General features: G+C 37.5%; 1 protein-coding gene and 1 pseudogene across 1 annotated transcript; both read left to right on the forward strand.

Moving 5' to 3' along the window:
- Positions 1-5,509: 5,509 nt before the first annotated feature.
- On the forward strand, positions 5,510-46,306 carry LOC149176337 (E3 ubiquitin-protein ligase ORTHRUS 2-like; annotated as a pseudogene).
- Positions 46,307-61,191: 14,885 nt separating this feature from the next.
- Positions 61,192-61,734, forward strand: LOC149176338 (uncharacterized). The gene has a single exon (XM_089421443.1). It carries the CDS (start codon positions 61,192-61,194, stop codon positions 61,732-61,734), a length of 543 nt encoding a protein of 180 aa, XP_089277569.1.
- Positions 61,735-72,089: the final 10,355 nt, after the last annotated feature.

Below are 72,089 nucleotides of genomic sequence, written 5' to 3' on the forward strand. Positions count from 1 at the left end.
GCCATTTCAAGATTACAAACAATTCATTGAATTATGTGACCAAAGTAGCATAGAAGACAGAGAAAAATTGGCTGAGTTCTACATGCATAACCTCACCTTGACTGATATGAATATTTTGGATCCCAATGCAAAGTTGGGGGATATGCAACTGATGGCCCTAGCATCTTGGATGACTCATGAGGAGGCCAGAGCTGAGGAGGTAAAGAAAGTAATGGCAAAGGAAGAAAAAGAACCACTATATATCAGGGCAAAGCAGATAAGCCCAATGGTTGTCATTAGAAATCATAACATCATCTCTAATGATGTTGATCTAGCACCCAAATACCTTGCCACCTAGAAGCAAGCCATCTCACATTTTGAAGACACACTCAAGTTGTTATGGATAGAAAGCCAGCAAGCCCGCCAGAGAAGATGGAATGTCGTACCCCACAATCTCCAGATCATGGAGTATCACTCACCTAAAAGGTTGAGGAATGCATTGGAAAGGACACCCATGTACAAAAGACTCATGAAAAAATTAAATGTCAAGTGGATTGGACTCAAGCTCAGTCCACCCGCTGCTAGGCCTACAGGAAGGAATAAATGAAGAAGAGGAGAGGAAGGAGTGGACAAAAATAGAAAAGAATGAAATCTTCTATCCTCAAGAAGGAACACCATCTAAGGATCCTTGGGATGTATACCACAAGGGTCATAATGCCATCCTCCAGCTTTAAAATTATCTCTTTCTCACATTTATTTACATTTCTTGTTATATTATGCTTAGCGAGAGGCGTGAAAGATGTTTGTTATGTCATGTGGCCTAATATGGTTTAAAGGAAGGAAATGGAGCAATTTTGAGATAATTTAAATGAGAGAGCTCAGAGTAGACAACAAGGAGATATTATAGGAGGTTTTCCACCTCCTTAACTCCTTCAATCTACTAAGATCACCACTTTATCTCTCATCCGCTCAAGGTCATTGGCATCCAAGCAGAACAAGGTCATTGATAGCCAAACAAGTGCAGTTCAAGGAGATCTAGATCCACCTTTCTCAAGTTTTGGGAGACAAACATCTCTATTTTCTAGGGAGTCGTTGGTAGCTACCCTTTTTAATAAATAAGCATGCCAAAGAGCTCATTAGGATTCGAGCTTTGTTTTCAGCTAAGAAGTTATTGAGCTCAAGCACTTGTTACTGCTATTTTTTAACTTTTTATGTGATGTATTTGACATTTCTGCAATGATAATGAGAAGTTTCTTATTGATCCATCATTGAGTTAGTTTTAGAGGGCTGAGGCTCTTGGGTTTGGGCCCAACCCCAATAGCTTAGGTCCCTCTTGTGTATTGATATTCCTTTTTAGCTTAGAATGTTTGTTAGTTTGTTGCATTTTATTAGAATATAATTCCTCAAAAATCATGTGACTGTTACCTCTATCTCATCTCTCTCATGGGATCATGACTAGAGGAATCTACAATCACAACCCAAAAATACTATGTTGATGATTTCTTGGAAAAAGGTCTACATTAGTTATCTTGTTTTGCATATGTTTTTTGTAGATTAGAAGTTGATTCATTGCATAGATCAGAGTTTTTGGCATAAGTTAGATAGTTTTTAAATTCAACTCATCTTTTCCACCATTGGTTATGATATTTTTTGAATGATAAGAGAGCATGTGCATGTGATGTTGCAGGACTGTTGGATCTGTAGGCAAGGGGCCTTTTCACCATCTCCATCCAAGACTTCTCCACCCTCTTTTGATGAATCTCAAATATTATTCTTGAGCTTTGTCTCTTAGGTCACCATGAGCAGCCCTCTTAGTCCAAAACTGACCTTCCTGAATTTTTGAGCTTGTCTAGGGGCATTGGTCACCTTTCATCCATCTACCACAACCTCCATCTACCTTGCCATCGCTTGATCTCATCGTTCTTACCTTCCAAACCCTATCGACATCCTTCCTGTAGCATTACAAGCTTTCCTGTAGCAATATAGGGATACTGTAGCAGCTTCCTGTAGCATGCCTGTAGTAGCCTGTTTTTCCCTGTAATGCAATTTTGACTTAGTTTATGAGTAGGATGATCCCCCAGATTGGACTCCATGATCAAAGGCAGCACCTAGGCCATTCCAACCATCCTTTTTCCTTCACTGCAAGAGAGAATAACATTAGTTTCTTTATCACAAATTTAGCACAAGTAGAACATTACTTTATATGCAAGTGTGAATTAGATAGATGATGCATGAAATCTTGAGTTATGAGTTGGTAGGATAATTTCTTGTTTACAAGTGAATTTGATAGCTAGATGGTTGATTGCAAATAGTGTAATTTCCTTTCTGCAGGTAGTATATATCTTGTGTTCTTTCATGAATTGATTCAGTAGAATTTACAAGTTGGTAGCATCTACAAGTTATATTTGAAAAACATTTACTTTTTCTACATTAGAGATAGCCTTTGAATTGCACTTTCAGTAGCTAATTTCCCTCTAATTCAGTAGAAGAATAGTCTTGGAGCCTTAGTGATCAAATGAACTAATTGAGGGTGGCATGAGTAGAATTCCATCTACTATGTATATAGCACTATCACATCGAAGTTTGTATGAACCTCGGGTTGATAAATAGAGTTGAGAAGCCCTTGGGAGTTGCAGCATTCTTGGTGCAATACCAAGGCTCACCACCTAGATATAAAAAACCACTGATAACCAAGTTTACCCAAACCACCCTAACATCTTGGACATATATAAAGTATAGTATGTGGACCAGTATAATGAAAATTATCAAATTAAAACAACAATTTTAATTTTAATTTGACTGAATCAACATAATATTACATTACATAGCATTTTACAACATCACTTGAAAATTGGGTTGTAGAGCGCCTCTCTATGCAATGAATGCAAGTTGATTCATTATCATTAATATATATATATATATATATATATATATATATATATATATATATATATATAGATATGTTGCAATGTCTCATTTTGATCTTTTGATGAAATTGTAATTAATTATGTTTAGCTTTGTCTTATTTCAACATGAATATTTCATTACCGTGTTAGGATATTTGGACATATCAAAACATTGTATGTATTTTATTTTTTAGTTAATGAAGAAGCGAAACAATTGACTAAGACATGAGCACTTATAGGAATCATGCTACCACAAGTGGAGAATAATGAGGGTGATTATGGGGGTCCATCTTGTGAATTGTGAAATCCCATTGATTGTTCCCTTTTTATTTGTTATAGCCAATCGTTGAATGCATGTAAGTAAGTCGGTAGAAGGGGTTGTTTCCCAAGTTATGAAGTGGAGGAAAAGCACCCAACTGATAGAAGGATGCCATTTATTTGTCATGCAAGAGGTTGGTGAAACAACCTCCTTGTAAACTAAATGAGGAATGGACAAGAGTAAACATATTGGAAAGCGTGGACAATCATAGTTGCATACGAAAAAGAAAATCACAAGATACAAAAGGGCACACACATGAGTGGGTAGAGAACAGTTCTTGCATGCAGATAGAGCATAGAGAGGGTGGAGACAAGAATATAATGATTTCTCAGTGAAGATACCAATCAAAAACCTTGGTTTGACACATTGAATTTCATTGGAACATCTCAAATAATCATTGAGTGTGGGATGTGATTGGAATCTTCCTGGATACACATTAAGCATAGGGAAGGGGAGTTGTGTGAGGGACTGCATAGTGATAAGTGCTTCCTCACATGCTATGAAAGTTAGAAAATGGGCGCTTGGAAGTTGCAGGAGCCATACATTTAGTAATGAGAGTGCCTTGGTTGGAAATATACCTCTATGATAACTTATAATCCAAACCTATAAATTGTTGAGTGCACAATAAATTCATCGAAATGGTACCATTATTTAGCTAGGGAGTGGAAAAATGTAAAGGGATAAAGTGAAATTATGCTTATGGTTGGATGAAATATTGTTTACCCTTAATCACTTGATTGGATATCCATTGAATTCAGATAAGTATTTCAAATCTGATTTTATTTTTTTTTGTATTTCGGACACAATGAATAGAAAAAAAAATGTCACCCCAAATTTGAAATGAAAGAATAATTATGAGAAACTTAGTGTTCTTGTGTTCTTGCAGGTTTTCATTGAAGAGTGTTTGGAGTCGTGTGTGATAAATTATTTTTATCAACGTTTCAGGCCAAGTATCATAACCCATCATCAGGATATCTATAGAAGAATCCTAAATTCTCATTTAGCTTATCAACATTTGTGCATATATAATAATTAACCTAGAATTATTAAGCATTTTATGTCGGCTTTAACATAAATTAATTAAAATTTTATTAATAATGTAATTAACTAATAAAGATTCATGATAAGGATAATTTAATAATCAACAATAATAATGATAATTTAATAAAGAAATAAAAACAAGTTTAAATAAAGTCCTAATAATATTAATGTAATCTATGTAGTTTATATTAATTAATAATGTAATTAAATATGGGGAGGCTAGAGTGGGAGGGGTAATTGTTAACCTCGAAGAAAAAATAGAAATAAAGTTTGCATGGGGACTAGGCATCGCGATGAATAATCAAGCCGAAGCCCTTTCTCTTTGGCAAGGTCTGAATATTAGTGTGGCTAACGATATCAAAATCTTGACTATAGTTGGTGACTCTATGATGATTATTCAAAAATGTGTTAAGCTCTCCGAGAATGAGAACCTTCTCGAAGATGAAACCTCCTCAATCATGATCAGGATTATTTATTTATTAAAAAAATTTGAAAAGGTGGATTTGTACCATGTGTTGCAGGCCAACAACCACGTGGTGGATGGACAAGCCAACGTTGGGGTGGCTCTGGAGCAAGGTGTATTAAGTATCAATCAAGTCGTTAAAGAATGTCATATTCCCTAATCTGTATTAACTGCTCTAGGTCGACGTTGTACTGTTGGGGTACGGGTCTTCAGAGTATCAAGTCGGCAGTAAATATGGTTAATTCACTGATGGTCCCTTGCAGTGCATTGGGAGTTGGGGTGGTAGGTAAAGAGTTAAGGCACAGGTGTGGCAGCATTAGTTTGAAGTTCATGTGCGAGGAAAGGTGGGCGTCGAGGTCTTGGTTACTCACTAGGAGCTGCAATATAGTTACATTCGCAGGGGAGGCTGGTACCATCGCAAATCGTTCCTGGTTAATTTTGGTGGTGGAGGAAATGGAGGGTAGCTGCTTTGACATGATTCTAAATCGATTAGCATTTATGAAGGATAAGACTGGGAAGAATGTCAGGTTTCACCAAGCCATTATATATTGCAGTTGGCTGCGAACGACAAACCAAAGGATAGTGATTATTCAAAGTTGGATTGCCGCAAAGATGGCCTCTGCAAGTAATGGAAGTGGTGGAGGCACAGGGTCAGGTCGCTCTAGGAACATCGAAAGTTTGGTAGACAGTTCATGTAAGCCAGTGATTAAGGAAATTGTGAAGGAGATAAATGAAAACATGGCAGTTCTTTACGTCCAATTATCGGGACTGGGAAAATATATGGAGCTATTGTAGAAGGAAATGGAAGGTCTATGCATCGATGTGCTGAGTGTGCAACAGAAGGTGGAAAACATTGAAATAAAAGGGGAAACTGCTACAGTCGGGGTTCTAAAGGAAGTCTTCGAGTTCGGGGAAGCTATGGTCCCCAATGCAACTAGTCTTGCGGTCGTTGTCGCTGATCGAGTTCTGGATACTAGAGCGGATGGTGTTGAAGAAATGCAATGACAACAGATAACCTTTGGGAGAAGAAATCGACCCCGGTAGCAGTGGATATATGTTCTTTTTAGTGTTATAATTATGTTATGTCGAAGTATAGAATATGTTGGATTTTTTTTGGAGAGTTTATAGTTTTAGATAGGTACAAATCTTATATGTAATTAAAGTTGGTAGCAAGAAGATCCTACTTCAATGTAAAACGATGAATATTGTAGATAGCATGATCTTTAATTTTGTATGGGACATGGCCCTTTTCCAGTTTATATAATGAAAATGCTACCCGTTTCTTTAAAAAAGGAAATTGTAATTAAATAATAAAGATAAATAATAAGGTTAATTAATAAGGATACTTAATAAAGAATTAATAATAAGGTTAACTAATTAATTAATAATAGTGAGGTTAATTAATGTAATAGTAATTAAATTGATTAATAAAGTAGTTAATTAATAATGATTAATAATAAGGTATATTAATAATAATTAATAAGAGGATTAATTAACGTAATAATAATTAAAATAATGTAATTTATGTGATATTGATTAAGATAATGTGACTTAAATAATGTAATTAAGTAGATAATGTAGTAAAGTAAATTTGATTAGCAGTAAATGTGGTTAATAATGGGGGACTTAAGATAATGTAGTAAAATAAATTTGATTAGCAACAAAAGACTTAAGAAGTATTGGGGTTGTATTTGGTGCTACTGAAGAGGTGAAAGAAGAAAGCTTTTGACAATTTGTATCTGGATAACCTAATGTTTATATGAGTAGCATCAAGATGATTAAGGACCTTGAAGGTTTGTGTTTACTTGTATATATTTCAAGGTTTAATATTGAATGGGATTGTAATTGTGCAGGATCTCTCCGTAAAAAGGTTGAACGTTTGAAGCATGCTTGCATTGGTGCATATATATTTGGTTTAGTTGATAAGGAAAGATGAAGCATCTTGTGGCAACAAGATTCTTGTGAGGACATCTGGCCAGCCTATATGTTGATGTTTAGATCTCAAAGTAGGGACAATGGCATTGGTCTTGGAGCTCTGACCTTGGATACACACCTAGATCCTTGGGTTGGAGTTAGAGCTTAAAAGCATGATGGTACCTAAAGTGGCAAAAGCTTGAGTACACCTTAGTCCCACCTGATTAGAGTACTTTGGTCAAATATCTAATCTATAACACTACATGTATTGTGACTCTTCATAGTGAATATCATTTTGAGATATTCAATGTACCTTTGTAATTATGAATACCTCCCTAGTTAAGAGGGAGTGTTGAAAAATGTAACTAGTGTTGGTATTCATAATTGTAATTGAGTCATGGTGTAATATATTTATCAAAATAAAGAAAAAGGAATTTTATTATAAAATAAATTGACTTATTAAAGCATGGGTTTCATGCTTGGGTCAATGGTTAATAGGTCAAAGCCTTCATTAAGAGCTTCTAGGGTTTATGTCAAGAGTCATTGTCCTTGTCATCACTTAAAAGACCCTTCTTAGGCTTCATCTATCAAGAAATAAATTTATTTTAATATAAAATGGGCCTTTTAGGTCTCCTCCACCAAGTCGACCTCAACCTGGATAAGTCAACCTAATTAAGAGAAAAAATCAACTATATAAAGGCAACAACTTGACCTTGGAGTACATTCACAGCAAGTTCGGTTTGTAGTTGAAAGGAGTGTGAAATTCAAGGAAGGAGGAAAGAATAGAGAAGGAGAAGGAAGTCTTTATCAAGCAAAAGAAATCAAATTTTCTCCCTCTTTGTCTCACACAAGCAAAGTTGTTGGGTTGCTAAAAGGGCCGAAATTGCAGTGTCGGAGCTAGGCTGAAATTGCAGTACTGAAGTAGCTGGGCCGAAATTCTGATATAGCTGGGTCGAAATTTTTTCATTGATGCAGTGTTGATGTACTATTGTTGCATGTGATCCTTGGAGTCTAGAAGGACAGTTTGAGGGTTGACTTGGTGGAGTAAGAAGAGTCTTTTGTCAGGTCTATGGTCTTATTCTATCTCAATTTGATTAGTGAAAGATTTTGACTTGGTTCCCCCTAGAGAAGGGTTTTAGCCCTCGCTGAGTGCCTACATTTGTTGTCGTTGATCTTCATGTTTTGATTTTATAATTTCTTAATGAAAAGTAGATAAAAGAAGAACATAAAGAGAAGATAATAAGATTGCAAAAATATCACAAGTAATTTGTTGAGAATAGCAACAAGAAATGCTAAAAATAGCATTTAGAATATTCCAATTTTAATTTGTCCTTGAATTAAAATTGAGAATTAAAATTCGAATTTAGTCTCACCAGCTGCTTGAAAAATAATTAATTAATTCATCTTTGATTAATTAGTTGGAGAAATTCAAGCTAGAAGTCTTTGTTAATTCATTCAACAATTATCCCTTCATTTAAAGAGATTATCCCTTAATTAAGGAGATAAGGATGAGTTGTATTTGAGTTGCAATTAGTTAGCTCAGTTAACTGAGTTATGTCCAGTTAAATTAGTTCCAAACAGTTACTAATTGTGAGTTCAATCAATTAATGCATGCATGAATCAAACTAGTGTACTCCAGATAATTGAGGATTCTCTCATAAATAACTCATGCATGTCTATTCATAGAAAGACCCAGTTGAGATTAAAGACAGGGACATGTTACTATCAGTTGCATGAGTTTTCCTATAAAGGAAACTCATCCATGCAGAAGGAACAAGGTTCCTTGAGGATTGCGCAGTTCTGACAGGGTGTAGGATCAGTGTGAGTGATCAGTCTTCCCCTTGGTAACAGGAGGATCACCCAGAGAAACTGCGCAAGGAAATAGGAGGCTTGGAGGGCAGAGGAGAAGGTTTGTGAGAAGCCTTGGTTTCCTGTGAGCATCCAGGAGGATTGTACTAAGAGCTGGTTAGTTGTGGGAGCTAAGGCTTTGTGTCATTCTGAGATATTTCCACCTTGCATGTTAATATAGATAGCGGGGTTTTTAGCTAAGGCTTTCCCCGGAGTATTCTTCTATGTTTCATGTGCATTGATTCTGCTTCTGGTTATATGTGTTCTGCTTGATGTAGGTTTTCACCCCGTACAGAAATTACCTGCATACGAATTCTTAAACACAGAAAATAAACAATGCGAGAGCATAACACATAAAACAAATATACACAGAGATTTTCCCCTGGATCCCAAAACCGTGACTACCAGATTGATTTTTCATTATGTTCCTTTCAATGTTACAATACATATTTATACATGCCGAAGCATCCAATACCATGGACCGAAAAACCATAGGTAGGTTCGCCCAACCTAATATAGGGTCCAAAAAAAAATTTCCCAGGGCGTTGCCCCAGACCCCATAGAGGGGGGCTATCCGCCCCCCTTAAACCCCTCGAACAAGGGGGCTGCCGCCCCCCTGCTGCACAATCAGCGCAACGAAGGGGGGGCTTCGACCCCCCTCTAACCCCCTGGTTCACTACGTAGGTTAGTCGTGGAAAGAGTATAACACAACCCAACATTCTCCCACTTGTTGTTTTCTTTCCACAGGGGGCCACAGGAGAGTTTAGTCATTTTTCCAGCCCTGAAACATCCATTGTTTCTCTACACCAGGAGAACTTCTCATGGCTCGCAGATTTTTTCAATGCATCTGCAGTATTCTTCAAAGTGTCCACCTTTACCAGCAACACCTTTTTGTCTTCTATCATATCCTTCACAAAGTGATACTGAACATCAATGTGCTTTGTCTTTGAATGATAAGTAGGGTTCTTTGCCAAGAAAAATTCACTTTGGCTATCACAGTCTATCCTTATAGCTCCCTGTACTAACCCCATACTTTAACACAATCTCTGCAACCAAACGGCTTCCTTGCTTGCATGAGTGGTTGCCATGTATTCTGCCTCTGTAGTTGATAGTGCCACTACAGATTGTTTCTTACTCATCCAACTGACTGCACCCCCAAATAGGTTAAACACATACCCACTTATAGATCTTCTCTGATCCAAATCTCCAGCCCAGTCTGCATCAAAAAAGCCATGAGTATCCAAAACTCTGTCCAATCCTGGTCTTCCTTGGTAGCACAAACCATAATCACTAGTGCCACACAAATACCTGAAAACCCGCTTCACTGTTGTCCAATACTCCCACTACATGTGCAATCTTAGGTCTAGTATAGACCATTGCATACATCAGGCTACCGACTGCACTTGCATATGGAACACGGGACATATCCTGTTCCTCTTCTTGTGTCTTGAGAGGGAGAGTAAATTAACTCTCAACATACAGCCCCAAAAGAAGTCTCAAACAATTGTGGAGGAGCCACAATTGGAGATACTGAGAGGAGACCGAGTGGAGGCATCCACTCATGCAGAGACCTTCAGTAGTGGGAAATTTCAAGCCAAGTCAACATAGGAATCAATGCATCCATACCTCCAGATGTTAGGTGGGGCGATGTGAAGTGATAGTCCCAAGAAGGCTGAAATTGGGTAGGGTTCATTGAGATGTTTTATCTCATGGATTGTACCTTGCTATGGGAGCCCAAAGTATAGAGTAGCAGGAGGAATCAATGGGATTTATGCAGTTAGAGATCAAAGTGACAAAGGCTAGAGGAGTCAGATACTGAAGAGCGTAGAGAAGGATTGACAACAGTGAAAAAAGGCAGAGTCAGCCGAAGCACAAAGTTTTCAGTTGACAGAGGCAGTAGCAGTCAGAGACTTTGATGACAGATGCATCATACTGATTCAGGTTGGATATTTTTTTGTTTCTGGAGTTGCTGGAGCAACAACACTAGAGAGAAGTGTTGCATGCAAAACATTCCAAAGGTTCAGGATCGGGATCGAGTTGAATCCCTTTCTTGTTGAGAGGGAGTGTTGAGAATAGAAACAAGAAATGATAAAAATAGCATTCAGAATATTCCAATTTTAATTTGTCCTTGAATTAAAATTGAGAATTAAAATTTGAATTTAGTCTCACCAAATGCTTGAAAAATAATTAATTAATTCATCTTGGATTAATTAGTTGAAGAAATTCAAGCTAGAAGTCTTTGTGAATTCATGCAACAGTTATCCCTTAAATTAAGGAGATTATCCCTTAATTCAGGAGATAAGGATGAGTTGTAATTAGTTAGCTCAGTTAACTGAGTTATGTCCAGTTAAATTAGTTCCAAAGAGTTTGAGGAACTAATTGTGAGTTCAGTCAGTTAATGGATGCATGAATCAAACTAGTGTACTCCAGATAACTGAGGATTCTCTCATAAATAACTCATGCATGTCTATTCAGAGAAAGACCCAGTTGAGATTAAAGACAGGGACAGGTTACTATCAGTTGCATGAGTTTTCCTATAAAGGAAACTCATCCATGCAGAAGGAACAAGGTTCCTTGAGGATTGCGCAGTTCTGACAGGGTGTAGGATCAGTGTGAGTGATCAGACTTCCACTCGGTAATAGGAGGATCACCCAGAGAAACTGCGCAAGGAAATAGGAGGCTTGGAGGGCAGAGGAGAAGGTTTGTGAGAAGCCTTGGTTTCCTATGAGCATCCAGGAGGATTGTACTGAGAGCTGGTTAGCTGTGGGAGCTAAGGCTTTGTGTAATTCTGAGATATTTCCACCTTGTATGATAATACATATAGTGGGGTTTTTAGCTGAGGCTTTCCCCAGAGTATTCTTCTATGTTTCATGTGCATTGATTTTGATTCTGGTTATATGTGTTTTGCTTGATCTTGCTCAAATCTACTAAGCTTCCTCAAGTTTGATTGTAGAAGTAGATTAAGTATTTTTCTTTAGTTGTATTGAATTATCAGGTTAATCTACAGTGAGAATTTCTACATGGCATCAGAGCAAAGGTTATCAGAGCTGTGAACAGTATACGGAGAAGAGAATTCAAATTTTAAAGTTCGGGGTTGCAGGTACAAATCGAATTCATCTCATACTTCAGGTTGGTCAATGGCGTTCTATGGAATGAGACTCGAGTATGCCTTGGATGGCAGCTCGAATTACATAGCATGGAAGGATAGAATGGAAGCGGTATTAGAAGACAATGGTTTGAAGGATTTCATTAATTAAGAAATCCCCAAGCCAGCTGCAGCTAATGCACAAGAATTGGCTGAATGGAAGAAGTGTGTAGCGAAGGCGAGACAGATTCTTTTGAAGGGAGTTCGAGACCATATTGTCTCAAGTCTCCATGGGAAGGAGACTCCGTTTTCAATGTGGAAGACATTAAAGGACCTCTATCAGAACAGCAGCGACCAGAGGAAACTAGTGCTCAAGGATAAGATTGAGAAAATAAAGATGGAAAAGGGCGATACTATTTATACATATCTGAACAAGCTCACCACCTGTAGAGATGAGCTTAGTATTGTGGGAATAACTACTACCAATGATGATATGGTGAGCCTTTCTCTCCTCGATCTTCCAAAGAGATGGAATAGCTACCAGGACTCTGTGAATGGAAGAGAGAAACTGTCAGATTGGGAACGACTATGGTCGGATCTCATGCAAGAGGAGATCAGGAGGAGCACTCGAGATGGTTCTTCATCCCAGGATGATGATGAAGAAAATCTTGCCTTAGCAAGTAAGGCAAGGAAAGGGAAGGAGAAGGATTGTCATCCCAAATTGAATTCTTCTCATGGAGGGAAGAAGGGTGAAAAATGTAAAGTGAGATGCTTTAATTGTCACGATATGGGTCATTATGCGACTAATTTCCCATCAAAGAAGTCCAAGAAGGGATCCTCGGAAGGATCAGAAGGTGAGGCATTAGCCTCTCAGTTCAAGATGGACTTCACCCTCATTGCATGCATGGTGTCATCGATGATGGGTTGTGGTTGGTTTCTTGACAGTGGAGCCTCATTCCACATGATCGGCGATAAAAGTTTATTTAGTACCTTGGAGGAGAAAGACCTCAAGATACTCATAGAGATGGGTGACAACGAAAGGTTTAGTGTTTCAGGAGTGGGCATGGTTGCTTTTCAGAGGGAGCATGAATCTCTTATCACCTTGACAGATGTGAAGTATGTGCCTAGACTGAAGAAGAATTTGGTATCGATCGCGATGTTGGAGGACAAAGGCTACGATGTTGTCTTCAGTAAGGGAAAGGTTTTCCTTAGACACATCACCACGAGACAGGTGAAATAGATCGGTTCACGAGTCAAGAACCTGTATGCTCTTGAGGTTCAAGATTCATGCAAAGCCTTGAGGAGCAAGGCAAATGTTAGAGAGTTGGTGGTTGAGAGGGAGAGTAAATTTCCTCTCAACATACAGCCCCAGAAGAAGTCTCAAACAATTTTGGAGGAGCCACAATTGGAGATGCTGAGAGGAGACCGAGTGGAGGAATCCACTCATGCAGAGACCTCCAGTAGTGGGAAATTTTGAGCCAAGTTAGTAGATGGATCACATGCAGCCATACCTCCAGGTGTGAGGTGGGGCGATGTGAAGTGATAGTCCCAAGAAGGCTGAAATTGGGCAGGGTTCAATGAGAGGTTTTATCTCATGTGACATGGATCGTACCTTGCTACGGGAGCCAAAAGTACAAAGTAGCGGGAGGAATCAGTGGGATTGATGTAGTCAGAGATCAAAGTGGAAAAGGATAAAGCAGTCAGATACTGAAGAGCGCAGAGAAGGATTGACAACAGTGCATAAAGGCAGAGTCATCCGAAGTGCTAAGTTTCAATTGACAGAGGCAATAACAGTCAGAGACTTTGATGACAAATGCATCATACTGTTTCAGGTTGGATATTTTTTTGTTTCTGTAGTTGCTGGAGCAACAACACTAGAGAGAAGTGTTGCATGCAGAACATTCCAAAGGTTCAGCATCGGGATTGAGTTGAATTCCTTTCTTGTTGAGAGGGAGTGTTGAGAATAGCATCAAGAAATGCTAAAAATAGCATTCAAAATATTCCAATTTTAATTTGTCCTTGAATTAAAATTGAGAATTAAAATTCGAATTTAGTCTCACTAGATGCTTGAAAAATAATTAATTAATTCATCTTGGATTAATTAGTTGGAGAAATTCAAGCTAGAAGTCTTTGTGAAGTCATGCAACAGTTATCCCTTAAATTAAGGAGATTATCCCTTAATTAAGGAGATAAGGATGAGTTGTATTTGAGTTGTAATTAGTTAGCTTAGTCAATTGAGTTATGTCCAGTTAAATTAGTTCCAAACAGTTTGAGGAACTAATTGTGAGTTCAGTCAGTTAATGGATGCATGAATCAAACTAGTGTACTCCAGATAACTGAGGATTCTCTCATAAATAACTTGCATGTCTATTCAGAGAAAGACCCAGTTGAGATTAAAGACAGGGACATGTTACTATCAGTTGCATGAGTTTTCCTATAAAGGAAACTCATCCATGCAGAAGGAACAAGGTTCCTTAATGATTGCGCAGTTCTGACAGGGTGTAGGATCAGTGTGAGTGATCAGTCTTCCACTTGCTAATAGGAGGATCACCCAGAGAAACTGCGCAAGGAAATAGGAGGCTTGGAGGGCAGAGGAGAAGGTTTGTGAGAAGCCTTGGTTGCCTGTGAGCATCCAAGAGGATTGTACTAAGAGCTGGTTAGCTGTGGGAGCTAAGGCTTTGTGTAATTCTGAAATATTTCCACCTTGTATGATAATACAGATAGTGGGGTTTTTAGCTAAGGCTTTCCCCAGAGTATTCTTCTATGTTTCATGTGCATTGATTATGCTTCTGGTTATATGTGTTCTGCTTGATCTTGCTCAAATCTATTAAGCTTCCGCAAATTTGATTGTAGAAGTAGATTAAGTATTTTTATTTAGTTGTATTTCATTATTAGGTTAATCTACAGTGAGAATTTCTACATGGTATCAGAGCAAAGGTTATCATAGCTGTGAACAGTGTATACAGAGAAGAGAATTCGAAGTTTAAAGTTCGGGGTTGCAAGTACAAATCGAATTCATCTCATACTTTAGGTTGGTCAATGGCGTTTTATGGCTTGAGACTCGAGTATGCCTTGGATGGAAGCTCGAATTACATAACATGGAAGGATAGAATGGAAGTAGTATTAGAAGACAATGGTTTGAAGGATTTCATTATCAAGAAATCCCCAAGCCAACTACAGCTAATGCACAAGAATTGGTTGAATGGAAGAAGTGCGTGGCAAAGGCGAGACAGATTCTTCTGAAGGAAGTTTGAGACCGTATTGTCTCGAGTCTCCATGGGGAGGAGACTCCGTTTTCAATGTGGAAGACATTAGAGGACCTCTATCAAAACAATAGTGACCAGAGGAAACTGGCGCTCAAGGATAAGCTTCAGAAAATCAAGATGGAAAAGGGTGATACTATTTCTACATATATGAACAAGATCACCACCTGCAGAGATGAGCTTGGTAGTGTGGGAATAACTACTACCGATGATGATATGGTGAGCCTTACTCTTCTCGGTCTTCCAAAGAGCTGGAATAGCTACCAGGACTCTGTGAATGGAAGAGAGAAACTGTCGGATTTGGAATGACTGTGGTCGGATCTCATGTAGGAGGAGATCAGGAGGAGAACTCGAGATGGTTCTTCATCCAAGCATGATGATGAAGAAAATCTGGCCTTAGCAAGTAAGGCAAGGAAAGGGAAGGAGAAGGATTCTCATCCCAAATTGAATTCTTCTCATGGAGGGAAGAAGGGTGACAAATCTAAAGTGAGATGCTTTAATTGTCACGAGATGGGTCATTATGCAACTAATTTCCCATCGAAGAAGTCCAAGAAGGGATCCTCGGAAGGATTGAAAGGTGAGGCATTAGCCTCTCAGTTCGAGATGGACTTCACCCTCATCGCATGCATGGTGTCATCGATGATGGGCTGTGGTTGGTTTCTTGGCAGTGGACCCTCATTCCACATGATCGGCGATAAAAGTTTATTTAGTACCTTGGAGGAGAAAGACCTCAAGATACTCATAGAGATGGGTGACGACGAAAGGTTTAGTGTTTCAGGAGTAGGCACGATTGCTTTTCAGAGGGAGCATGAAGCTCTTATCACCTTGATAGATGTGAAGTATGTGCCTGGAGTGAAGAATAATTTGGTATCGATCACGATGTTTGGGGACAAAGGCTACGATGTTGTCTTCAGTAAGGGAAAGGTTTTCCTTAGACACATCACCACGAGACAGGTGAAACAAATCAGTTCACGAGTCAAGAACCTGTATGCTCTTGAGGTTCAAGATGCATGCAAAGCCTTGAGGAGCAAGGCAAATGTTAGAGACTTGGTGGTTGAGAGGGAGAGTAAATTACCTCTCAACATACAGCCCCAGAAGAAGTCTCAGACAATTGTGGAGGAGCCACAATGGGAGATGTTAAGAGGAGACCGATTGGAGGCATCCACTCATGCAAAGACCTCTAGTAGTGGGAAATTTCAAACCAGGTCAGCATAGGAATCAATGCAGACATACCTCCAGGTGTCAGGTGGGGCGATGTGAAGTGACAGTCCCAAGAAGGCTGAAATTGGGTAGGGTTCATTAAGAGGTTTTATCTCATGGATCGTACCTTGCTATGGGAGCCCAAAGCACAGAGTAGCGGGAGGAATCAGCGGGATTGATGCAGTCAGAGATCAAAGTGACAAAGGCTAGAGGAGTCAGATACTGAAGAGCGCAGAGAAGGATTGACAACAGTGCAGAAAGGCAGAGTCAGCCGAAGCACAAAGTTTTCAGTTGACAGAGGCAATAGCAGTCAGAGACTTTGATGACAGATGCATCATACTGATTCAGGTTGGATATTTTTTTGTTTCTTGAGTCACTGGAGCAACAACACTAGAGAGAAGTGTTGCATGCAGAACATTCCAAAGGTTCAGCATCGGGATCGAGTTGAATCCCTTTCTTGTTGAGAGGGAGTGTTGAGAATAGCAACAAGAAATGCTAAAAATAGCATTCAGAATATTCCAATTTTAATTTGTCCTTGAATTAAAATTCGAATTTAGTCTCACCAACTGCTTGAAAAATAATTAATTAATTCATCTTGGATTAATTAGTTGGAGAAATTCAAGCTAGAAGTCTTTGTGAATTCATGCAACAGTTATCCCTTAAATTAAGGAGATTATCCCTTAATTAAGGAGATAAGGATGAGTTGTATTTGAGTTGTAATTAGTTAGCTCAGTTAACTGAGTTATGTCCAGTTAAATTAGTTCCAAACAGTTTGAGGAACTAATTGTGAGTTCAGTCAGTTAATGCATGCATGCATCAAACTAGTGTACTCCAGATAACTGAGGATTCTCTCATAAATAACTCATGCATGTCTATTCAGAGAAAGACCCAGTTGAGATTAAATACAGGGACAGGTTACTATCAGTTGCATGAGTTTTCCTATAAAGGAAACTCATTCATGCAGAAGGAACAAGGTTCCTTGAGGATTGCGCAGTTCTGACAGGGTGTAGGATCAGTGTGAGTGATCAGTCTTCCACTTGGTAACAGGAGGATCACCCAGAGAAACTGTGCAAGGAAATAGGAGGCTTGGAGGGCAGAGGAGAAGGTTTGTGAGAAGCCTTGGTTTCTTGTGAGCATCCAGGAGGATTGTACTGAGAGCTGGTTAGTTGTGGGAGCTAAGGCTTTGTGTAATTCTGAGATATTTCCACCTTGTATGATAATACAGATAGTGGGGTTTTTAGCTGAGGCTTTCCCCAGAGTATTCTTCTGTGTTTCATGTGCATTGATTCTACTTCTGGTTATATGTGTTATGCTTGATCTTGCTCAAATCTTTTAATCTTCCGCAAGTTTGATTGTAGAAGTAGATTAAGTATTTTTCTTTAGTTGTATTGCATTATCAGGTTAATCTACAATGAGAATTTCTACATGGTATCAGAACAAAAGTTATCAGAGCTGTGAACAATATACGGAGAATATAATTCGAATTTTAAAGTTCGGGGTTGCAGGTACAAATCGAATTCATCTCATACTTCAGGTTGGTTAATGGCATTCTATGGATTGAGACTCGAGTATGCATTGGGTGGCAACTCGAATTACATAGCATGGAAGGATAGAATGGAAGCGGTATTAGAAGAAAATGGTTTGAAGGATTTCATTAATCAAGAAATCCCCAAGCCAGCTGCAGCTCATGCACAAGAATTGGCTGAATGGAAGAAGTGTGTGGCGAAGGCGAGACAAATTCTTCTGAAGGGAGTTTGAGACCATATTGTCTCGAGTCTCCATGGGAAGGAGACTCCATTTTCAATGTGGAAGACATTGAAGGACCTCTATCAGAACAGTAGCGACTAGAGGAAATTGGCACTCAAGGATAAGATTCGGAAAATCAAGATGGAAAAGGGCGATACTATTTCTACATATCTGAACAAGCTCACCACCTGCAGAGATGAGCTTGGAATTGTGGGAATAACTACTACCGATGATGATATGGTCAGCCTTTCTCTCCTCGGTCTTCCAAAGAGATGGAATAGCTACCAAGACTCTGTGAATGGAAGAGAGAAACTATCGAATTGGGAACGACTGTGGTCGGATCTCATGCAGGAGGAGATGAGGAGGAGCACTCGAGATGGTTCTTCATGCAAGGATGATGATGAAGAAAATCTTGCCTTAGCAAGTAAGGCAAGGAAAGGGAAGGAGAAGGATTCTCATCCCAAATTGAATTCTTCTCATGGAGGGAAGAAGGGTGACAAATATAAAGTGAGATGCTTTAATTGTCACGATATGGGTCATTATGCGACTAATTGCCCATCGAAGAAGTCCAAGAAGGGATCCTTGAAAGGATCGGAAGGTGAGGCATTAGCCTTTCAGTTCGAGATGGACTTCACCCTCATCGCATGCATGGTGTCATCGATGATGGGTTGTGGTTGGTTTCTTGACAGTGGAGCCTCATTCCACATGATTGGCGATAAAAGTTTATTTAGTACCTTGGAGGAAAAAGACCTCAAGGTACTCATAGAGATGGGCGACGACGAAAGGTTTAATGTTTCAGGAGTGGGCACGGTTGATTTTCAGAGGGAGCATGGAGCTCTTATCACCTTGACAGATGTGAAGTATGTTCCTGGATTGAAGAAGAATTTGGTATCGATCGTGATGTTGGAGGACAAAGGCTATGATGTTGTCTTCAGTAAGGGAAAGGTTTTCCCTAGACACATCACCACGAGACATGTGAAACAGATCGGTTCATGAGTCAAGAAGCTATATGCTCTTGAGGTTCAAGATGCATGCAAAGCCTTGAGGAGCAAGGAAAATGTTAGAGACTTGGTGGTTGAGATGGAGAGTAAATTGCCTCTCAACATACAACCCTAGAAGAAGTCTCAGACAATTGTGGAGGAGCCATAATTGGAGATGCTGAGAGGAGACCGAGTGGAGGAATCCACTCATGCAGAGACCTCCAGTAGTGGGAAATTTTGAGCCAAGTTAGTAGAGGGATCACATGCAGCCATACCTCCAGGTGTGAGGTGGGGCGATGTGAAGTGATAGTCCCAAAAAGGCTGAAATTGGGTAGGGTTCATTGAGAGATTTTATCTCATGGATCGTACCTTGATACGGGAGCCCAAAGTACAAAGTAGCGGGAGGAATCAATGGGATTGATGCAGTCAGAGATCAAAGTGACAAAGGCTAAAGCAGTCAGATACTGAAGAGCGCAGAGAAGGATTGACAACAGTGTAGAAAGGCAGAATCAACCGAAGCGCTAAGTTCTCAATTGACAGAGGCAATAGCAGTCAGAGACTTTGATTAGAGATGCATCATACTGATTCAGGTTGGATATTTTTTTGTTTCTGGAGTTGCTGGAGAAACAACACTAGAGAGAAATGTTGCATGCAGAACATTCCAAAGGTTCAGGATCGGGATCTAGTTGAATTCCTTTCTTGTTGAGAGGGAGTGTTGAGAATAGCAACAAGAAATGCTAAAAATAGCATTCAGAATATTCCAATTTTAATTTGTCCCTGAATTAAAATTTGAATTTAGTCTCACGAGATGCTTGAAAAATAATTAATTAATTCATCTTGGATTAATTAGTTGGAGAAATTCAAGCTAGAAGTCTTTGTGAAGTCATGCAACAGTTATCCCTTAAATTAAGGAGATTATACCTTAATTAAGGAGATAAGGACGAGTTGTATTTGAGTTGTAATTAGTTAGCTCAGTTAACTGAGTTATGTCCAGTTAAATTAGTTCCAAACAGTTTGAGGAACTAGTTGTGAGTTCAGTCAGTTAATGCATGCATGCATCAAACTAGTGTACTCCAGATAAGTGAGGATTCTCTCATAAAAAACTCATGCATGTCTATTTAGAGAAAGACCCAGTTGATATTAAAGACAGGGTCAGGTTACTATCAGTTGCATGAGTTTTCCTATAAAGGAAACTCATCCATGCATAAGGAACAAGGTTCCTTGAGGATTGCATAGTTCTGACAGGGTGTAGGATCAGTGTGAGTGATCAGTCTTCCACTTGGTAACAAGAGGATCACCAAGAGAAACTTCACAAGGAAATAGGATACTTGGAGGGTAGAGGAGAAGGTTTGTGAGAAGCCTTGGTTGCCTGTGAGCATCTAGGAGGATTGTACTGAGAGCTGGTTAGCTGTGGGAGCTAAGGCTTTGTGTAATTCTGAGATATTTCCACCTTGTTTGATAATACAGATAGTGGAGTTTTTAGCTGAGGCTTTCCCCAAAGTATTCTTCTGTGTTTCATGTGCATTGATTATGCTTCTGGTTATATGTGTTCTGCTTGATCCTTCTCAAATCTATTAAGCTTCCGCAAATTTGATTGTAGAAGTAGATTAAGTAGTTTGCTTTAGTTGTATTGCATTATTAGGTTAATCTACAGTGAGAATTTCTACATGGTGTCAGAGCAAAGGTTATCAAAGCTGTGAACAGTATACAGAGAAGGGAATTTTAAGTTTAAAGTTTGGGGTTGAAGGTACAAATCGAATTCATCTCATACTTCAGGTTGGTCAATGGCGTTCTATGGCTTGAGACTCAAGTATGCCTTGGATGGTAGCTTGAATTACATAGCATGGAAGGGTAGAATCGAAGCGGTATTAGAAGACAATTGTTTGAAGGATTTCATTGATCAAGAAATCCTCAAGCCAGTTGTAGCTAATGCACAAGAATTGGTTGAATGGAAGAAGTGTGTGGCGAAGGCAAGACAGATTCTTCTGAAGGGAGTTCGAGACCATATTGTCTTGAGTCTCCATTGGAAGGAGACTTCGTTTTCAATTTGGAAGACATTGAAGGACCTCTATCAGGGCAGTAGTGACCGGAGGAAACTCGCGTTCAAGGATAAGCTTCGGAAAATCAAGATAGAAAAGGGTGATACTATTTCTACATATCTAAACAAGCTCACCACTTGTAGAGATGAGCTTGGTAGTGTGGGAATAACTACTACCAATGATGATATGGTGAGCCTTTCTCTCCTCGGTCTTCCAAAGATCTAGAATAGCTACCACGACTTTGTGAATGGAAGAGAGAAACTACTAGATTGGGAACGACTGGGGTTAGATCTCATGCAGGAAGAGATCAGGAGGAGCACTCGAGATGGTTCTTCATCCAAGGATGATGATGAAGAAAATCTGGCCTTAGCAAGTAAGGCAAGGAAAGGGAAGGAGAAGGATTATCATCCCAAATCGAATTTTTCTCATGGAGGGAAGAAGGGTGACAAATCTAAAGTGAGATTCTTTAATTGTCACGAGATGGGTCATTATGCAACTAATTGCCCATCGAAGAAGTCCAAGAAGGGATCCTCAGAAGGATCGGAAGGTGAGGCATTAGCCTCTCAGTTCAAGATGAACTTCACCCTCATCGCATGCATAATGTCATCAATGATGGGTTGTGGTTGGTTTCTTGGCAGTGGAGCCTCATTCCACATGATTGGTGATAAAAGTTTATTTAGTACCTTGGATGAGAAAGACCTCAAGATACTCATAGAGATGGGTGACGACGAGAGGTTTAGTTTTTCACGAGTGGGCACGGTTGCTTTTTAGAGGGAGCATGGAGCTCTTATCATCTTGACAGATGTGAAGTATGTGCCTAGACTGAAGAATAATTTGGTATCGATCACGAAGTTGGAGGACAAAGGCTACGATGTTGTCTTCAGTAAGGGAAAGGTTTTCCTTAGACACATCACCATGAGACAGGTGAAATAGATCGGTTCACGAGTCAAGAACTTGTATTCTCTTGAGGTTCAAGATGCATGCAAAGCCTTGAGGAGCAAGGAAAATGTTAGAGACTTGGTGGTTGAGAGGGAGAGTAAATTACCTCTCAACATACAGCCATAGAAGAAGTCTCAGACAACTGTGGAGGAGCCACAATTGGAGATGCTAAGAGGAGACCGAGTGGAGGCATCCACTCATGCAGATACCTCCAGTAGTGGGAAATTTCGAGCCAACTCAATAGAGGGATCACATGCAGCCATACCTCCAGGTGTGAGGTGGGGCGATGTGAAGTGATAGTCCCAAGAAGGCTAAAATTGGGTAGGGTTCATTGAGAGGTTTTATCTCATGGATCATACCTTGCTATGAGAGCCCAAAGTACAGAGTAGCGAGAGGAATCAGTGGGATTGATGTAGTCAGAGATCAAAGTGACAAAGGCTAGAGCAGTCAGATACTGAATAATGCAGAGAAGGATTGACAACAGTGCAGAAAGGCAGAGTCAGCCGAAGCACTAAGTTTTCAATTGACAGAGGCAATAATAGTCAGAGACTTTTATGACAGATGCATCATATTGATTCAGGTTGGATATTTCTTTTGTCTTTGGTGTTGCTGGAGCAACAACACTAGAGAGAAGTGTTGCATGCAGAACATTCCAAAGGTTCAGGATCGGGAACGAGTTGAATTCCTTTCTTGTTGAGAGGGAGTGTTGAGAATAGCAACAAGAAATGCTAAAAATAGCATTCAGAATATTCCAATTTTAATTTGTCCTTGAATTAAAACTGAAAACTAAAATTTGACTTTAGTCTCACTAGGTGCTTGAAAAATAATTAATTAACTCATCTTGGATTAATTAGTTGGAGAAATTCAAGCTAGAAGTCTTTGTGAAGTCATGCAATAGTTATCCCTTAATTAAGGAGATAAGGATGAGTTGTATTTGAGTTGTAATTAGTTAGCTCAGTTAACTGAGTTATGTCCAGTTGAATTAGTTCCAAACAATTTGAGGAACTAATTGTGAGTTCAGTCAGTTAATGCATGCATGCATCAAACTAGTGTACTCCAGATAACTGAAGATTCTCTCATAAATAACTCTTGCATGTCTATTCAAATAAAGACCCAGTTGAAATTAAAGACAGGGACAAGTTACTATCAGTTGCATGAGTTTTCCTATAAAGGAAACTCATCCATGCAGAAGGAACAAGGTTCCTTGAGGATTGTGCAGTTCTGTCAGGGTGTAGGATCAATGTAAGTGATCACACTTCCACTTGGTAACAGGAGGATCACCCAGAGAAACTGCACAAGGAAATAGGAGGCTTGGAGGGCGGAGGAGAAGGTTTGTGAGAAGCCCTGGTTGCCTGTGAGCATCGAGGAGGATTGTACTAAGAGCTGGTTAGCTGTGGGAGCTAAGGCTTTGTGTAATTCTGAGATATTTCCACCTTGTATGATAATATAGATAGTGGGGTTTTTAGCTGAGGCTTTCCCCAGAGTATTCTTCTGTGTTTCATGTGCATTGATTATACTTCTGGTTATATGTGTTCTGCTTGATCTTGCTCAAAACTATTAAGCTTTTGCAAGTTTGATTGTAGAAGTAGATTAAGTATTTTGCTTTAGTTGGATTGTATTTTGCTTTAGTTGTATTGTATTTTGCTTTATCAGGTTAATCTAAAGTGAGAGTTTCTACATAATTATCAATAGAAGAGAAACTTTCTACCTTTCTGAGTTTCCGACTTAATAAATTATATATTTTTTCCTTAATTTCATTCATCATCCTCTTCATTTTATCCATAATTCCACTTTTAAAGCTTACCCAAGAATGTGATAAATCCACTTGTTTCTACATATTACTATTCATTTCATCAAATTTTTTCTTTAATTGGGAGAACCTATATTATAAGTCTTCATTTTTTCTAGATGTCACGTTTGAGTTTTTATGAGGAGAAACACTAGTACTCTTTATAGAACCCTTTTCCATTTGATAAAATGATAATACTCCTCTCTACACAAAATTTCAATCACCAATAATCAAAAGTTATGCCACTTGTAAGTTATATACCTTTCAAACCCCAATTTGAAGATTGTTTGGATGTCAGATATTTGTCTTGATATATATCAGAAATATAATCCCTTATGAGCCTAAAATTTCATCATGTAGTACTCTGATAATTATTTTCTACAATCCACAGGTTTGATCAAAATTAGATGTGCCAGGTGAAATTTATAGTGACTTTCCCAAAACTTGTTAATTTTTTACCTCTTCTTGGGAGAAAAATTATATATCTTGTCATTCATCCTCTTTCTAAACTCTAATTTTGAAATTTATACTGAGGTACTGTTGACGGTGCTGGAAATTCGCCAACAAAGGGGGTCTCCCTGGTATGAAGTCCCAACTAGACCTCACATCGTTTGGAGTAAGAGCCCCATATAAATAATAGGCCCAACCACCATTATTCTTAGGGATTTTCCTTGGCTACAATTATCAACATAAGAGATTATGCAAACAATCTTTGAAACAAGCAAGTAAGTTGACATTGTGAGGCATACAATTGCAATGTATATAAGGTACTTTCACAGAAGGGAAAAGAGAGAGTGCACCTCTAGAAGAAAAGTAATAGTATTATCCTAAAAGAGACACACAAGAGCATGAAAAAGTCGTTTAATAACCTCCAAAGTAATTCACAAAATAACAATGATCATAAAATAAAGTAACAACACACATTCAACAAGATGCATACCAAAGCCAACGAAATAGTTCATTTTCATTAGTATGTGTTAACATAAACATATACCGCAAACAATGAAATAATAGTCTCACAATAATTCATGACATATGCATGAAAGTGAATTTTCTCTGAGAGAACCTTCATATATTAAGTGAAAGTCCTAAGATACACAATTACAATTCTACCACACTAGCCCCAATAGTGGAACATTAAGCCACTACTTACTCCTCCAAAGAAATACATTCTCCCTATGCCAAGCTAGAGAAGCCAACGTGAAAAGTACATAATTTCTCTCCCTTGAGATATGAGGGTGTATTTATAGCAAATGAGGTGACCCTCCACCTCCCATGTGACTCTTGACCTTCCTCATTGCTCTTGAGCTCCTACTATGACTTTTCGAATTCCTATGTGACCTTTCAACTTCTACATGACTTTAGAACTTTCTAGTGACATTTGACATTCCATGTGGGACGCTTGGGCTTCCAAATATTTCACATTTTTTCATTTTTTCAAATTACATAATTACATTCCACATGTGATGTGGGAAAATAAATTGACACATATGATTTTTGTGGTGACAATTTGAGAAGCGATAACTTGGCGATGGTGACATAAAATTTCATTTCACCAATGCTAAGCTCTTCACCTTGCTGCCATGACTTCGACTTATTCATGATGGATCTTTGCTTGTACTTCATATTCAACCTATAAACAGTCTAGATAAGTGTTGGAACCTTCCAAGTCAGCATGAGTTGCCATCTCTTTGTCTTGGTCCAAGATTCCTTCATGTCCTTCACGATTGTTCTTCCTTTTTCTCCTTCATCACAAGTGCTCTCTTGTAGCATCTCCTTCATGACTTCCTTAAACATAACCTTTCCATGTTGAATGACGAAACCCGCAGATGAAGTTTACACATGAAAAGCTAACATCAATCCAGAAATCATCTATTGTACCTCTACCTTCTCAAGGAAAGTGTTGACTATGATTGAACAATGGGTCAGAGTTTTTGAGAGAGGGAAACTAGGAATTGCGCAATTGAACTTAGTAGTGACCAAGGGATGAACATGTTGTCCATTGGAACTATGCAATGGGAAATGAGGAGAGGCTCTTCAAGGTTTTGTGCAGTGAGCGAGTCCAAGAGACAAGAGTGAATTGCTTGCAGACTTAGGATTCACAGTGTGTAGTGCTCAAGGGAGAGGAGGCAAGGATTACACAATTGAGCTTCACAGGGACTGAGTGATGACCCCACTATCCTCTGGAACTGTAAAATGCATAGTATGAGGAAAGATAGGATAAGGTATTGTGCAGAGAGGGGCTTCATTCAACAGGAGGGACACAACTAGCCACTATAACTTGTGACAGGGCCACCCGAGGTTCTCTAAAAAAGGAAGTATAAATATGATGAAAATATAAGAAAATAAAAAGGGAAAACTGAGTCAAGGACACAAATTCCAAAGCTAAGGAAGAGGATGGCTTGCTTGGGAAGTTACAGTTCTTGTGTAGAGAAAGAAACTGAGTTTCTGGACAACCATTAAAGGTCGTTGGTTTAGAAATTTAATGAGGAAAAATCTCCAAATTAAATAAGTTGTAACACAGAGTACATATCGCATGTGCTTAAGAATGGAAACAAGAAAAAAAGGACGAAGGGCAGTAGAAAGGGAGCTGCAAATTCCAAGACATCAGCTACCATGAAGAACAAGAGAGACACCATAGAAGGGGATATTCATTTGGAACACCAGGATACATTCAAAGGAGACAGAGCACAGTCGATTAGAAAAAAAAATAACATATCACACCAGGAATAAGGTTTGAATACATCTTGTGGACTCAGTCAATACAACAAAAAAGAGAAGAGAAGAGAAGGACATTGGTTCCCAGGCTCCCTGGAGGATGTGGGTTGAGTTGCTAGTCTCTGGATCCTTGTAACAACTTGGGGTCCCTGGAGGTTGTGGGTTGAGATAAGGTCCCTGGAGCCCTATAACAATTTGGGTACCTAAAGGCTGTGGATTAACACTGAAGTCTCTGGAGCCCCGTAACAACTTGGGTCCCTGGAGGCTCTAGGTTGGGATGGAATATTTGGAGCCATGTAATAGCTTGGGTCCCCTGGAGGTTGTGGTTTGAGATAATATCCCTAGATCCCTATAATAACTTGGGTCCCTTGAGGATGTGGGTAGAGACAAAAGTCTCTGGAGCCTTGTAACAAGTTGGGTACCTAGAGATTGTGGGTTGTGATGGATCTCTAGAGCCATGTAACAACTTGGGTCCCCTGGAGGCTATGGGTTGAGATAGATGACTCTGGAGCCTTGTAATAGCTTGGGAAGAGACCATATTGGAGCGGTTCACCAGAAAGACTTGATTGGAGACCATGTGTACAGTGGATTATGGACTCCTAAAAGGAGTGAACCACTCTGTGCACACTTAGGGTGAATTGGAGCACCTCTGGACCCTCTGTGTTGACAAATATCGTGGATAATAGTTGGGATTGAGGTAGAAGGACCTATGGATTCCCTACATTGTTGGCAGCTGATGTTCAGCCTTAAGCAAGCATCCCTCTCAGACTTTGGAATCTAGCTCGGGGGTGACAACAACAAGTAATTATGGTTGCAGTTGTCTATGGATGGGTGGAGAGTCCTTGTCCCTGACTCAGTTACCCTGCAAATATAAGATAAGTACTTACCCTCAGAGGTTACTGCCTGTTGACAAATTATATTGCATGATGTTATCTTAGTTCTGGACTTGTGCTTGTTACCTTGTCTGTGGATAATTAATTATTGTATGATGTTGTATGGGCTTGTGTCTTTCCTATGATATTATGGCTTATGTGGATGATAACATCTTAGTGAAAATATAGAAGTAATGGAAAATCGAGTCTATTTTTGCATTTGTATTAATCATTGAATGAGTAATCTTATTAGATAAACAATATAAATCAGGGCTTCTAAGCATGTAGCAAAATACTGTGCAAAAAGGTTGTTGGAGTTAATCCCATGCCTATGGTATACTAATAAGCAGTGAATAACTCGAGATTGAAGTAAGTACATTTTTTAATGATATTTCAACAAAAAAATTAAGTTGTACAAAAGAAATAATGAGGCTTTGTCCAGAGAGGATAAATATCAGGGTCGTGGGACAAATCTAATGGGAATCATAGGGCTAAGAGACCCATTTTATTCATGCAAAGATTACATGTAACTAGCTTGTGTGAGAAGGGTTGAACTTCCCTGTTACCCTTGATATTTAACTCAAAGTTGTGTATCTATCCAAAGTATGTCGTGAGAGCACCGAAGGATGAATTTCTCCCTCAAAGCGTGAGGTTATCCCGAGGGTATCGAAGGAAGAATTAGCCAACCTTCCATCCTCAGCAGACTGGTTATCTACCGCTAGCATCCTTGTAGTGTTGGTGGGGAACCAGGAGGTTCTACATAGTGACCTAGAACCGCTTGCAGCCTTGGTGAAGACCTGGGCATTGTTTGTGTGTGGCAGGAGAGGTGAACCCCTTTTAGGAGTTCACACCAAGCCCATGGTGGTTAATGGATGAGAAGGTGTCACGGCCACCATGCCGAGAATTCCCTATTCGAAAACAAGGAAACCAGTAGGGACCGAAACCTATTACAGAATCTATTACCTAAGCTCGGTAGGGATAGCACTATGTTAAGATTTAATGACTTCTTGTTGTCAGATTCAAGCTCTGCAGTTTTTCTAGAGGTTCACGGGACTTCTGGACTGGAGCCTTGGTTAAGTAAGCTGGATCAAGATGATCATCGCAGGGAGGATATGTATCAGAGGAAGGATCATAGGAACTCTCCCTAGTTTCATGACAAGAGATAAGGGTAGAATCCTTTAGTCGCACCATGGTATGGGTAGCAAGTTACCTTGACATAGAGAAGTGTGTTTCCACCTTATAATGAGTAGAATGTCTGAACCTTATCTTAACTCGAGAGATAAACCCCAACCGTTTCAACCCCAGATTCATTTTTATAATCACGCACCCAAGCTGACAGGCCAATAAGATCATATAAATCCCAAAGGCAGATTGGTGGTCGGAGGTCGAAGTCGATTCCATGGTGATCGCAAAAGAGGAGTGATTCTGACCTCGACTAGGTTAGGATTCGAGCAACGTGCCTGCAACAAAGGGTGTGATAGTGAGGCGCGACAAGTCGATGTGACTTGGTCGAAATTTGGGGGTCGCGTCGTCGTAAAGGAGGAAGGTTCCCACACCAATCCGACTTGGTTAGAATTCAAGGGTCAGGCCGCTATGAAGGAGGTGAGTCCTACACTCATGAAGTAGGTTGGATTTTGCTTAGTCGAAGGTCGAGGGTCGGGATGTCAGACAATAGTAGTCCATGGTAAAAATTTAAGCGCTCCCGACCCTTCTACTTAATCAATTATCAGGCAATATGGTGGAAAATCACCGTTTGATAGTGGGAGGTAGGTGGCCATTGTTCCCTGTACTTAAACAAAAACACAAGGGGTCTATGCTTTATAGTTTCTTTCCCATGGCCGTACTACAGGAGTTGGACCTGCCTAGTGACGACCCTCTTACTCTAGGTGGGTAGGGTGGGTACATTACAGAGTGGTATCAGAGAAAATTTCAACACTTGGACTAGATGAGCTTAATCGCAAGAAAAATAGCAACAATAAATGATAAAAATAAAATCCAGAATATTCCAATTTTGATTTGTCCTTGAATTAAAATTGTGAATTAAATCGAATTTAGTCTCACCAACTGCTTGGAAATAATTAATTAATTCATTATGGATTAATTAGTTGGAGAAATTCAAGTTAGAAGTCTTTCTGAAGTCATGCAACAGTTATCCCTTAAATTAAGGAGATTATCCCTTAATTAAGGAGATAAGATTGAGTTATATTTGAGTTGTAATTAGTTAGCTTAGTTTACTGAGTTAAGTCTAGTTAAATTAGTTCCAAACTGTTTGAGGAACTAATTGTGAGTTATCATTCAGTTGATGCATGCATGCACTCAACAGTGTACTCCAGATAACTGAAGATTCCCTCATCAGAAACTCATGCATGTCTATTCTGAGAAAGACCTAGTTGAGCTAAATATTAAGGACAGTGTACTATCAGTTGCATGTGTTTTCCTATAAAGGAAACTCATGCATGCAGTCAAGGTAAGGTTCCTTGAGGATTACACAGTTTTGACAGTGTGTTAGAGCAGTGTGTGAGAGCAGTGTTCCACTGGGTGAAGGAGATCATCCCAAAGGAACTGCGCAAGGAAATAGGAGCTTGGAGGGTAGAAGAGAAGGCTTGTGAGAAGCTTTGATTGCCTGTGAGCATCCAGGAGGATTGTACTGAGAGCTAAGGCTTTGTATAATTCTGATGTATTTCCACCTTGTATGATAATACAGATAGTGGGGTTTTTAGCTGAGGCTTTCCCCTAAGTATTTTCATGTGTATTGTGCATTGATTCTTCTTCTTCTAGTTATATGTGTTCAACTCTGATTCAGCTCGATCTTTAAGCTTCCGCAACTTGATAGTAGAAGTGGATTATAATATTTTGCTTTGGTATATTGCATTATCGGGTTAATCTAAAGTCAGATTTTCTACATGATCTTAGAGGTAGATTTGTAGAGAATTTGCAGAATTTCTACATGGTATTAGAGCTAGATGATCTATAGCGAAATTTCTACATGGTATAAGAGGTAGCTGATCTATAGAGAAATTCTACATGGTATCAGATCTAGCTGATCTATAGAGAAATTTCTACATGGTATCAGAGCCAAGTTTATCGGAGCCAAGTTTATCAGAGCTGTGAACAGTATATGGAGAAGAGAATTCGAAGTTTGAAGTTCGGGGTTGCAGGTGCAAATCAAATTCATATCATACTTCAATTGAGATGGGACATTATGCGACTAATTTCCCATCGAAGAAGTCCAAGAAGGGATCCTCAGAAGGATCGGAAGGTGAGGCATTAGCCTCTCAGTTCGAAATGGACTTTACTCTCATCGCATGCATGGTGTCATCGATGATGGGTTGTGGTTGGTATCTTGATAGTGGAGCCTCATTCCACATGACCGGCGATAAAAGTTTATTCAATACCTTGGAGGAGAAAGACCTCAAGATGCGCATAGAGATGGGTGACGACAGAAAGTATAGTGTTTCAGGAGTGGGCACGGTTTCTTTTCAGAGGGAGCATGGAGCTCCTATCACCTTGATAGATGTGAAGTATGTGCCTGGACTGAAGAAGAACTTGGTATCGGTCACGATGTTGGAGGACAAACGCTACGATGTTATCTTCAGTAAAGGAAAGGCATTCCTTAGAAATATCACCACGAGACAGGTGAAACAGATCAGTTCACGAGTTCAGAACCTGTATGCTCTTGAGGTTCAAGATGCATACAAAGCCTTGAGGAGCAAGGCAAATGTTAGAGACTTGGTGGTTGAGAGGGAGAGTAAATTACCTCTCAACATGCAGTGCTAGAAGAAGTCTCAGATAATTGTGGAGGAGCCACAATTGGAGAAGTGGGCAGAGAGATCACATGTAGCCATACCTCCAAGTGTGAGGTGGGGCGATGTGAAGTGATAGTCTCAAGAAGGCTGAAATTGGGTAGGGTCCATTGAGACGTTTTATCTCATGGATCGTACCTTGCTACGGGAGCCCAAAGTACATAGTAGCGGGAGGAATCAGTGGGATTGATGCAGTCAGAGATCAAAGTGACAGAGGCTAGAGCATTCAGATACTGAAGATCATAGATAAGGATTGAAAACAGTGCAGAAAGGTTGAGTCAGTAGAAGCACAAAGTTTTCAGTCGACAGAGGCAATAGCAGTCAGAGACTTTGATGATAGATGCATCATACTGATTCAGGTTGGATGTTTTTTTTGTTTCTGAAGTTGTTGGAGCAACAACACTAGAGAGAAGTGTTGCATGCATAACATTCCAAAGGTTCGCAATTGGGATTGAGTTGAATTCCTTTCTTGTTGAGAGGGAGTTTTGAAAATAGCAACAAGAAATGATAAAAATAGAATCTAGAATATTCCAATTTTAATTTGTCCTTGAATTAAAATTGTGAATTAAAATCGAATTTAGTCTCACCAGCTGCTTGGAAATAATTAATTAATTCATTATGGATTAATTAGTTGGAGAAATTCAAGTTAGAAGTCTTTCTGAAGTCATGCAGCAGGTATCCCTTAAATTAAGGAGATTATCCCTTAATTAAGGAGATAAGATTGAGTTATATTTGAGTTGTAATTAGTTAGCTCAATTTACTAAGTTAAGTCTAGTTAAATTAGTTCCAAACTGTTTGAGGAACTAATTCTGAGTTATCAATCAGTTGATGCATGCATGCACTCAACCAATGTATTCCAGATAACTGAAGATTCCCTCATTAGAAACTCATGCATGTCTATTCTGAGAAAGACCCAATTGAGCTAAATGTCAAGGAAAGTGTACTATCAGTTGCATGTGTTTTTATATAAACGAAACTCATGCATGCAGTCAAGCTAAGGTTCCTTGAGGATTGTGCAGTTCTGACAGTGTGTTAGAGCAGTGTGTGAGAGAAGTGTTCCACTGGGTGAAGGAGATCATCCCAGAGGAACTGCGCAAGGAAATAGGAGCTTGGAGGGTAGAGGAGAAGGCTTGTGAGAAGCTTTGATTGCCTATGAGCATTGAGGAGGATTGTACTGAGAGCTAAGGCTTTGTATAATTCTGATGTATTTCCACCTTTTATGATAATATAGATAATGGGGTTTTTAGCTGAGGCTTTCCCCTGAGTTTTTCGTGTGTATTGTGCATTGATTCTTCTTCTTTTGGTTATATGTGTTCAGCTCTGATTCAGCTCGATATTTAAGCTTCCGTAAATTGATAGTAGAAGTAGATTATAGTATTTTGCTTTGGTATTTTGCATTATCGGGTTAATCTACAATCAGATTTTCTACATGATCTTAGAGGTAGATTTGTAGAGAATTTGCAGAATTTCTACATGGTATCAGAGCTAGCTGATCTATAGAGAAACTTCTACATGGTATCAGAGGTAGTTGATCTATAGAGAAATTTTTACATGGTATCGGAGCTAGCTGATCTATAGAGAAATTTCTACAATAATGAAATCTGCTAAGTGATTGTTGGGTGTTCTGAATTACTGAGTGTTGTTTCTATTGGATTTTATGTTTCTTATTACGTTTACAAGTTTAAATGAGTATTTAAATGATTATTGCATGTGAATTATGTTTATGTTTTCACACTAACTATGTTTCTTGTCGAAGCATAGAATTTCATGGAAGAATCATACATTCCAGACTAAGACTTGTGATTATGTGTCTAACAATGTGTGTGGTTGACAATGATGAGCCACAGTATTGCACCAAGGATGTTGCAACTCCCAAGGGCTTCTTAAATTAAATTATCAACCCGTTGTTTGTACAAACTTAAGAGGTATTGGCACTATATGTGAAGCCTGCAATGTGTCCTTGTTTCGTTGATATGATGTAATGGAGTGAATGTCATGAAATCAAATACTAAACTAATTGCATAAATGGAAATGTTACTATATTTGCAAGAAATGGAAATGCTACTTGTTCAAATGTAAACACTAATCCTAATTGCAAGAAGGTAAAGGTTATGTTAATTGAAGGAATAAAAGTACTTGTCTATTTGCATAATGTAAACCTTGTGCTACTTGCAACAATGTGAATCATTAGTCTAATTGCATAATGTGAAAAGTTTCCTTGAAAAGAAACTAATCCTATGCAAGAACAACAATTTGTAATTGAAATCCTAAGAGCATGAATAAGCCTAATCTACTTTGTAAAAACGAAAGTCCTAAATGGTGTTTATTCTTCCCTAATCATGGATTTAGAGCCTAGGGGTCATTATTCAAGCCTAAGGGACAAAAACCAATCTTTTGGAGCAGATCTGGTCAAGTTTACACGTGCTACAGGAGTGTTACAGGAGGTGCTATAGGAGGCCCTATTTTGCTATAGGAGCGAGATAACTTGCTGAATGCCCAAGTAAATCAAATGAAAATGGGATGGGATTTTTTTTTATTAAGTAGGATGTATTAGGACTCCATTCCAAGTGGAATCACTCCAAAATACCCTTGTTAACACGTGCTAAAAAATAACAGAAAATTACTACTCAAGAACTAGTGAGCTAGTTAATCTACCAGATGTCTAACCTAATCAAGTGAAAATGATATGGGGTAAATTTTGTTATTAACTTGAATTTTTTTATGACCCAATACAAGTGGAATAAACGAAAATTAAGATCATTAACACCTTCTAAAAAATAACAGAAAATTATTACAATTTTGCTACAAAGGATTTCCAGAAATTCTACATCTGTGAGCTAGTAGACCAATCCAAGTAACTCAATGATGAATATGGAATTTCAAAGTTGTTCTAAGGATGCATCATTCTTGTAAATCTCTAAATTACCTGCAAAGAAACTCACTTCAATCATTTAAACAATGTAACCTGCAACAAAAGAAGCATGAATAGTAAATGTTGAAATAAGATATGCAAGTGAAAAAGACATTCAAAGGAAATAACGAAATTGTAAAAGAGGGATCTGAGGCTCCTAGGATGGCCAGGCTAAGGAAAATCAGAGTCCTATGGAGGAAACCAAGCTTTAGAGGCTAAAAATGGCACCAAACTTCATTATTTGAATAAATCCAAGTACATCCCTTTTAGAAATGAAAGTGGAGATGCTAAACAACAAGTTTTCTACACAAGAAGACTAAGAAATACATGCCTATATAGGAAAAGTCAAATTTGTACTTATACAAAGTGATGAGGAAGCATTCTCCTTGAAAGGAGGAAGATTTCCCCTTCAAAATCCCTCAAATAGTGGATATGGTTCTCAATACTAGGAATTCACATTAAATGACAAGGAGCACATTCCTAGATTTTCTTAATCATTGGAGCTCCAAAACTTGTGCAATAATTTCATCAAATCCTGTTCATTTATTATCCAATTTTGGTCCATCCTGTAGTATAGAGAAATTCCCTATATTATCTCATTCATAATTTACTCCATATTCTCTCAATATTATGCAATAATAAATAATATTAGGCACATAATATGAAATTACCTCTAAACCTTCCTAATAACATATTAAAGCTAAAAAAAAATTATTAAGTGTATAAGGAGAGATTTAATATAGCCTTTATGTGCCTAGGAAAGGTTAGATGGGCCTTAATTTATGTCTAATTTGGAGGCCCATCATACTCCCCAACTGAAATTGTTGCTCATCCTTTGAGAAACCTATCCAACTTATTGCCCTATTGTTCTTCTTTTATGCCTCAGATGTCTTTTCATGCAATTCCCTTCCTTAGCTCAATGGAATATGATTTGGATGGCTGCCTACATTGGATGGCCTTCATGGAAAAACTTGCCATGGTGGCAAGTTGTGCCTCCTTTTCCTATAGTTTCTCTCTAACCCTTTACAGTTGCTCCTTCATGACTAAATTTTAGCCCCAAGTCGGCCAATTGCTTACCCATTTGTTGCACTTTTTCTTTCATGAGGCCCACAACCTCTACCTTCTTTGATTTTTCAATTTGTACCCAAATGTGAGTTCTGCCCACTAGTACAAAATGAGAGATTAGTGACAATGCGACTGAAACAGTTAGTCACCATAATTTCAAGTGAATTGCTACTAAATTTGAGCAATTTTAAGTGACCCAACTAAAAACGACTAACTTGAACGACTAATTTAGTTTAGGGATAAAATATACGACTAGATAATAAGTGACCCAACTAAAAGCGACTAACTTAAACGACTAATTTAGTGCAGGACTAAAATATATGAATATATAATAAGTGACAAAATTAAAAATGATTAACATAAATGACTACTATAGTCCAAGAATAAAAATATGACCAACTATAGTTATTTATGCTAGTCATTTTTAATTGTGTCACTTTGAAAATCCTTCTAATTTCATTAAGGACCAATGATGAGGCTCCGAGACCCAATCGTGGTATGCAAAACCTTTGAATGATAGACACATCCTTCCTAGAGGCCAAAGAATATCCCTTAGAGAATATAATTAATGTGGTGGTTTGAAGCCTTTTTAATGGCAACTAATTATTTAGGACTTAAGTCTTTCTTTTTTTTTAATTTTCTTCCTTGGCCATAGTAAAGGCCATGAAACCCATTCTTATTATGCAAAACATACTAAATGCCCATATTCCTAGCTAGAGGTCTTATTCATGGAAATTGAGCATGAAAAAGATTAATTTAGGGACTAAGGTCCTTGTTTTCCTCTCCTAACCATAACATAAACACTAACTCCCATATGTGGTGAGAAATACCTCCTATGGTGCCCATATCTCGACTTAAGACCAAAGATCCATTAAAGAAGATCTATGTGGTTTTTAAGGCTAGCTCATAGCTCTTGAAACTAAAAAGCTTCTTGTAAGGCCTAGTGCCATTGTTTACCTCCCTTACCCATGGTAAATTATTTGACTCCTATACATGGTGTGAAAAAATTCCTAATGGAATTGATATCCCATATACCCCTAAGATTATTTAGAGAGGATCTATGTGGTTGTTCAATGCTAAATTCATGGCCTTTGAGCATGAGAAACTTCATTTTAGAAGTAAAGGCCTTTTTCTCCTTCCCTCATACTAACTCTTATTATGCAAAGAATAGTAATGGTGCCCATATTCCTAGTCCAAGGCCCTTTTCATGTCCATTGGTAAAGGCCTTGAGAGTTTCCACCACATTTACACATTCCATTTAAAATATGCCATCTTATGGATTCATATATTCCTCTTTTGTTTTGAGCCATCTTATACCATTATATCTTATATTTATGCATTTCTCTTTTTACATAGCATAGAGTGCAATATGATAATTCTACCACAGTGAATAACAATAATATTTACAACATATATATATCTAGTTTTGATACAATGCCAACCTTGGGGTTCTAATACTTCTTTAACCTAATCCTTAATAATGACTTTGAGAGGAACCCTAACAACAAATAACCCAAATAATGTTCTTTCCTTATAGAAACTATAAACATCTTCATATTTAAAAAATTGCAATAAGAATAGATTTCCTTAGAAGCCTTGAAAGTACTTCATTATCAAGATTAAGGACAAACTTCAAGGTTCCTTAAAAAGAATTAGAGTACTAGTTACTATTAGAAATAAAGGTTTCATTATTAAATTAAACAATAAGTGGATCAATGGATTTAAACTTGAACCAAAGCTTCATCATTTAAGACACCCTCCAGCTTTAAGAAAAAACTAGTAGCCTAGTTAGTGCCAACTCAAGTCCATGAAAGAAACAAAACATTGAATAATATGAACAAAGGACATGAGTAGATAGTTTTGGTAGACTTGTGAACTCTAAAATCCAAACCCTAATAGAAGTCCTCTTAAAATAAAAACTTAGATAATTTTTTAAAATACAACTATTTTTTTTAACCAAAATATATCAATGTATAAAGACAAGCACAATTTTACCTCATTTCTCTTTTGTTTTGCACACTCTTTTCCATGCCATCATTGTGATTACTCTAAATCAACAATTTTTCACCATCATAAATTTATTCTTGTAAATTTTTAGTGTAAACTTCCATCTTAACAATAATATTAATAATCTAAACAATCTCATCATTAAAATTTGTAGAAATAAAAATAGAGAAAATAAATTTTCTTATCTACTCATTAAAAATCAACAATATGATAATAAAAAAATACGTTTATCCACTAAACTTATTAAAAACCAATAATATGATAATGGAAATGGAGGGAGGGAAAAATTTAATGTGGTGGGAAAAATTTAATCATTTTTTAAAAATGTAATCTATGATTTGAACTTGAATGTATCTCCTTGTCTCGTCCGGGAGCGAATTAAATATGCAATTTGCAGCAATATCATGTTCATACAATAGTCATTATTGCAACTCATAGGAGGGTTGCATGTGTGTTCAAAGCAATTTGTTACTGCATATTTCAAGACTTATCAACAATCGATATAGGTGATAGCCCTAACACACATTCCAAGTTCCCGTTATATCCGAAAGAGGAAAATGGCCATTTCAATACATACGCGACAGAGAGGCCATACCCCTGCACGATACAATACGGTAAGGGTAAATCCGAGCCCTCGATCATGGGGGCATAGGGATATTCTTCGAAAGGATTCCGGAATGAGAATGGGAAAAAGGTCAACCAACTCGTTGGTAACTCAACTATCATGCCTGCAACATATATAATAAATCATAATGACATATCTATTTCATTCTCATTCTTGACGTTATGCCTTACATTTAGTTAAGTGAACTATGGTTCTTCCCCACCCGAGCATAGCTATTTGAAGGAAATAAATACGTACGAACATAGTTTTTCCAAGCGAGCCATGGGAGTTTAGGTTTTGCGAGCTAGTTCGGAAAAGAGGCAAGACTTTTCCCTACTTTGCCGAGAGGAAGGAGAACAAGTTCCACTATTTGGTTGGCTTGGGACATTGGCTAGCTGAGAAGAAGGCGAAATAAGTTTCTGTAGTAAAAAATAGTCAATATCATTTCACTAAGTTTGCAGCCAATTAATAAGATTTATTTCAATTGGTAGGGGAAAAAATCCTTAATGCAACTAGTAAAGAACGCATGAAGAAGAACAAATGAGAAAAAGGAGGAAATCTAATTGAACATGTGTAAAGACACATACTCAGGTGAAACCACTGCTTCTGCCTCTGCGGGATCCACTGGTTCAAAGTAAGCAACTGGATCTACTTATGCAGCTGGAGGATCTTAAGCTGGTCCTAGTTCAAACCCAATGTGATTGAATGGACCAAGAGAAACTGATTCAAGTTCATAAAAAGAAAGTAAACTCGGTCTCCAATTGCTGGATCTTTATCTCGATCTCGATCCGTGACTGGATATGGAACCTAGCGAAGGTAAGCTGCGACTGCTATTGATGCTCGATCCCTGACTGGATATGGAACCTAGCGAAGGTAAGTTGTGACTGCTATTGATGCTCGATCCGTGATTGGATATGGAACTGGCGAAGGTAAGTTGTGGCTGTTATTGATGCTTTCACCCCGTCATTAACAGGATTTGAAACTCAGTGGGTTCTATCTTTACGTCTCTCTCTAGTAGGTGGGCATTAAGTGGAATCGGAACAGGGTATCTCCTGTGATGGGGTCCTTCTATTCTCGTTGTCTGTCGGTAAAATGGGTACAATGTGTGAGTTTTGTTCTAAGTGTCATACCCTCAATTCCTTCCTGAAGAAAGTGGTGTGGGATCCCCTATCAGGATGGCGGCACTTAACCCCCAAGGGTCGAGTTCCATTCCTGTACATAACCACGAGCTCTAGAGGTCTCACTATGGTGGACGAAGATCATTCCTCTTCATTTCAGTGTTGTTGTAGCTTCATTGTTGGGTTTGTGTGCTATCTCAAGGCAGTTTTCTTATGATTTACCAGTGATACAAGGACCATCATCAACATTGGGCATGTATATTAATTTCTGGGTACTATATTTCATAAACAGACTCTGGAAAGTACCTCGAGTGGACTGATAATTGTATTTGAGCATCCTTCTACTGCTGCTAATGACAATCATGTATTTTTTTGAAGTCCTCTCACTATGTATTCAAATTTTGAATGAGAAACTATTTTCTGTGGGTGATATTGCTAAATATCAGCAACTTGTAGTTTCTGGGTTTTGTTGTGTGAAATAAGAAATTATTTGGAATCCTATTGTTGTATTTGAATTTCTGTATGTGCTACTCAGAAAATAAATTTATAGAAAAATCACCTACAACAAGAAGTAGTCAAACTGTTCGAAGAAATACCACACTGAAACTCAAATAAAAACTCAGAAATTTTTAAAGAAAAATAAGAAATTTGACAAGGCATATTATTATAGCCTTTCTATACATATGGAAAGATTGTAAGGAGCACTACCAATGTGGATACCTCTCAAAACCTTCCTTGTGTGCCCTTACTTTGTCAATTTGGTCCAATATAAATTGGGCTTATGGTCTCTAACCAGAGATACTGTGTGTGAATACTCCAGATTTGGGTTTGTATCTTAGATCTCTGGGCTTCCTTATGGTTTTATGGCTTTGCCTTTATGATTGAATATGTTGTTAACAACCAATTTTATTTTTTTATGTTGAATTGGTCTGTGATTTCTTGAGTTTTACTTGACTTGGGGTCTCATCTGATGCATGCATATATGGTTCCTTTAATGTCTGTCCATTTAAAAACTCCATACCTATATCTGCATTCATCATACTCCGTTCCTTTCAACTTCAAGAACGCCATCATTTTTTCCATTCTTCCAATCACCTCCCATGGATTTGAAAAATCCATGTTATCCTTATGATGACACAGAAAACGTTTATGGATCTGGTAGCAGCATAGAATAAGGCCATGTGATTTATTCACTTCTCAACAACCCCAATATGTTAGGTAATCCAAGAGAAAAGATACCAAGCATATGCCAATAAGTTTCATCCCTTCATGCACACTTTTCCAAGAATAAACCATATTTGAATTTGTTTTACTTACTGTGGATTTACAATAGTAAATATCATTATCTCCAAAATGTTTGTGAAAGCACTTCACAATTCTGGCCCTTTATATGTCAAATTAGCATGAAAAGTGTCAAAAATGGTGCAACCAAGTAAACAATGAAAGGCTGCAAAATAAAATCCACAACTACACGAGTATTGAATAGTTGAAATCTTCCTATGCATGTATAAGGATGAAGTACATGTATATACCACAAATTTATTATCACAATCTTTCAAAGTCTTCAAAACCCTTACTAGGAAAATCATGAAAACCCTGTCCACCACCAAAGATCTCCAACAAACAAGCATCAACACCAACAAGTCCTCCTTGGCTTCAACAACAAGCTTGTGTCTCAAAAGCTCTCCACACTAGCTAGAATTATTGTTTTCCTTAGGGTTAGAAAACCCCATCCATGTTGCACTAGACAATTATGTGGCAAGACAACTCTAGTGTCAGTCTCCAAATCCACATGTCTATCTTTGGGTTTGAATCCTCAGACCCCAAGTTTTCCACACTTGCATCATCAATAGAATCAAGAACTCCATGGATCATCAATAATACATGAACTACATGATCTTGCACTAGCCTTACATCCCATAAAAACAAAGCTCCAAAACCATGCAAGGTGTTAGCTCCACTCTCCAAGTCTTCTATTGTAGGGTAGAAACCCTAATGCTACAACAAGAAACACAATAACCATTATCATATTCAACATCATGTTCTTCTCTTGAGTATACATATATAGCATAAAACCTACTCATCACAAGAGAACCCTAGCATCACACAGGAACAATCTCTCCAAGAACATCCAAGACATCTTTCTTCCTTCTTATCTTCTCCTAGGGTTTCCATGTGAACCCTAACATCTAGCTTCTAGAGTTTCCTCACAAACCCTAACATCTCCAAGACAAGTACAAAGAAGAGTACAAAATGATGAATGAATATAAGAGCTCTCTCCTCCCTTCTATATTCAAGTAGGAGAGGGACACTATCATAAAATAAGGGCATGTGTTTATACAGGTAACCAACAAAGAAACCTCACATGGAGACCTCTACAATACAAGGATGCACATGGGTCAAACTAGGGTTTATCTAACCCCAAAAGTGAGACATCCTCCTCTTATGCAATCAATTTTTTGGGTTCTTTTATTTTTTTGTTAGAAGATAAGTGTTCTATTGTCTATGGTCACAATCAATGTTTTTTTTGTTATGGAAATAAAATATGTATTTTGTATGTTGTGTGTGATTATGATTAAATCTGGTCATGGGCATTTGGTTGCTATGAATTTTTGTAAATCCATTCTTGTTTATTTCGATTGCATTTTAATTATCACGTCGCCCCCACTAGGAGACTTTCTTTGTTGGTATTGTGGAGATTTTGCCTTAAAGGATGAGAATTTGAAAGCATTGTTTCATGGCTACTCATTAATGGCTAGGACTCAAAAGTACTAGGTGGGGACACAACACTTGGTGATAAAAGATTATTAATTATGTGATCTACATACAAGATACACGTTCAACTAATTATTGTTTATGATACCATGGATTTCAAATATTTGGTTGCTTTAACAAGCAATAGGTTCATTGGTGTGTGTCACCCTTTTGTGACAAGTTTAATTATTTCAAAAAACATTGACATTTTTTTAGTTGATGAATTTGCTGGTATGCTATTTCAATAAGAATAAGTTCAAAATTTGGTGTTCTAATCAAGCTCTTATTATGAAAATCACCAAGAACATGTAGAAAATCATGTAGATTCATAAGCTCATGTAATCTAATAAAACAAGAGACAAGAATATACTTCTACTCTTTACAGCGGAAGCCCATAAACATTGAGCAAACAATAATCGACAAGAGGAAGATAATCAATGGCACATAACACAATAAATATCCAGGGAAAGCCACAACTCAAAACCCCACTATCTGTTTTGTATTAATCCAGAAAATCAAGATGAAATTACAATGCTTGTTCTCTTTAGAACAGTCCCAGCACTCAACAAATTCAATCTCCAACTCATAAGAAAGCTCAAGGCCAAATCTTAGCCTCTTCATAAGCTCTCCAAGTCTCTATTCCAATGCACCCTTGGTCAAATAATTTGGATGAATACAATATGCTCTGCTCAACCTTGAGCTTAACTTGCACAAGTATTTCCTATCCTCCACCTGATGACTTCCTTTGGCCAATACTTAGCCAAATTTCCAAGCCTACAAGCTTTTAATTCTTTCCACAATTTCTGAGAGAATTAACCTGTATTTAGAGGGAAATTCCTCATACATAACTGTGCAATCCCTTCTAGGTCCAGTTCCTGATTGCATGCACTATCAGTACAACTCAGAAAATTATACAACAAATAGTACATTGTCCCTGCACTCTAGTCTCAACTGGGTCTTTCTCAGAATCAACATGCATGAGTTTTTGATGAGGGAATCTTCAGTTAACTGGAGTAGCACTAGTTGAGTGCACTAATTCATCAACTGACTGTTAACTCAATATTAGTTCCTCAAACAATTTCGAACTAATTTAACTAGACTTAACTCAGTAAACTAAGTTAACTAATTACCACTCATACTTAACTCATCTTGGACCCCTATAATATAGGGATAACATATACATTACTTCATAAAGACTTCCAACTTCAAATTCCTAAGTTAACTAATTCAAATCACTCTAGTCGACTATTACAAGTTTCTATGAGAATAAAATTCGATTTTAAATCTCAGTTTAATTCAAGGACAAATTAAACTGGAATTTATGGATTCTATTTTTATCATTTCTTGTTGCTATTTTCAACAGAAAAAAGATCATGTTAAGAAATTTGAGTAGGTAGATTTGGTGACAAGAATTGACAAAATTTCGGGAAAATATTGATGGAAGAATGCCTTGTGTTGCTACTGTAACGGGGAAGGACATTATGCACAAGTCTGTGGCACGTGCAAGCATGGATAGAACAAGAAGCACTTGCCCAATGTAATAGAAAAAATAAAAAATTAACAATAACATTGTGAAGGGTGCATTGGTGACAATTGGCTAATATAATGCCTTGGGCTGGGGTTTATTTAAATTGGTTGTTTTGGAAGTTTCTTTAAGAAACACATAGGAACACTTCTCCATTACACACTGCAGACTTGTTTGAGTTAAAAGTTGTTATGAACATTTGAAAAGATTGAAAAATTTGCACTGCATGGAGTAGTTTTCCTATGTTTATGTGCTAGGTCTGAGTTTTATTTGTTGTGAGGTTTCCTTTTGCAATATTTCAGTTCTTCATTTTGGTTTAGTCCTTCCTAACCACCACGGGTTCTACATACCTTGTTTGTTCATTATTATGAGGGGCGATACCATAGCTATGAGATATTCCATTGCACATGTCCCTTCCTATATGATGCATACATGACTACCATTTTTAGGTCCCTAATAGGGAAAAGGACCTCATTTTTATATATATATTTTCATTGAACTTGCACATGTTACATACTACAACTAGCCAAAGCTCAATGCTTGTGACCTTGTTGGCCATCTAATTTGCTTTTTTGTATATGTGATTGAAATTTGTTCAATGGAAGGACTTTTAGCATTTTTTGGATGTTTGCTAGCATCTTAACTAGCTTAATGCCATTTGGCTTACCTATTCTCAAATCATTTTGAAATGGAATCTTCAAGTTTGTCTATTATCATACACAAGTCCCCTTTAATATCCCGCTGGTGATTTCCAAGACTCGGGACATCATTATCCATTTTCTGGTTGTGAGTTTGCTTCCATTACATTTAGATTTCTCCACATTTTTAGTACATGAAAAAAAATCATGCCCTCATGATTTGTAAATAATCCTCCATAGATTGAGGGCAAATTATTTCCCCTTGAGGCCCTTAAAAATTCAGATTTTGAAGGGTGGCGCAGGGCATGCCCTAAAGAAACATCTAGGATCTTTTATTGTTGTGTTGGTTGAATGCAATGAGAGGCTTTGATTGTGGATATAACAAATATTGGATCACCGTGGAGCAAATTTGATTCTTATTCATCTTTAATGAATAGGTCTTCATTTGTGCATTGTTGATGTAGTTTCTCTAATCCTTGTTATAATTTCTTTGCTTGAGAAATGCAACATATGTGGCAAGTGCACATCTTCTTAATATGAGAACGTGTTCAATGAAGTGAATCTCATTTACAACATTTGACGTGGTTTCACTAATCCCCATTATGATTTATTTTCTTGATAAATGCATATCCAAATGTGGCAAGTGTGCATCTTCTTAATATGAGAACATGTTCAATGAAGCAAAGCTCATTTACAACGCTGGACTACTAAAGCTCTTGCAAAGTTTCCCATGACTTTTACCTGGCCCCAACTCCATTTACATGCATGTGTGCCAAAATAATCATATGCATAGGTGAAGAAAATGTCATTGGAGGGACTAGAACCCTGGTGGGGGTAATGACAACCATACTTTCACTGACCTAGAAAGTCATTGTTAACTTATCATGGTTTTTGGCTAAATCTAGACAACAACATGTTGTTTATTCTGAAAGAGCTGGAGTATTGTTAATCCATATTTTACACATGATGAATCTATTGTGTTCAGGATATACACTAGTCTTACAGTTTGCTTTATTGTGGATTGAAAGGCTATGACAATTACAATACAATGTTGGACTTTTTATTTGTACACTTGTTTTAACGGATATAGTGTGCAAAATTGTTCTAGTTGTGATTGATTGTGTGCATTTTTCTTGATATATGTATTTGTGATTGTATGAAATTTTCTGGATATATTTGGTTGTGATTGCCTGCATTTTTTTGCATTTTTTGATAAATATGGACAGCAATATGCTATTTATTCTAAAAGAGTTGGAGTTTTCTTCAATCTAGTTTCCACATGGTGTATGCATTGTGGTTAGGATATATGCTAGTCTTACAACCTGCTTTATTATGATTTGAAGGTCTATGACAACTACTATACGGTTGTTGTAATTTTTTTATTTTTTTGTCATGTCTATAAGTTAAATGCATCTTACTAGTTTAATCCTCATTCATATTTCATGTGTGATTTTGAGCGGACAATAGTGATATCTAGAAATAATAAGATTTAGCAAGATATAGATTTGCAAGGCTTGAAATAAATTATTTTGACTATTTATTTCATTTGTTTTTTTGCTAGTAAAATTCTGTAATTGGAATAAATGGGTGGTTTTTTTTCTTATATCTTGTTTCTCTCTTTTTCCCAGACTCCTTGTGGCCACAATTTCTACTTGAAGTGCTTCCAGAAATGGATGGGATAGGGGAAGAAAAACTATGCAAAATGTCGATCTCTTATTCCCTCCAAAATGGCCTCTTAGCCTAGAATCAATGCAACCCTTGTAATAGCTATCCATATGGAAAAGGCTGCAAAAAATGCAGGTGAATCCCAATCTGGACCTCCGAAAGTTTATACGTACATGCAGAATCAAGACAAGCCTGATAAATCTTTTATGATTGAACATGCAAAACACAAGGGTTTATCAAATGCAACTAGTGGACGAATTTTTGTTACTGTTCCACCATATCACTTTGGTCCAATACTTCTAGAGAATGATCCAGAATGACACCAAGGTATGCTTGTGGGAGAATGTTGGGGAGACAGAATGGAATGCAGGCAGTGGGGTGTTGATCTTCCTCATGTTGTTGGTATTTCTAGGCAGTCTTACTATGGTTCTCAGTCTGTAGCACTGTCTGTGGGTATGATGATGATGAGGACCATGGTGAATGTTTTCTTTATACTAGAAGGTGTGTAGCTTCTTCTTTTGCTTAAAACTACACATCTAGGAATGGTTAGTACTTTACGGTGAAAGCACAATTTGCATGCTTTTATGACATAAAAATGCTTTTCATTATTGTTATTGAATTTTTATTAATAAAAATGCCAATGATACTAAAATTACTTCCACTTTTTGGTATAATAATTTCTCTGATAAAAAGTTATGACTTCGCTATGTTGTCAATAGTGGTGGAAGAGATCTTAGTGGGAATAAGAGAACAAATAAGGAGCAATCATTTGATCAGAAGTTTGATAAATCTAATGAGGCATTGCGAGTTAGTTGTAAGATGGGTTATCCAGTCTGTGTTATCAGGTACTTTTTCAATTTTCTTAGCTTGAAACTGTGATAAAGCATGATATCTACATGTGTGCTTTAGCTTATCAGCTAGCCTTAGGCTGCAGTTCATTCATTATGTGGCTAACGTAATTCTAATTTGGATGTTTGTAAGTTGGTTTCAGGTCTCATAAGGAGAAGCATTCATCTTATGCACCAGAAAGTGGTGTTAGGTATGATGGCATATATAGTAATAGAATTGAAAAATGTTGGCATAAGAAAGGAATTAAGGTCATGATTATTAGCTAAATGGGAACCTTTGATTGAAAGTTTTTTTTCCAACTTGTATTCTGAGAGATCTTATCCTTTTTTCATAGGTTTTATGTTTGAAATAATATAGCTTAATTTCTTGCTTTGTTTCCAGTTCCACGTGGAATTTGTAATTTTGGCTTGTATAGGATCTGGTATCAAGTACTTAGTTGTGGTTATGAATCTGGTATTCATGTTGAAAGATTTTGTATACAATTGTGCTTTTCATAACTTCACCATATTATGTCAATATTTTCTTGATTTGACCTTGGGTTTAACTACAAACTCAGACAATGTGCCATTATTTGGATAATGTCATGTTAAATTTGGGTCCATTCCACAATTACTATGTGGCTCTTGTTGTTCAATCCCATCAAGTCCTTGAAAGTTGGGCTTACAAAGAAGGAATTGTTTACAAGGATTTTTTTGACCTATGCTACAAGAGTAATTAGCCCACAACCACATCAAATGGCCACAACAAATGGGTTTTGCTATTGATATTATATATTTTATATTGTTTTATACATAGGTGAGACAAGCATGCAAACATTGACAACTTTTTCTTTAGACATAGCATTTTTGTGTGCTATGGTTTTTTCCTTTGAGGGGAAGGACATGTATTTGTTGAAAGGTATAGGTACAAATGGTTGTTGAGGGGTTGGTATTAAGTTTTGACCTTTTGAAGCAAAAAGGGATGTTCTGATTATAGTTATATAGTTGTTTGTTTGATTGCATGTCATATCATTATTGAAATTCACCTTACTTTGTCATTGTTCGACAATGATCTCTACAAAAATCATATTCAAGGAAGCATTCTAGAGGAATTTGGAAATCTGAAGAGACTTATAAGCATGGACTTGTATAACAACAACCTTACGGGTGAAATTCCTCAATCATTGGGGAATTTGAAGCCAGTTGTATTTTTGTAAGTTTTTTTGTTATGTCTAAATGGTCATGATGGAAACATCTAAACTGGGATTATAATTTTTAGTGATAATGTCTTAGATAACAAATTGAGGTGCTCTAGGTCTCTTTCATTGTTCATATCCTATGATTTCTTTTTTACGCTTGTATGATAATTACTGAATGAACAATTGCCTTAACAATAATTCATTAACGGGACAAATTCCCAGGGAACTTACTAAAATTTCCTTAAAGTCACATAAATCGCTTTCTTGTACATAATATCTGTTTTCTTTTTCTATATACATGTAACAATTGGATATAAATTACTCCAACTCTTAATGGTTTATTGTTATGATTTGAACGCATTCTAGTGACAAAGTGAGGATCTTTCTCTTAGCATCTTTTCTACCATGATTTCGTAAGAGTTTTTTACAAGAGTGTTTGCACTTGAATGTTTACGATATCTATTTGGTCATGTCTCCAAGATTGATTCTCTCTGTGCATTTTCTGGCTCTATGCTTTGCTACCACCTTATACATTTTCTTTGCTGTTATTTAAGAATCCTGGATGCAAAATACAATGATAGTGCAACATAGATTTTCATATTGAAATTGTATATTATACTATATTATAGAATTTGTACCCTAAGGAGATGATTTTGTTGAACTCCAACTAATCTAATCCTCATTTCAAAGAAATTAATTTGTATGCCCATCAACCTATTTGTGGTGTTTGTGAATGTTAGTTGTGCATGTTAAAGTACTATCACCTCAATTCAATCCTACAATTTCTTCCTTATTAGCAAAGCATTCAGATAACTGAAATAATCACAACATTTGCACAAATAATCTAGTGGCAATTATCTATGACATATTTTGTTTTCTTCTAGGTAGCATGAGGACCCATCTCCATTACTATGGTTTACAGTTGGAAACATCCTCTTTCTGTGGGAATTTTCCTACAGAACATGGGATGTTTTTCCCTATCCCAAGGATGGTTGAGGAATGTCCTTGGCATCCATCAACTATCCTAGGGATGTTGAGTAGTCCTCAAGGTAGTTGGGGGACTTCTCTTCCTGATCAACTCCTCTAATGAAGGATTGGTCCATCAACTCATGCACTTATGGGTACCCTGTAACCATAACCAACAACCCTCCTTTTAAAAAATATAGCACGTCTTAAATTTTTTTAAAGAAAACATTAAAACAACCTAAACTAAACAATGAGCACTAACCCAAAGTCTAACACAAGAGCTACCTCGAGTTTCAATGAACTTGTGGCCTTTAGGTTTTTCATTTTTTTATATAGATCATTCCATGTTATTCCAATTTCCAAATTTTTGAATCTGAAAGAGTAAGAAGTGTACATACTTCATATTGACTTTCTACATTACTTGAATCTAAAATTGGTCACTAATTGAAGAGGAAGCCTCATTCTGGCAATCAAAACCAATGAGCATACAGGTGAAAATACGAAGCTAGTGATAAAGAACATAGATGTTTCCAATCCAAAGTGCTCCCACTATAAGGATAATTGTTGCTTGGGTTTCCCTGCCTTACATTGTATTTCAAGTAAACCATAGGTCAGCAATAGAAATAACATAAGGACTAGATCTCTAGGGACCGTATACATTCCATTCTGGATTAAGAAATGTGGTCCCTACAATGTTGCGAAGGTTTTGATTAAACATGGACAACAGGTGTTAGGTATGCACTGTGGAAAGTTTTGAATCAAAAATATGTTATATTTTTTTATCGTGAAGTATTTCCATGTCCAACCTTAGTTATTTGATCAAATTGCCATAATTCTCTTGAAATGAACTATTGACTCTTATGTGTCACTTTAACTTAGGATTTCACAGTTTTGAAAGGTAAATATGTTCTCTACATTTGACATGCCTTTTAAGACCTTTCAATTATTGTTCAAATTTTCATGCTACTTGTCATTCCCTTAATGAAGATTGTTTGATAAGGACCATGCATTGTAACTACACTATGCCAATGAATAATACTTGTTTTGAATGTGCTCTCTAGCATCATGCATTTATGATCCAAAGCTATTAGCATCACAAGGAAACTAATTATTGTCAATAAGGGCTTGACTAGATTGTAAAAGTTGCATTGCATCGTATAGTTTTCCTATGTTTAGATACTAGGCTTGAGTTTTATTTGTTGTGAGGTTTCCTTTTGCAATATTTCAGTTCTTCATTTTGGTTTAGTCCTTGCCAACCACCATGGTTTCTACATAACTTGTTTGTTCATTATTACGAGGGGAAATACCAAAGCTATGGGATATGCGACTGCACATGTCCCTTCTTATATGATGCATGCATGACTACCATTTTTAGGCCCGTAATAGGGAAAAGGTCCTCATTTTCTTATATATTTTTTTATTGAACTTGCATAGGTTCCATACTCCAACTAGCCGAAGCTCAATGTTTGTGATATTGTTGGCCATCTGATTTTCTTGTTTGTAGATGTCACTGAATTCTGTGCAGTGGAAGTATTTTTAGCATTTTTTGGATGCCTGATAGCATCTTAGCTGCCTGAAAGCCATTTGGTTGACCTATTCTCCTATCTTTGATTGATGTGTTCAACACATCCAAAACATTTATAGTCTGTGTCGCTATTGTTGGGGCCTCATTCCTTTTTTTCCGTTTTTTTTGTTCTTGAGATGAAAGGCCTGAGCTTTGAGGAGGTCGATAAATTATGACAAGAGATATCATTTAGTGGAAGTATAGGAAAGGAAGTTTATTTTAACAAACCCCTTCTTGATGACCATCATAGAACATGAAGTAGAAAAACAAATGTTGAAATATCTCGTGAGAGAGGGAATTGAAATCAATTACAGCAAATTTGTGGATGGAATTTTTAAGGCATTATAGGAGAGTGTACAACTTAAATGGCATATCACCAATCATATCGACAAGTTTTGCATGGTGGCATATTGCCAAGTTTTGCATGGTGGTGGTGTTGTAAATTGCACTATTTCTTGATAAGATTTTGTTAAAATAAAATAAAATTCCATTGTATATGTTGGATAACAAATGCTTCTACTTACATCATTCATCAGCATACCCTTTGAAATTCTTTTGCATTGCTATCACTCCCCAAATATAGGAATTTTGATTTAGCACTACATTTGCATATGCAAAGGGTATATATTTTAAGCTTTTCCTGATTTGGGATATACATCATTCCGCTCTATTGAAGTCATCATTTATGAATTAGGTTAGGGAATAACCAATGATATTTTCTGGGTTACTCTCCTAATGCTTGTTGTGGTCCAGTCACTGTAGGTATCACTCTTTGCATACGGTTTTTTTGGGGGATGACGGTCTTCCACTAGAAATACAAATACAAACTAAAGAAATGCATCAACAAGCCGAGTTTGGAGTTGTTGCACATTGGAGGTAAAAGGAGGGTGAAGCAATACACTCTTCCTTCATTGTTCAGATGGTCGAGTGGGAAAGATGGGTTCTAACATGGAACAATAAGGTTATGGACACTGAATTGTGGTTATCTCCCTAGGATGCAAACATGAGACCACCTTGCCCTTCCCCTTTCCATAAAGATTTTTGCCCACATATGGATAAATTCTGCAGCCCACCATGTGGCACAAATGATAGTCTCCTTGTAATTATTTTGGAAGATGATAAAGTGAGTATGGTATTCTTAAAAACACCATATTATGATGTAGTTACTTTGCAATCTGCTTGTTTTGAAATTCATTGGATAATCTTTTACACAATTTTTTATGTATGTTGTTTGAAATTTCTACCATCATATCAATTTCATGAATAAAGGATTTATTATTGTTGTTAAATAGATTATTGTGCAAGAAATACCTCCAAATTCAACTGTAAAGTATTTGCTAGACAAAATAACTTATGATAGTTCACCTTTTACATGATATGGTTTGCCAATACAAGAGGAGCTGGGGCACTTGAGCCATTGACTTTGGAAATGTTTCTAGTAGGGATTTCTATGGTTTTTAATGTTGTGATTCTTTCACCTCATGGTTATTTTGGGAAAGCAAATGCTTTAGGAAAGTTAGACAAAACATCGGTGGACATGTAAACAGATTTTTTATAATTGCAATGTCCATTCCATGATATCCTCTCTTTATTATGTGGTTGTATTTTGGATGTTTCCTTTTATTTATTTTTGTCTTTTAACTATGAAATTGAAAGTACTTGGTATCACATTCTTTTAAACAACATCCAAATCTTGAAGACGAGATTAGTATTACACGATATTAATTGAAATCCTTTTAGTTGTTTTGTGTTAAAATATTTTCATGACTATCAAAAAAGTTTACTTTCATGTTGTTATTTGAGCACAAGTTGTCTATATACTTGACCAAGTTCATGCATTAGAGAATGAAAAGTTGTTGTGAATAAAATGACAAGGATTAGACATCACACCTTAGATTATTTGTTTTCATAATTTATTTACATATTGAGCTTTTTAGCATGTAACTTAGTTGGCATGATTGTGCTTAAACTTTCTATGAAGCTTGGATACTATGTTATTAATGTGTTCTTTTCAATGGTGATGTTTATTTGTTTTGTTTATATAGGTCATCTGGCCACTTAGTGGCCACTATCACCCAATTGATTAAAACTTGTTCGAGTTTCTTAATTTTATGGAGAAAAATGGCATTGACATTGCTGATGTTGAGGTATGTCGTACTTTATAGTCTACTTTATTTTATATTCTAGTATTCATCATCTATCATGTCTTATACTCAGCATTGTATCTTCTTCTGTTTTCAAGAGAGGAACTCAGTAACAATGGTAAGAAACATGAATTGAAGAAAGATGAGAACAATAACACTGGAATAACAAATGCAAAAAGGGAGAGAAAAAAACCGGTTTAGTGATACCCTTAGAGCAAATATCCTGCAAAAGACACACACATATAAACTGATGGTCAAGTCTTCACAGTCGTTGAATTCACTTGTAGTACCTTTGCACACAGTGATAACGTTTTGAAGTGATAAAACAATATTTCATGTGTAAATTATAGTCCAACCAATACTAAGTTAGAAACTCATATTATGATACTCGACATTTTATATAATATAATTTGTGGTTGAAATTATTTATAGTTTCAGTTGATATTATTTAGTATTGTAATTAACATATGTAACTTTGTGTTTTTATATTACATTAGCATGCACATTGTATGACATTTTTTTTTTAATTTAGTCACAAAATCATACTAATTAATTTATGTTTATTAATAATGAATACATAAAATCAACCTGAAACTACTAAATTAGTAGTTTATATTGATTAATGATGAACACAAATAAAATGAATACATGACTAAATTAGTCATTTATAATGATTATTAATGAAAGTAAATGAAATGAATATAAACTACTAAATCAGTCATTTATATAATGAATATGAAACTATAAAAAAAGAAGATAAATGACTACTGCAAATGATAATCTTGTGATTATGAATGACGACTAAATTTTTCATATATATGACTATTAGTAGCTAATTTATAGTATCTTATAACACGACCAAATTTTATTCATATTTCTTTGGTCTTGAATTGGTTTCAAATGATGACTAAAATTTGCATATATATGACTATTAGTAGTTAATTTACCATATCTTATAACACGACCAACATTTTAGTCATATTTGTTTGGTCATTAATTGATTTTCTCAAGTGATCATATAGTAATATATTTTGTTTTACATTTGGTCGTTAATTGTGGCAACTAACGACTAAATCAATTACTAAATGAATGACCAAAATTATGCCTAAATATACTACTAAACGATGAAATTGAGACAACCAATTAATGACTAAGACAAAAATGACTAAAAGTTAGCGCGTTATAAGATACTGTAAATTAGCTACAATTGGTCATTGACTGAAAAATGGTCGTTTATATGCAAATTTTAGTCTTTTTTTAGTAACTAATTAGCCATTTTGTACTAGTGGCCTCTTTCCCTTTATAGCTCAAAGAAGAGTGGTATTGCAAATTTGGTGGGTATAATTCTCCCACCCTCAACAAATTTGTAGTAGGATCTAAGGTCAGGTTGTGGATCAAGCTCCTAGAGTTCTTGGAGGTATTTTTCTTCCCCTTTTGATGTGGCTACCCCTTCCTGTAGCATTCCTTATTTCTCTTGTAGCAATCCCTGTTGCTCCTATAACAATTCTTTTTCTTCATGTAGCAGCCCTATTTTTATGTGTAGCTCCTCTGTTTACTCATGTAGTAGGGTAGATTGTGCTTTGAACCTCTTAGATGTGACTGCTCTAATGGTGGTCCTCCCTATGAGTGAAATTTTCCCTCCTGTAGCACTCTATTAGCTTCCTATAGCAAATTTTTTCTTCCTGTAGAAATGATGTTCCTTCTTGTAGCAACTTTGTTCTTCCTGTAGTAGTTTTGTTCCTTCCTGTAGCACACAACTCGAATCTTGTAGAAACTAATCTTTGCATGCCAAGAGGTGGTGGGTCCACCTTTTACTTTTTATTTTTGTTTTTCTCTTTTTTTCATTTCATGCAAAATAAACTCAGAGTGCTTTTTGTTAACTGAGTTGGCCCTCATTTACCCCTTCGCATTGCTTGTCCTCCATCATGACTAAATTATTACAACCCACTTTCTCAAGTCCTCTTCACTTTTGTCTTATTCCTCTCCCACACGTGCATGTGTCTTAGTGGAAAAGTGAAGTTAACTGCTAGATAAGGCTGAGGTTGCTCTGCTACTAATTTTGGCTATAAAAAAACTTTTCCTTCATACACTTGCAATGTTTTTCAAGCTAAAATAAGTTCGTAGGAAAGGTTTAGGGGATTGCATACCTGAGCCTTACCATTGATGTGTTTTTGTAGGTGATATTGAGGTTGTTGATATGATTGTTGAAGCTTCCTTTGGTGGTTATGAAGCTACTAGTAATGACCCTTTGATGGTTGCATGGACGATCTGGACATGTGTGAGGCTATTTTTTAGTGTCTTTTGTGAGGTCATTACTTCGTCTCCTTTACCATTTGCAATTTCTTGAGAAGAATATAAACATTTTATGTTCTTTGTTGGCTGAAAATTGATGATGCAGGTCCTTTATCTTTTGTGTAGGTGCTTTTTGAATCAAGCATTGTTTCTTGTTAGGTGATCGAGAATCCCGTAATAGCTTATATGAGGTCATGTGGTTGCGGAAGGATCAAAATTTCAATCCTCAAGTGCTCATGTTGACTGAATTCTAAATCTGATGATCTATTATGTGTCTTTGTGTAGCAGTCACATAGAAACTCCTAAGATCATTATTTCCTTCAGGTTATAACTTTAATAATACTAATAATTCATGGGTAATCTGCCGACAAGTATCAGAGGCCTTTTTTGTGGTGGAAGGGATGGAAGAAGGGGTGAAAATGGGTTCTTTTCATGGACATAGATGAAAATGAGAGTGGAGAAGAGGTCAAGTGGCGTGGAAAATGAATGATGAGGCTATTGTGGACCCCTCCTCTTGTTCATAGATGAAAAACATAAGATCTGAACCCTTTTTCCATGTCAATCACGCTCTTGTAGCAATTCTGGTCACTCCTGTAGCAATTATGGAATGCTCCTGTAATAGAATTGTTTTATCCATATATCTCAAATGGTAGATTGGATTGACTTGAAATTTGGTGAGCATGTTTCCATCATCCTTATGCATCTCCCCATAAAAACTATTGGCCAACGGATGCACAAATCTCGAGAAAATTTAAAATTTGTTGTAGGTGATGGAGGTCAATTTATCGAAAAGTGTGCACTAGGATTTGCTAAAATTAATTGAGCATGTTACCATCATCCATATGAATCTCCCCATAAAACAACTCAGCCAATGGATTCATGGTTTTCGAGATATGGTAAAAACAATTTTTTCCCTGTGTATTTTGGCCTCCTGTAGCAAAACAAAACCCTCCTATAGCATTTTAGGACAATGAGGGAAATGAATGGGAAAGGATTAGAAATGATGGGTGGATGTTGGAAATGGATGAGGGTGATGGATTGACATGGCCTTGGTCCTGTTGGAGCATCTGGGCTAAGGAGGAGAAAGTCCAAGTTTGACTTCTTTTGACTAGGTTTTTGATAAAAAAAAATCTTTTGGTGCTAACATGTTCTTATTGTTTGCAAAGGTTGGAGAGCACCTGCATTCATCAGAAAGAGATACATGGAGCAAAGAATTTCTTTTCTTTTCTTATTTTTTTCATTTTTTTCTCAGGCCTACAAGCTACCTCAATGAGGTTTCCTGCCTAGGCACCTCAAATGAGGTTTTCACTTAGGATCTTTTATTTTTCTCTTTTTTTCAACCCATTGACCGCCTCATGGAGGTTTTCAATCAATGAGCTAGTCTCAGGCGCCTCAAGTGATGTTTTCACCTGAGATTTTATTTTTTTCCTCTTATTTTTTCATTTTTTAATTTCTTTTTTTCTATCATACTCTACTTGAAAAAAAAAACAAAATATCTTTCAAGTATAGGAATACTTCCAATGGAGCCATGTGCACATCAAGATGATATATAAAATCATGTGTAGGCTCAAACATGTACCTGAATGTGAGAGACCAAATGCTTTGAATGAGATGAGATCAGGAATTTTTGAAGAAGAGTGTGTTGTTGCAACTTAATGATTGTCTAGAACCATATTTCAATATAGTTGTGATGCCTCTGGTCCACTTGCACATTTGGATCTCTTTTTGTTTCCTCTTCTACCATGACATTCAAATATTCCTCTTTTTCTTGATTGTTCTCTTGATCACATAAAGAATCTAATGGTAAACATGATGGAAGTTTCTCAATCTCTGATTCTGATGTCTTCTCTTCATCAAGTGAAACCCATGATTATTTGGTCTCTTCATTTGAATCTTCTTTTTCTTAATGTTGTCCTTCAATGACATCAATAGAATCTTTTTTTATAATACTCCTCCTGAGCTAAGATGAATACCATTTAGATCAAGAGTAGCTTTTTGGAGGTACTGTACCTCAACGTTGTACGTGAGTTGGGCTACTTCCTTGTGTGGGTTTGGAAATGGTGGTACAGGTAGTTGAGTGGGAGTGGAGCTTTGAGATGGATTTGGTTCAGGTTGTGGTTGTGGTGGAGGTGGATGGTAGGGATAACGTGGAGTTGGGTATGGAGGATATTGAGGAAAATATCGAGGATATTGTGGATTTCTCCTTTAAGTTCCTTGCCAACCTTGTTGCCAATATTGGCTTTGGGGTTGAGATGGCCAAGATTGTCAAGGAAATGGTGTGTTCCAATTACTTTGAGATGGATGTCCATAAGCTTGAAATTGTGAATTAAGTTCTTGCATCATATCAGGTTGACTAGGTTTCCATGGTCTTCTTGGGGCTACATAACATAACTGCTTTGGTGATTGACTTGCTCCATTGTCCTATTGGTAAACTTACTTCAACCTTAGTAATGATGGGAAATATTTAGTAGCATGTGATTCTGCATGGATAACACAAATATCAACATCTTCCTTTTTCTCATTTTCCATTCTTAACATTTCTACTTGTTTTCTTAGGTTGCTAAGAATTTCTGTTTTAAAGTTACTAAAAAAATTTCCAAGTTTAGCTGGACTTACCGATCTTAATGTTGATTTACTTACTCTTGTCCTTCCTCTTGATATGTGCTTGCATGTTTTACAAATTTCTTCAAATGATAATTGGTATACATCACCCCTACTCATGAGATCAAGGAGATCAATCCACTCATCCCTAATTGTTCTAAGTAAGAGGGTTTTTAGTGTGTCAAATCTTAAATGATGCAATTTATCCCTCTTAACATTATACACAAATCTCTCTATTAGATCCTCAAGGCTCTCATCTTATTTTTTATTCATTCTAAATATTTCTCCTTTAAGATCATTATCTTTATATTTTTATACAAATATCTTTTGCATATTATTCCATGATATTACTGAATTAGTCCCTAAACTCATGAACCATTTAATAGCTCTATCCTTTAAAGTTGTCGAAAACAGTCTCAATTTTTTAGTGTTTAATAAGTAACCATTAGATCTACAAAGGATTTCAAATTCAAAGAAAAAAGTTTCCGGATCCTCTAACCTCATACCATGGAAGTTGGGAAAGAAAGATGGAGGGGTGCTCTTCATATGGACATTGATATCAGTATCTTGAATGGGAAATTCAAGAGGATCTTCCTCATTGTCATCATCTCCATCCATTTCTTCTATCTTCTCTACCACCTCTTCTTCTTCTACCTAAAAAAGTGGATGGTGATGTGGCTCTTACTGCACCACGTGATCAAATGGGGGGTTGTGGTATTGAAGAATTTTTTTGAATAAAAATGTTAATGCAATGCAATTATCTCTTTTTGAACTGAAAGATGCCTAATGAATTTTTTTTGTGTTTTTTCATAAAGTAAAAGAAATTAATCAAATAGGGAATAAAACAATACATGCTTTGGCACCTCCCTTGCAATGACACCAAAAATTGATGAGCCCCGGTATTGCACCAAGGATGTTGCAACTCCCAAGCACTTCTCAACTTAAATTATCAACTTGGGGTTCATACAAACTTAAGAGGCATCAACACTATATGTGTTGCATACAATGTGTCCTTATTTTGTTGATCTAATGTAATGGAGTGAAATTCATGAAATCAAAGCCTAAACTAATTGCAAAAATGGAAATGTTACTCTATTTGTAAGAAATGGAAATGATACTTGCTCAGCAAGAAGGTAAAGGTTATGCTATTTGCAGGAATGAAAAGTACTTGTATATTTGCAGAATGCAAACCTTGTGCTACTTGAAACAATATGAATCATTAGTCTAATTGCAAAATGTGAAAAATTACCTTGAAAAGAAAGTAATCCTATTCAAGAACAACAATTTGTAATTGAAATACTAAGAGCATGAATATGCGTAATATAATTTGTAAAAAGGAAAGTCCTAAGTGGTGTTTATTCATCCCTAATCATGTATTTAGACCCTAGGGGTCATTATTCAATCCTGAGGGACAAAAACCAAGCTTTTGGAGCAGATATGGTCAAGTTTACACGTGTTATATGAGTGTTACAAGAGTGCTACAAGAGGCCTTGTTTTGTTACAAGAGCGAGATAACTTGTCGAATGCCCAAGTAAATAAAATGAAAATGGGATGGGAAAAATTTTGATATTAAGTAGGATGTATTAGGACTCCATTCCCAGTGGAATCACTCCAAAATACCCTTGTTAACACATGCTAAAAAATAACAAAAATTACTACTCTAAAAACTAGAAATTCAAGAACCAGTGAGCTAGTTAACCTACAAAATGCCTAACCTAATAAAGTGAAAATGATATGGAGTAAATTTTGTTATTAACTTGAACGATTTTTTTAGCGAATACAATTGGAATCAACTCAAATGAAGCTCATTAACACGTTATAAGAAAATATCATAAAATTACCACTATTTTGCTACAAGGGATTTCTAGAAATTCTAGATTTGTGAACTAGTAAACCAATCCAAGTGGCTCAATGATGAATATGAACTTGAAAATTTGTTCTAAGGATGAATAATTCTTGTGAATATTTAAATAACCTGCAAAACAACTCACTTCAATCATTTAACCAATGTAACCTACAACAAAGGAAGCATGAATAGTAAATGTAGAAATAAGATATGCAAGTGAAAAAAACATTCAAAGGAAATAACGAAATTGTACAAGAAGGATCTGAGGTTCCTAGGATGGCCATGACTAATGAAAATCAAAGTCCTATGGAGGAAAACAATCTTTAGAGGCTAAAAATGGCACCAAAGTTCATTATTTGAATCAATCCAAGTACATCCCTGCTAGAAATGAAAGTGGAGCTACTAAACAACAAGTTTTCTCCACAAGAAGACTAAGAAATGCATTCCTCTAGAGGCCAATTTGAATTGGTATTTATACAAAGTGATGAGGAAGAATTATCCTTTAAAGGAGGAATATTTACCCTCCAAAATCCCTCAAATAGTGGATCTGGTTCTCAACACTGGGAATCAACATTAAATGACAGGAAGCACATTCCTATATTTTCTCAATCACTGGCGCTCCAAAATTTGTGCAATAATTTCATAAAATCCTGTTAATTTATTATCCAATCTTGGTCCATCCTGTAGTAGGGAGAAAGTCCCTATATTATCTCATTCAAAATTTACTCCATATTCTGCAAAAATAAATAATATTAGGCACATAATATGCAATTACTTCTAAACCATCCTAAGAACATATTAAAGCTAAAAAAACACTATAAAGTGTAGAAGGAGAGATTTATTATAGCCTTTATGAGCCTAGGAAAGGTTAGATGGGCCCTAATTTATGTCTAATTTAGAGGCTCATTAGACAACACTATGAAAGTATCATAAAAACTTAAAAGGAACATAGCCATGAGGATTGGGATGGTTCAGTATAGTTCCGATCAATCACAACATGGAAGTGACAGGGCTAGAACTCACGAAGAGGAAGGATCAATTGGTCAAAGGGAAGGGAATCACTCCTAGAATGGATGGATACCTTGAGAAGCCTAAGGGATGAGGTGACAAGCTTTAAGTCCGATATTGAGAGGCTAGTAAGAGCCCAAGAAAGGCAAGCCAAGATTAATGTAGACATCCTGAAAATTCTCTTGGACTGGCAGAGGAAAAGGAAATATAAAAGGAGGGTTACTCAAAGAGACATGAAAAGCATTCATGAATTAGAAGAGAATACCAACGGGGCAGATGGTAGTAGCCCTAGAAAGAGACACTGACAAGGGAGTGAAGACATTGTGCCCAAGGATGAGCCTTTGAGCGCCCCCAGGGGAGGAACTAGCACACAAGTACATCATTCCAGCAAACTGTCTAGTTTCGCTGCTCGAAGGTACCAACATTCTCACTGTCATCATCACCATTCAGGATGCAAGGAAAAATATCACATGCCTAAGGAATTCAATAAGGCCAAAACACCTACATTCGAAGGGGATATCAAAAAAGTAGAAGACGCAGAATCATGGCTACTATGAATGAAGTAGTTATTCATGATACATCACTATTCTGAGAACATGAATGCTAGAGTAGTTTCCTACAGCTTGAAAGGAAAAGTCGATATATGGTGGGAGGACCTGAAAAACATGAGGGGCATTATTGAAAGATAATTGACATGCGAAGAGTTTGAGAAGCTCTTTAGAGAACAATACTTGTCCGAATGTTATTATGACAACAAGGCCAAGGAATTTTATGAACTCATAATGGGTCAATTAACGAGTGATGAATTTATCACCAAATTCTTAGAATTATTGAGATATGTGCCATATATTCGGGACAAGAAAGACAAAATCCAAAGATTCATTAGTGGATTGTCACTGGCATTTAAGGACAAAATTGAGTTACTAGAACACAAAACCATGAAGGAAACTATCAATAAGTTGGGACACTGCTATGAGCAAGACCAATGTAGTTCGAACACCAGAAGTAATTGCTAGGCCAAGGGAAATTGACCCAAGATAGGCTTAGAAAGAAAGGAAGGTAAACACCCAACTCAGACGAAACAATTTCAGCAGGAGGCCAACATTATTGTTAGGAAAACGACGCATCAACCAACGACAACAACCCCCAAGTTTGAAGGTCGTGAACCACTCAAATGTTGGACTTGTGGTGAGAATCATAGAAGAAGAGATTTTCCACACCAACAAGGCACAAGACCAAGGATTTATAGTGCTTAGGAGGCAAGCACGGTGGGCGAGGTACCTCAGAGTATGCCTAGAATCTATTCCGTAGTGGATAACTGCCAAGCAGATCATTAGGCATCCATCATTGATATGGAAGGTAAGATACAAGAACAAGTTGTCTCTATTTTAATTGATCTAGGTTCTAATTGTAGCTATGTTATCCCAAAACTCATTGAGAAATGCAATCTAGACAGAGAATTTCATGAAGAACCTTGGCTAGTTCAGCTGGTAACTGGAACAAGGCGAAGGATCAACCATTAGGTGAGATCATGCGAATTCGAGCTTAGCGACATGCCTAAAACTATACAATTGAATATATTAACATTGGGAACATATGACATATTGTTGGGCATGGATTGGTTGTGCATGAACCAAACAAAAGTGGATTGCTACGAGAAAACAATTGAGTGCCTGGATATGCAAGGAAGGAAAAGAGTGCTGCAGGGCAGGAAAAAACTCGTTTCGGTAAGGTTGGTTACTGTTATGCGAGAAAAATGCAATGGTACAAAAGGCTACACTTTATTTGTAGTACAAATCACCAAGGAAGAGAATTCTGACCAACGAACAGGAGGAGAAGAAGCAAAATTACTACAAAGATACCCTGTTTTGCAGCAATTCTTAGATGTCTTTCTAGCAGAAGTTCCTGGACTATATCCTTGCATAGAGAGAGATTTTTCTATCAAGATGGTGCTTGGAGAAGCATCGATGTTTAAGGCACCATACAGAATGAGCACTCCAAAACTGGTTGAGCTGAAATTGCAGCTAAGGGGAATGCTCAACAAACGCTATATAAGGCCAATGTGTCTCCGTGGGGAGCACCAGTACTATTTGTGAAAAAGAAGGATGGAAATCCTATAATGTGCATTGACTATAGACAACTAAACAAAGTGACTACTAAGAACATATATAAATTACCAAGGATCGATGACCTGCTTGATCAGTTACAAGGAGCAACAATTTGCTCTAAAATCGACCTGAGATCTGGATACCATTAGATGAGAATCAAGGAGGAAGATATTCAGAAGACCACGTTCAGAATGAGATATGGACACTATGAGTTCGTAGTTTTACCCTTTGGACTTACCAAATCCCCAGCTACATTTATGTGCCTAATGAACAATGTGTTGCATCCTTATTGGACAAGTATGTCATTGTGTTTGTCGATGACATATTGGTGTACTCAAAGTCAGAAGAAGAACATGAGAAACATCTAGCTGCAATACTACAATTGTTGAGAGAACACAAGCTATATGTGAAGCTCAACAAGTGTGACTTCTTCCAGTCACAGATACACTATTTGGGACATATCATCTCCAAGGAGGGAATTGCAGTTAATCTTGAGAAGATTAAAGCTATAAGGGAGTGGCCAACTCCAAGGAATGTGGATGAATTTAGGTCATTCATGGGTTTGGCAAGTTACTATAGGAGACTTATTCGAAATTTCTCTAAGATAGGCCATCCCATTACAACATTGTAGAGAAAAGGGAAGCGATTTGAGTGGGCCGCACAATGTGCATAAATCTTCAAATAGCTAAAGAATTTAATTACCAATGCACCAAAACTGAGAATTACGAATTCTTACAAGGATTTCCTTGTATGTACATATGTCTGCAAGCAAGGACTCGATGGAGTTTTGATGCAAGAAGGGCAAGCGGTATGCTACAAATCTAAGAAGTTAAATTAGCATGAGGCGAACTATGTCACTCATTATTTAGAGTTGGCTTCTATCATTCATGCTCTGAAGATGTGGAGGCATTACCTCCTCCACAAGAAATTCACACTCATGACAGACCATATTGGAATTAAGTATTTTCTTGGACAACGGAATTTGAATGTTAGGCAAGCAAGATGGTTGGCCACGCTTAGTGAATTTGAATTTGAAAACCAATACATAAAATATAGGGAGAACAAGGCCATTGATGCTCCAAGCCGAAGAATTCAGACAACTCATCTAGCAACAATACGTTCTGGTACAATGAATTTGGCAGAAAAAATCATAAGTAATAGATTTCGGGATGAGAAATACCAACAAGTGAGAAAAAAATTGTTGCAGCACGATGAGGAAAAAGAGTATAGCCTCTATGAGGATGGCTTAATCTAGTTCAAAGGAAGGTTCTATGTGCCTGACAATGGCGAAGTAAAAGGGATAATAATGAAGGAATTTCATAATAAGCCCTATTCAGGTCATCAAGGTTATGAAAAGACCCTTACAACCATCAATTGGTTCTATTATTAGCCGAATTTGAAAAAGGAAGTGGTTGACTTTGTGGCGAGGTGCATAGAGTGCCAACAAGTAAAGGTTGAGTGAAAACATCCGACTAGATTGTTGCAGCCTATCCCCATTCCAGAGTGGAAGTGGGAGGTAATTTCTATGGATTTTGTTACCAGATTTCCCAAAACGTTTAAGCAGAATGACACAATCATGGTAGTAGTGGACAAGCTTAACAAGGTAGCTCATTTTGTGGCAGTCAAATCTACCAATTCCACTAGTGACATAGCAAAAATATTCATCCACAAATAGATGGGAAAACGGAGAGGGTCAATTAAATCCTTGAGTACATGTTAAGGATGTATGTGATTCATCAGCCCAAGAGATGGGAGGAATATCTTCCACTTGTGGAGTTCGCATACAATAATGGACACCAAGAGTCCATAAAAATTAGCCCCTTTGAGGCATTGTATGGCAGGGGATTTAGCATTCCCATTAACTAGAGTGGCCCAGTTAACATAATCCATATAAGACCTGATATGCTCACGGATATGGAACAACAGGTTGAAAACATACAATTGAACTTGAAGGTGGCACAAGATAGACAAAAAATCTATGCAGATCAACATAGAATGCACAAGGATTTCCAAGTTGGAGAACATCTTTACCTAAGAGTCAAACCTATAAGGATCTCCCTGAGAATTGGTGCATGTCCCAAATTGGCACCACGGTTTTGTGGACCATTCTAATTCCTTGAAAGTATTGGGCCAGTAGCATATAGGTTTTCTTTACCTCCATGAGTTAAATTTCATGATGTTTTCCATGTTTCCTTACTTAAAAGATATGTGTTGAACTCTAATCACGTTGTTGATTGGTCTGTGCTATAGGTGGAATTGGAAGGATATTTCCAAGCAAAACCAATGTGCATTCTAGACCGGAGGAGACTCAAGCTCTAGAATCAATCCATATAACAACTCAAGGTGCAGTGGAAGCACTTTGGGCCAGAGGAGGCCACGTGGGAAATAACTAACGCCATGAAAGAAAAATTCTCTTTCTTGTTTGTTGGGTAAGGAAAGCATGCATACCTTGTAAATATTGTATATATCTATGTATGTAAAGCTCTATGGAACAATATGTTTTTCTTTTTGAAATTTTGATATGGCTTATCTGTGGAAGAACACTAAGGAAAGTGTTCCCGTAAGGGGGAGGGGACTGTGACAGCCCCACCCAAGGTTCTTTCAAAAAGGCATTGTAAATATGATGAAAATATATGAAAAGGAAAAGGGAAAACTAAGTCAAGGACATGGATTCTAGAGCCAGGGAAGAGGATTCCTTGCTTGGTAAGTTATGTTTCTTGTGCAAAGAAAGAAACTAAGTTTCTGGAAAGCCATTAAATGTTGTTGGTGAAGAAATTTGATGAGGAAAACTCTCCAAATAAAATAACTTGTAACACAAAGTACACAACGAATGAAAACAAGGAAAAAAAAGGATGACGAGCAACAAAAAGGGAGCTATGAATTCCAAGACAACAACTACTAGGAAGTAGAAGAGAGACACCATGGAAAGAGGATATTCATTCAGAACACAAGATACATTTGAAGGAGAGAGAGCACAACCGAGTAGAAAAAAATGACATATCACACCAGGAAGAAGGTCTACAGACATCTTGTGGAGGTAATCAAACATAGCCAAAAAGAGAAGAGAATGGGATTGGTTCTCAGGTTCCCTAGAGGTTGTGGGTTGAGCTGCTAGTCTCATTAATTATTATATGAGGTTTCCCGGACTTGTGTATTTCATATGATATTATGGCTTATGTGGATGATAACATCTCAGTGAAAATATAATAGTAATGGCAACTCAGCCTTATATTTGCATTTGTATTAATCATTGAATGAGTAATGTTGTTAGATAAACAAAGCAAATTAGGAGTTCTGAGCAGGAAGTAGAATATTGCGCAAAAGGTTCGATGGAGTTGATCCCAGGCCTATGATATACTAATAAACAATGAATAACTTGAGATTGAATTAAGTACATTTCTAAATGATATTTCAAGAAAATGTTTAAGTTGTGTAAAATAAATAATGAGCCTTTGGCCAGAGAGGAGAAATATCTCGGCCATGGGACAAATCTAATGGGAATCAGAGGGCTAAGAGACCCATTTTATTCATGCAGAGATTACATGTAACTAGCTTGTGCGAGAAGGGTTGAAATTCCCTGTTGCCCTTGATATTCGACTCAAAGTTGTGTATCTGTCAAGTTTATGTCGTGCGAGCATCGAAGGAGGAATTTGTCCCTTAAATCGTGAGTTTAGCCCGAGGGTGTCGTAGGAAGGCTTAGCCAACCTTGCATCCTCACCATACTGGTTATCTGTCAATATCATCTGTTAGAAAAATTATATATATGACAGAGAAATGCAAGACATATAATATGCGGAAAAACACAAACACATAAAACCAGAGAGACACAGATATACGTGGTTCACCCAGTTTGGGCTACGTCCACCTCGAACAGCCAGTCCTTCCTTTCTATTATCCAGCAAAATGAAGAGACACAACCTACAGCAGATCCGCTGTAATATCCTCTGTTTTCTCTCACAGTCTCACCTCTCTGTTTCTCACTCAAAGAATACACATCTATTACACAGCCTCAATACAATGCCCTCATACAAAGAGAGGGGTTTCCTTCTAGGGCAAAAAACCCTAAACTAAACATAAGTTCTACTATTAGATCATCCGCCTAATGAACGACCCAGATTGACTAGAAATTACTGTACTTTTACAAGGCAATTTTACATCTGTTTTTAACTTCGGGGGCGCTGCCCCTGAAACCCCCGCCGGGGGACCGCTGGCCCCGGACCCCCCAGCCGGGGGAGATCGGCCCCCCGAACCCCCTCGGGGGGGACAAGTCCCCCCGCATGGAGGGGTGTACAATCTTCCTGGGGTATACATCCGGCTGAAACAAAGACCTCTAAATAATCATGCTTCACACCCAACAGCATCCTTGTGGTGTTAGTGGGGAATTGGGAGGTTTTGCATAGTGGACTAGAACCGCTTGCAGTCTTATCGAAGATCTGGGCACTATCATTGTGTGGAAAGAGCGGTGAAGCCTTTTGAGGAGTTCACACCAAGACCATTGTGGTTAATGGCCAAGAAGGTGTGGGGACAATAATGCCTGGAATTCCCTATTCATAATAGAAATGAGGGAACCAATAGGGGTCAAAACCTATTACATAATATATTACCTAAGCTTACTAGGGGTAGCACCTTGTCAAGATTTAATGACTTCTTGTTGTTGGATTCAAGCTCTGTAGTTGTTCTGAAGGTCTGCGGGACTTTTGGACTAGAGCTTTGGTTGAGGAAGCTAGATTATGATGAGCAACGTCGGGAGGAGATGTATCAGATGAAATCTCCTCAGCTGCATTGCAGGAGATAAGGGTAGAGTCCCTTAATCACGCCATGGTAGGGGTAGCAAGTTACCTTGACGTAGAGAAGCACATTTCCACCTTATAATGAGTAGAATGCCTGAACCTTATCCTAACTCAGGAGATAAACCCTAAACGTGTCAACACTAGTTTCGTTGTTTTAATCTCATAGCCAAACGCAAGGTTCAAGAGGATCATATAAGTCCAAAAGGAATATTAGTGGTTGAAGCTTGGCGCTGATGCCATGCTGATCGCAAAAGATGAGTGATATCGACCCCAACTAGGTCGGGAGTCGAGCAACGTGCCTGTAGGAAAGGGTGCGCTAGTGAGGTGTGGCATGCCGATCCAGCTTGGTCAAAAGTCAGGGGTTGGGTCGTCGTGAAGGAGGAAGGTTCCCAAAATGATGTTACTTAGTCAGAAGATGGGGGTCAGGGTGCCGTGAAGGAGGTGAGTCATGTGCTCATGAGTTAGGTCGACTCTAACTTAGTAGGATGACGGGGGTCTGAACGTTGAACGATAGTAATGCATGGTAAAAATTTAAGTGCTCCTAACCCTTCTTCTTAATCGATTATCAAATGATCTGGTGGCAAACCGCTACTTGGTAGTGGGAGGTAGGTGGCCATTGTTCCCTGTGTGTGTAAAAAAAAAAAAAACACACAAGAGGTCTATGATTTATAGTTTCGTTCCCATGACCATACTATGGGAGCTAGACCTAGCTAGTGACGACCCTCTTACTCTAGGTGGGTAGGGTGCGTACATTACAGAGTGGTATTAGAGAAAATTTCAACACTTGGACTGGATGGGCTTAATCACGAGCAAGTAATGAAAGTGAAATTTACTAAGTGATTGTTGGGTGTTCTAAATTACCAAGTGTTGTTTCTATTGGATTTGTTGTTGACTATTATGATTACAAGTTTAAATGATTATTTCATATGAATTATGATTATGTTTTCACACTAACTGGGTTTCTTGTCAAAGCATAGCCTTCCGTGGTAGAATCATACATGTCAGAATTAAACTTTTGATTATGTGTCTAGAAATGTGTGTGGTTAACGACATTGTGCAAGTACCGTAAAAGCTTAAAAGGAACACAACCATGATGACTGGGATGGTTGAGTATAGTTTTGATCAATCACAACATGGAAATGACAGGGCCAGAACTCACGAAGAGGAAGGATCAGTTGGTCAAAGGGAAGGGAATCACTCCCTAGACTGGATGGACACCTTGAGAAGCCTAAGGGATGAGGTTAGAAGCTTTAAGGATGATAATGAGAGCCTGGTAAGAGATGAATAAAGGCAATTCGAGATCAATGTATTCATACTGGAAAGTCTTTCGGATTGGCGGAGGCAAAAGGAGGGCTAGTCAGAGAAACTGGAAAAGCCTTCATGAATTAGAAGAGAATACCAATAGGGAATACCATAACAAACTTAGAAAGAGACACCGACAAGGGAGTGGGGACATTGTGCTCGGGGATGAGCCTTTGAGCACCCCCATGGAAGGAACTAACACGCAAGTACATCATTCCAGTAAACCATTTAGTTTCGTTGCTCAGAGGTACCATCATTCTCACTATCATCATCACCATTCAGGATGCAAGGAAAAGGATCACATGCCTGAGGAATTCAAGAAGGCCAAGCCACCTACATTTGAAGGGGATATGAAAAAACCAGAAGACGCAAAATCATGGTTGCTGGGAATGAAGAAATTCTTCAGGATACATGACTATTATGAGTACATGAAAGTATAGTTTTTACCTATAGCTTGAAAGGAAAAGTCGATATATGGTGGGAGGACCTGAAAAACATAAGGGGCATTGTTGAAAGAGAATTGACATGGGAAGAGTTTGAGAAGGTCTTTAGAGAACAATACTTGTCCAAATGCTATTATGATGATAAGGCCAGAGAATTTTATGAACTCAGAATGGGTCAATTAACCAGTGATGAATATGTCACCAAATTCTTAGAATTATTGAGATATGTGCCATATATTAAGGATGAGAAAGCCAAAATCCAAAGATTCATCAGTGGATTGTTGATGGAATTTAAGGAAAAAATTGAGTTACTGGAACCCAAAACCATGAAGGAAGCTATCAAGAAGTTGGGACACTATTATGAGCAAGCCCAACATAGGCCAGACACCAGAAGTAATTGGCAGGCCAAGGGTAACGTTGGAAACAAGGGAAATTGGCCCAAGAGAGGCTTAGAAAGAAAGGAAGGTAAACACCCAGCTCAAAAGAAACAGTTTCCGTAGAAGGCCAACATTATTGTTAAAAAACAGTACAACAACCAATGACAACACCTTCCAAGTTTAAAGGTCGCAAGCCACTCAAATGTTGGACTTGTAGTGAGAATCATAGAAGAAGAGATTATCCACACCAACAAGGTACATGACCAAGGATTTATAGTGCTTAGGAGGAAGCACGGTGGACAAGGTAGCTTTGAGTATGCGTAGAATCTATTCCGCAGTGGATAACTTCCAAGAAAATCATCAAGCGTCCATCATTGATATGGAAGATAAGTTGCAAGAACAAGTTGTTTCTGTTTTAATTTATCCATGTTCTACTTATAGTTATGTTACCCAAAAACTCATTGATAAATGCAATCTAGACAAAGAATTGCATGAAGAACCTTGGCTAGTTCAGTTGGTAATTGGAACAAGGTGAAGGATGAACCATTGGGTGAGATCATGTGCATTCGAGCTTAGCAACATGCCCAAAAACTCCCACTTGAATATATTACGATTGGGAACGTATGACATATTATTGGGCATGGACTGGTTGTACATGCACCAAGCAAAAGTGGATTGCTATAAGAAAACAATTGAGTTCCTGGATAAGCAAGGAAGGAAAAGAGTGTTGCAGGGCAGGAAAAAGACTGTTTCGGTAAGGTTGGTTACTGTTATGCAGGCCAAACGCAATGGTAGAAATGGTTGCACTTTATTTGCAGTACAGATCACCAAGGAAGAAAATTTCGACCAGGGCACAGGAGGAGAGGAAGCAGAACTGCTGCAAAGATACCTTGTTTTGCAGCAGTTCATAGATGTCTTTCCAACAGAAGTTCCTGGATTGCCTCCTTGTAGAGAGAGAGATTTTTCTATCGAGATGGTCCTTGGAGTAGCACCGATGTTTGAGGCGCCATACATAATGAGCACCTCGGAACTGGTTGAGTTGAAATTACAGCTGAAGGAAATGTTCAACAAAGGCTATATAAGGCCAAGTGTGTCTCCATGGGGAGCACATGTAGTATTTGTGAAAAAGAAGGATGGGACTCTGTTGTGGCCACCAACAACCCCCCTCCTTATTTAGTATTAGCAATAACACTAGATAAGTGGGGACCCGTAGTAAAAAATTCAAAAAATTCAATTAAAACTCATGTATTATACTCCTTCAGAAAATATCGCATCGCGCGAAAAAGATAGGACATTTCCTTGTGAGTAGAATGATAAATTGCGAGAATGCGACACAAAATCCATCGCATCGCATGCATTAAGAAACGCTCATAAACGAAAACTTTAAGAAATCGCCGACGGCCGATATGCGACATCGCATATCGCAACATCACAAAAACAGCACATAACTATTTAACGAATTGTAACAATCTGCGATCTTGCGATAATGCGATAATGCGATCGGCGATCTTGCGATCGCACGAAACAGAAATCTGCGATAATGCGATAAACGTGATCGGCTAACCCTGCGATAACACATATTGATAAAATGTGATAACGCGATGATGCGATGCGAATCGCAGAAATCGTCCATCGCAGATTTTCCCTGGCTCAACATTCAAGAAAAATTGAATACGCGCGTTAATGAAAATTAATGAATGTACGCCAAGTGTTAATGAAAGACAGTTTTGTGTTTTTCGAAGAGTTAGTTCACGTCAGGTGGCATGTTTTTGTACATCCGTAGAGCTCAGAGCTTTCTTGTCAATTTTTATTATCATTACACTCTCCTTATGTGTGAACTGCAGGAAGGAAAGACAGAAACAATATGAAGCAATGTGCAGGGAGCGATTAAGGAAAAAGGATAAAACTCCAAAGCTCGGAAGCAGAGAAATGCCCTCATGAACGGATACTGCATGCAACAGAGCCACGAATTCCAGAGCGCTGCTGAGCTATTCATTACAGATCTATCAGTCAGAGCCATGGTTCAATGAATGGTTGAACAATGCTGATATCAACATGCGATTTAACGCTCAAGGGTAGAAGTTCACAAAAGCAGTATGTTTGCAAAATTTTAAAGCTTATACCCGGTGAAGGAAAGGCGCTAAAGGCGAAAAACGCACCAGAAAGGCCCGGATCAAAGAACGGAGGCAGTTTTCGATGCGCGATTAGCGCTTATCGCTGAGAAAATTGCTCAAAAAGCAAAGTCCTTAACTGCTTAGTCACTCGTAAGCCCGGAAACGCAAGAAAGCAAAGGCAGAGGCAATTTAAGGGTTAACCAAGTGTAATTTGGGTTATTACTTAGCATACACAGTAAATCCACATAGCAAGAGATGATTCTAAAAGCATATCTGCTATTTTGCTGGGAAAAAATGGTGCCAGCGCTTGCCATTTCTGTTCGTTTAGCTCAACCAAAAGCGGAAGACAGTCAGTTGACTCTACCCAGGCAAATATTGAATGCTCACAACATTAAGGAGCAAATGCAGAAATAGTTAGATATTAGATTTAATTTTTAGAAATAATTTTGCTTAGAAAAAGGGCGGTCATTTAAACCGTATCCTGAATATGTGTAATTAAGTTATTTAGTTAGTAGTATTTAAACCCTTCTCATGCATTTAGAGAAGGGTCCAGAAATTTATCAAAAACTTGTCCTCAGAACATGCACTTTTGCACCCTCAGAGGAGGTTTTGGTGAATGAATGGATCAAGATTTGTTGATGTTTGTATTTGATATCTGCTACTGATGTTGCACTTCTGTACTCTTAGTAGATGTTAGAGCAAGGAGAAATAAATTATTATTGCTTGAAGCTTATGAGTAGGACCAGTCATAAATGGTACTTTTATCTCTTGACCATTTTTGCTTATATGTTAAAGTGATATACAGATTTTAGTTGTTTATATGTTATTGCATGAATGCTTGAGTTACCATTTGGCACTTTTGTACGGTGGAACTATTTATTTATGTTTAATGTATGAATAGCTTATTATGCGATATGCTATTCACAACTGTTTTGCCTAACTTTTTATGCGAAATAGTTCATCTTAATTGATTTCCTTTCTTATAATCGCTGAATGATCTTTATTACCAGTTGTTATATGAAATTTCTTTAGATCGCATAATAGAAGATTTACATCCCGGGTTAGCATAGATTAGATGTGCTATTTTTATTAGATTATCATAGCATAGAATTAGATTAAAGTTTGAATTAGAATAGATTAGATAGTTACTGTTAGATCAGCAACATCCAATTCTACACACACACACCCATAGATTGGGAAACTGGTCCCATTATCCCCAGTCGGACCCGCTATACCAAACAGATAAGGAGCTGCCAACCAAGGTCTCGACCGGGCAGGTATCTCCCTTGTTTTCGACCCGATTTTTGGGGCTTCAAC

The sequence above is a fragment of the Pinus tabuliformis genome, chromosome 4_1 (assembly GCF_031772625.1).
Source record: "Pinus tabuliformis cultivar Carrire ecotype Pingquan chromosome 4_1, CPIR1, whole genome shotgun sequence".
In the NCBI taxonomy this organism is placed as follows: Eukaryota; Viridiplantae; Streptophyta; class Pinopsida; order Pinales; family Pinaceae; genus Pinus; species Pinus tabuliformis.

Bases quoted from the DNA above. Each gene is read 5' to 3' on its own strand.
- LOC149176338 (XM_089421443.1), top strand. From the start codon at position 61,192: ATGCCTAAAACTATACAATTGAATATATTAACATTGGGAACATATGAC.